The sequence below is a fragment of the Caloenas nicobarica genome, chromosome 1 (genome assembly GCF_036013445.1).
Source record: "Caloenas nicobarica isolate bCalNic1 chromosome 1, bCalNic1.hap1, whole genome shotgun sequence".
Lineage (NCBI taxonomy): Eukaryota > Metazoa > Chordata > Aves > Columbiformes > Columbidae > Caloenas > Caloenas nicobarica.
Window position 1 is genome coordinate 148,287,525 of NC_088245.1, and position 60,948 is coordinate 148,348,472.

Sequence of the window (60,948 nt, forward strand, 5' to 3'; positions counted from 1 at the left end):
AAGAAGGACAGGGAACTGCTGGCAAGAGTCCAGCGCAGGGCAACGAAGATGATGAAGGGAGTGGAGCATCTCCCTTATGAGGAAAGGCTGAAGGAGCTGGGTCTCTTTAGCTTGGAGAAGAGAAGACTGAGGGGCGACCTCATTAATGTTTATAAATACATAAAGGGTGAGTGTCACAAGGATGGAGCCAGGCTCTTCTTGGTGACAACCAATGATAAGACAAGGGGCAATGGATACAAACTGGAACACAGGAGGTTCCATTTAAATTTGAGAAGAAACTTCTTCATGGTGAGGGTCACGGAGCACTGGAATAGGCTGCCCAGGGGGGTTGTGGAGTCTCCTTCTCTGGAGACATTCAAAACCCGCCTGGACGCCTTCCTGTGTAACCTCACCTAGGTGTTCCTGCTCTGGCAGGGGGATTGGACTAGATGATCTTTCGAGGTCCCTTCCAATCCCTAACATTCTGTGATTCTGTGATAATTTCTTCCTACTATAAATGCTTCTGTTCCTCCGTTGTCATCTGCATTCTTTACAGAGATATGAGTAGAGGTAGAACTTGCAAACCAGGGATAAATGGTAAAAGATGATTAAAAATGGCAAGAAAATAAAGATTAGGCTGTAAGAAGATAGACACGTGAGTCTGGCCTGGAAGGTTACTCTAGAACTGTGGTTATATATTTAAGTTGTCCTTTTCTATCTTTCTTTCTTTCTTTCTAGAAGTCTGGCTTGCACAGAAGAGGCAACTTTTACATAATTAAATCCTACATATATTTAATAAAATGTTTGAAATGTTGCCTTTCCTAGCGAGATGCTTATGATGTAATTGAAAAGTATTCAGTGTCTTGAAAAAGAAGATGCCATCGCATTTTTGGAAAATAGTTTTCTGATTTAGTAGCTATAATTAGATAAAATGCCTGAGTGAAACAGCAGCTACCAAGCTTTCTGCAGTAGCCACAAGTTACATAAAATACAAAATGGAAAAAAGGCTCCACAAGAATCTATTCCAGTTTTGAACAGCTGAAGACAGCTTCCTGTGGTTCAACAATCCAAATTTCCTCAACTTCAGTGAAAGCAGCTGCAGATAGACCACATTTTTTTAGTTTCATTTTCAGCTAAATATATAAACAACTCATTACAGGGATTTGTCTCTTACATTGCATTGTTTTGGTCTTCCATTTGGCCTCTATTAGTGAGATATAGTATGTGCATCAGCAAGATATACCATGGTCCAGTGTAACATATTTGTCGCTTATTACCTATCGAATACAAAAATAGTAGAGTTCAGTATGTCGATGACTTAAGGTATTTATGAAAGATAATCAAATAGGTTCACAGCTTATTGCTCTTGATTCTTTTGACCACTGCCATACTTAAGCCAATTTCAGTCACGTGCTGGACACCTCATTTCAATATGTGGTTACAAAACAGTTTACTATGCATTGCAGGAAAATTGCAGCTGTTTGAGTTTTTTTTTTTACTATGGTGAAGGAATGTTATTCCACGAGAGGTTCCAAAACTATTTGTAATGTTGTACGAATCTGACTTTTTAGAAACAACTGGGCAAATTCACAAGTGACTGTGTCTGTTCAGGAAGAGTTGTCAGTACATACTAGGAATAGTCTGAACATCCTTAGCAAAGACAGACTTCATTGTAGGGTACACTTCATTTCTGAGTTCGGGTATCCAGTTGGAGACTTGAGCCTAAATATTCATCTCAGCTGTGATAGTAATGTCTCTTGTCTGTATACAGTGGCTTAATATGTAGTATATTAAGCATATTTATTTATGTAATACTTAAGGAAGATACTGCCTCTGGGGACAAGTAGCAACAATTCTGCTACAAGGAAGGAAGTCATACTTTGGGAATGAAAACTCATGAGAACCTCAGGACTGTTGGCAGTTGCCAGCATGATGCAGGAAAATGAAATGATACAGAAAACGAAATGATACCAGTAAAGTGAGACCTTGAGATCTGCAAGGAAGAGCCATGAGGATCACCAGGAGAATTGTGGGAAGGGCTTCTGGAAGAGTTTAAATTGTTTAAATGAATTGGTAAAATGAACAGGGAAAGGAATAGGAGTGCTGTCAACAAATGCATACAGAAAAGGAAAAAGCACTAGAAAGAAGAGCCGTTTAAGCTAAGGAACAGTATTCACACAGACATGTGGCCATGAATAAATTTACAAAAGGCATTAATGCCATTAGAACACTACGTTCTCCTATGGGAGTACCGGGGAAACTATTCCGACCTACTTCTGTGGTGGAGCTCACTAAGTTTCTGAAAGAAAACTCATAATAAAATAATGGTCATCCTTGTCAGTTTTATGTTTCTTGGCTTGCAGTAAGCAGGCTAGACTATCAAGAATGGCAAGAAGGGGTTGGCACGGAATTGGAGATATTAGACAGCCTTTTCTAATTAACCACTAAAGATTATGAGAGTGAAAAGATTTTAAAGGCCTGGGTGGTGAGTATTTTCTTTGTTCTTTCTCTGTCCACAAGTGACCTATTAAGTTATCAGTACCTCCAGAGTACTTCTGTGGCACTGGCCATATTACATCCTGATGCCCAAGGCAGAATGTACTGTGGTTCAGCAAATTTGTACTAAATAACACCATCTTCCCTTATGTCACAGAGGAGTAATAGGTGAGTTACCCCACTGGTCCATAAGCCACTCTTGTCTGTATGCCATTTCACTGACTGTATAACTTAGAAAATGTACAGAGGTTCATGTTTAGATATTGTTCAGATACCTCCTGTGACAGCAGAACAAACATGACTGACTCAGTGTAGAACATAATTGGAGAGGAAAATTTCTTACCCACTCAGCGTTAACCATAGCTGGGCAGAGTAGGAGGTGATATGTAATGTGTCAAGCCAGAATAGTAACAGAAGACTAAAGAGACGTAATCTTCTCAGTACTGTAAGACTATGCTACATACACACTGAGATGTGCATTTCCTCCCTGCTTCTAGGCTGTCAAAATGCTTGAGCAAATGTGAGATAGACAAGGTAAGAAATGGACAACCACCTTGACTTTGCACAGGGGTGGGGAAACACTTCTGAGCAGGCAGCCTGGAATTTCCTGGAGCTATAGTATAAAATAATGTTAAATGTGTGAGTGAGTGAGTGAGTGAGTGAGTGAGTGAACAGGGTGGCGGGGGGAGGAGAGGGAGGAAGCAAGGAGGGTATTCTAGACTAGTCCTTTACCCTCTCCATTATAAACTAACTCTAGCAGCAAATGTTAAATATGAACCTGGGAAGAACAGGTATGTAACGCTGCTTTTTTAGCATATACATTACTTTTACAAAAAAGGAATGGGTGAATTGGAGCAGAGGCTCAGCCAAATATTTGGTACTATTTGACAAGATTTTCATCCAGTGTGGTAACCAGTATGAGAGTTTTCTGGCAGCATGGCTTTCAAAACTCTGTGACTGATGCTTCTGTTGCATGGCTAAGATCTGCTCTAGCAGTTGGACTGCTTTATTTTTTGAATGTAATGAACCTATTACTTGGAGATTACAAAGATTAGCACTTAAAATGAATGAAGTATATTTTGTTTTTGTAAGATGCATCTTTGGGAAAGAACCATCTTCTCTTTCTCATAGTCTGAACATGGATTTGACTTTATCTGCATTGCACTCTATAATGCCTTTCAGAGAAGAACAAATTTTTCATGTGTGTGTGGTTGGTGCGTTCTTTTTGTTGTTTTGTTTTGTTTTGTTTTTCCTGATCAGTAAGGACAATTTCAAAAAAGCTTGACTCTTTATACTGAAACCTACAGAGATACATTGGAGCCTTTTGTAACTTACAAACCAAACATACATTTTGTATCAAGGCAAAATAGGGAAGATGTCCTAGGAGTCAACCAGCAAGCTTGCTTATCAGTGGGCTCTATTCTGGAGAGAGAAGAGTAGAAGGTAGAAGCTGAGAATCCACATCTTGTATCTCCAAATACTCACGACCCAGTATAATCAAGAATTAATAGTGGCCATCACCTAAAGGTATGTGTATAAACAGAGGCAACATTGAAATATCCTCTCATATAGCAAAGATCTTCTTGTGGAAATAGAGTAATCAACCCAGTTTTCAGTAAAGAGAGTGAACTTCACACAAGAAAAGAAGAAACAAGTCCTACTGTTTTTGAAATAACCCTGGTGCAATCTGATGGACCTATATATTTACGTGACCTCTATTGAAACAGGGAGAAGTGGGGTCTGAAATGATGACTAGGTGCTCTCAGATGCTTTTAGGTATTTCGAGTCACTGTGCGGCCTGTCTTTAATGGTTTTCACACACATATAGGAACCCTGGAAGAGGAGCTGGACTGTGTGGGTCTCTGTGTGCTAAAGTGCTCTGCCTGCCTAGCAGGAGAAAGCCACAGAGGGCTCATATTCATTGGCGCTTTTCTTTTCTCTTTCTGCCAATGCTGTGTTGCGGTAACCAACAAGGCTCAACTGCGAGGACGCCAATAGAAAGTAATATTGTGTCACAGCCCCCCCACAGTGCCCACTTGCGGTGAGCATGGAAAGTAGAGAGGAGACTAAGGATAAGGAGAACTTGGCTCTTACAGTGATATAGTGAATATTCAGTATTGGGCAGAAATGTGGCTGTCTTCTAGATTTCAGACATTACAAACTTTTTTTTTTTTTTTTTTTTTTTTTTTTTTAACAATCCAGTAGCAGCATTTGGGTAAAAGAAATAAACTTTTACACTTCTTGCTCTTGAATGAAGTAAACTACAAAGTTCAATGTATTTTTGCATACAAAGATTTCAGAGCCCAAAAGGCTTTGATCTTTTACTAAAGACAAAGTTTTTTCCACTGTTCTTTTTTACAAGAAAATGACCCGGAAATTTTGAACCTAACACAACTAAACTGAGAAAGGAAGGGATGATGACAGTGAGGTGGAGGAAATTCCTGTAAAGGAAACAACCTCAACACAGTGCACAGCTAGACCTAACCACAATTCTTATCATGTAGCATAGGATGTGCAGGTAAGATTTTCAGATAACTTTTTAAAAATTATACCTTTTACCTTGAGACTTAAGCCCTTCCTACCCTATCTGCTTGTCAGGTGAGTTGGTTTTGTTGTCTTTGAATGTGAATTTTAAAGTAGTTCGGTTTTAATTTCTTGGTCAGACAAAACAGTAGTGTCTTAGTAAGTAGCTTCATTAGACATTTTTTTTCATGATAGGTATGGTGAAGTTTTTTTCTTCTCCTGTGTGACTATTAATAATCTTACTCTCAGAATCAGATTAAGTTTGCCTGATAGACCTGATGCTGAAGTGATTTTCATCAGAATCAGAATAGTCAATTGGAAGACTGTAGCATGTCACTCTTTACTAGACTTCAGCGATATCATGAAACATGGTGCAGCTCTCGAGATATTGATTTCATTTTCTTTTGCTTATATTTTATGTAAATACACAAAAAATGCTATTTACTGTTTCACTCAATGACCTTGAGGGTCTCTTCCAACTAAAACGATTCTATGATTCTACGATTCTATGAAATAGAGGGTTGGGGTTTTTTTTGGTGAGGGTCCCTTTAGAATTGAAACAAAAGCAAAACAATACAGTTCTTATTCTTCTCTCATCTCTTTATTTTTTTTTTTTCCACAGGAAATTATGTTAAGACCACTTTAGTTTCCTTTGTATGTAAGTCACTTTCCGATTAAATGGCATCTTAAATCCCTAGACTAAGGATAAGATAACATGGCTGTGTACATGGCAGAAAAAGTGGAGAGACTCTTGATAATATGTTGCCCAGAGTAGAGTGCTTTCTTTTTCTGGCAGAAAATGACTAAGATAAAACGAGTCACTGAATATATTGAGTCACTGAATCACCTTGAGTCCACCTGCAGTGAAAATAAACCTGAATGGTCAGTTTGAGATTATCCTATTTCAAGTACTCCCCTTCTTTCGTCCTTGCTGCCTGCTTCTGCTGTGGATGTCTCTCTTCCTGTCAAGTATGCTTGCAAGACGACACTTCTTAATTTCACATGCTACCATACTTTTAAAGCACTATAAAAATACAAAGTTTCTGAGGTTCTCTAGTAAAAGTGTTATCAGTTAGCAAAAAAATCAGCAGTGGTGTATTTTCCCATGGCTAGCCAAAGACAGCAGAAAATCATACAGTTTGCTAACCAAAGCTATAACATTCATTACTTAACCCTCCCTTTCAGACTTCTTCCCCATTTGTGGTGACCATTTTGAGCTTGCAGAGTGCATTACTATCTTGGTAGTGAACTGGAGAGGAAAGAGTTAACTGGCGTTATTAAATGATCACTTGATGAGGTTTTGCTACATGTAGTCTGCATGTCCTCAATTACAGACAAACGGGCAGCTGGCAAGTAAACGCATACACGGTTTATCTTGTACCAGTTTAGGCACTCCTCAGGTAGCTTCTGGTGGCTTAACAGATTGAATTAGCTACCAGAAAGGATCAGAGCTGTCACAGGAAGGCAGCTGGACCATTTGCCTGCGATCAAGGGAGAGAGGAGTGGGGAGGATGGACAAGTAGGTGAAAACTTTCCCTTTATGAGAACGGTGACCCATTACATCAGCTCACTTGCTCAAGAGACTGCAGCACTGAATTACACACAAGGCCTTCAGATCCTGCTTGCTACTGGCACCACTTTGCTTTGTCATATGGGCTGATGAGTGACATAACTCAAAACATCATCCTTTGTTTTATACACTATTAATAGGGATAGGGATGCAGCCCTAATGAATGCCTTGAGAGAAGTCTTTATGATTGTCATAAACCCAGATTGAAGAGTCAGGATCCATCGATCTTTTTGCAGCAGTGGATAAGACAGTCTTCTTAAAGTTTAGGAGAGCTTTTGCCCAGTGCTGGTAGGAAACTGTCTCTTTATTCAAACATTCTATTGGCTTGGAGTTTCAGGATGATTTTAAAAGATGTATGGGGTGATGGCAGTTGGCAGCAGCCAATCTGTAATAAAGCACCAAGATGTGTTAAGGCAAATGAGTTGACCTACTCCTGTGACCTCCGAGTGTAAAAATAGATCATTCCTTTCACTTGCAAGGAATAGAGACACGCTGAAGAGAATGGTGACTAAAGTGCTCCTCTCTGCACAGAATAGCTGCCTGAAAAAGTGCAGAGTGGGAATTCTTGTCACCTCTCTTGCTAGGTCAGTGTGCGCTGGATGCTCTCTTGCTGCCTGACTGTGTGAGTTGTGTCTGATTTGCATGAGGTGCTAACAGACAAGGGACTAGCCTTTGCCTGACCTTTTTTTCCCTTGGACTGACTCAGTGCCTCTCTGGCAGCTGTGCAAATGCAGAGTCACTCTGTGGCCAAATGAGCAAAGTAAAAATCTCCTTGATGTCTCAGTTGCACTATGTGAACATCAGCAAAGCATATGGCCTTTACTCACTGAGATCCTGAATCAGGCACTCCAGATATGTCAACCATGAGCATTGTATAGGTTTTTATTAAATACCCAAATTAAGCCATGGCTATTGAATATACATGCTTGATAGCCTGCCTTCCCTCTGGCCCTGTGGCTGAGAAGCTGTGTGACACAGATCAAACCTCTTAATAGGAGAGACAAAACACTTCATATAATAGGGCTTGGGGTTTCACCTTGGACAGGACGTTGTAATGCAAGGGTCTGGGTGCAGCTAAGTGCTTTTTTGACCTTCTTACAAGTCCCCTGGGTGTTCCCAGTCTCAGCTGACAGATGGCACACCACAGAGCTGATACCTTATGATAGCGTGAGTGCCACCGTGTTCAACAAGTCTCTGCTACGGTCATTCAAGCAGTGCAGCACAGTACTGTGGTGCAGAAGTGATGCCCGATGCTGCACATAGAGGTAAATCACAGAGGAGAAGAAAGGTTTTTTGGGTTTCTCTGCTGACCCTGATGAATGTCTTATGGTATGTCCTTTTTAGCTCCCAATAGGAGCATGTCTCTTGGATGAAAGAGTTAGAACTGAAGACCTGGTGTCCACACAGTACATGCTTTGAGGATTTTACTTCTGCATAGTTCTACTTCAACCCCATGGACTCAAGACTATTTATAGCTGCAGGACATCTTCAGATTCGGTTTAATCCCAAAGGAATCCAAATTACACACTCTGGTCCTGTTTGCCTTCAAGATACAATAGAGCTCCGTGGACTTTGGTGCCAGTTAAGCCTATCTAAGTTTGTTGCTGATAGTCATCATTAACTAAAGGCTGATTTTGTAATTGCCTATCTACCTTATCAGAGTATTATTTACAAAAGAACCCATAAACTCTGCTTCGCTCTTTTACAGAAAGCAAGATGGTTCGTAAAGAAAATGTATCAGAATATCAACCAAAACTGCTAAAGAAAATCATGCTCACTTTGTGCTGGATCCTAGCATTATTTGTCAGTGGGGCAGAAGTTAGAGAGATTAACTTGCCAGGTAAGAGTTTGCTTTGGTGAGTTTTGATGTTTGTGGAGCTTTCTGACAGCTGAGAAAAGTGAATCTGCATTTTGCCATGCCTTCATGAGTTTTTCCTGCACCTGTTCCTGCTTGTGTCAGGCAACCATCTGTTTCTAACCTTTCTGCAAGCTTTTTAAGTATTGGCAATGCAGTTTACCCTAAATATGATTCAAAATTCAGTTGCCCAGTTAAAAGGGCAAATGTAAAGGACAACTTCTGAGAACCAAATGGAGAAAATGAATTGCTTCTGTGACTCCTTGAAGTCTGTAGCAGGTGGCCCAAGCCTGCTGGGGAGCAGAAGGAAGAGAAAGGCAGGATGAGACCAATGTATCAGTCTTCCACCCACACAATCTACCTGGAGGAGCTTGATACAATTCAGTTCACAGAGAGAAACTGAAACTGCTGAGCGTCCCACATGGGCAGGAACCGAAGGATTCTTGTCCTCCTGCCTTATTGCTGGGAGTTACCACAGCCTGACTGGCAGGAGGAGTTACGCAGCAAGGTCAGTCCGAAATCGGAGTTAGGATGGGTGACCACAGCTTTCAGAATCCAAACATTTGTCTAATTTTAGTGACAGTAACTGAAAAACAAGAGCGGAAAGATTTGAAAGCAGTGAGACGATACTGCTTGTCTATCTTACCCTAAATAGTGAGTGTAGCACGCAGGCTCTACTTCTTCAGGTTTATATCAATCAATCAATATGAGGAGAGCTGGAAGACCTACATCTGCTCTTCTACAAGGCTCAGGTTTAACGGGTTAGCACCCATGTGAAAATCTTCAGTTCACTAAAAATCTTAAGCTATTTTCTCATAAAGTTTTTGAAAAAGCCCTAATAAGCCTTTGGAAACCTTTGAATACATGTTTCAGAATATTGGCAAATTCCATGTTTAAGGAAATCAATTCTCTGTTAGCCTAGCATCTAGTCACATAAAAAAAATATTTTTTGTAGTATTTCTAATTTTTTTTTATTAAACATGTTGATTATGTGTTCTTTCAGGTGGTACTTATATATTTTTGTTCCCCTTTTCAGGATGTTCACATGTCGAACCTCAAATACGGTACCGTGCAATTAATGATGAGGAGTTTGTTTTACAATGCGCTATACCCAATAGAGCTGCCACCCACATTTATGACAACACACTTCTAAACCAACATAAGGTGAAATGGTTCTGGCATCAGAAAGATAAAGAGCCGCTGAAGGCTATCAAGGAAACCTCTAATCTTATTCTCCAAGGGGACGCACTTTGGTTTAAACCAGTAAGGGACAGTGCTTCCGGAGTATACATCTGTATGATTTGGTATGTAATGGCGAAAAAGGCTTATATTTCTATACGATAACTAATTGTTTTGGTTTGTTTGTTTTATGCATTAAATGTTTAACTTTTTTTCTGCATCACTCAGGGAAAAAACCCCATGTCTCAAAATGGTCTTGGAGGTTCAAACAAAGAAGGCAGCAAATTGTTCAGGTTATGAAACAAACATGCTGAATCTTCTTGCTGGCAATGGCAATTCAATAACTTGTCCTGGGACAAAATGCTACAGCCACATGAAAAAAAGAGATATAAAATGGTACAAGGTAAGAGTCACTGTCTTGAGCATTTGAAAAAGCTCAGTGGTAGTATAGCTTTAGGTCTAGTTAATGATCACATGCCATAGGTTCTTGAACTCTTCTTTGGCAGATAATGCAGCACGAGAAATTCAACCCCAAAGCATAATGTTGAATTGCTACATATCAAGTCTGTAAGTAAGAGTTTTGAAGAAATTTGCCACACCCAGTATGTTGTTGCATGAAATAGAAACCTAGAAATGCTTTCTCTTCAGCTAAGAAAATTAAATATTTGAGAATCGAAACAGATTCTTTACAAAATTGACATATGTTTTGAAATTTAAAATTTTAATATTTGGTTTGACATTTTAAATTCTGAAAATATCAAATATACCAAAGAAAAAGTGGCTTGGTTAGAAAACCAAAATTCTTTTAAGATTAATGTTTCAAATTATTCTTTCCAAGATTATTGTTTTCAATGAAACTCTATTACATTATTGACTTGCTCTTTTTCAAATGACCACTAAAATACTTGCAAGCTAAGAATTTTTCCTACTGTGTTCATAAGCACTGTAATATACCGTTTAAAACTGTAGAAATAAGAAAATGAAAGTGGTGTAAATTTCAATTCTGTGTTTTACTACCTGGTATTATTTACATTATTTATTCTATCAAGTAGAATTATGATCTAGTCAAAGCTACTCTTCATTTACTTTCAAACTTTAAATGAGGTATACCTTTACCTACGTCTTGGTCTGAAACCCACTGAATTTAAGGAAATTCTTTCCATTTTGTGTTGGATTATTTTCAGGTATTTTATTTAAGCAAAATTCTTGGTGATCTTAGAGAATATGAGTAAACTAAGCTGAAAAATACAGGTGCTTTTCAAAAAATAGTCAGTTTTCATCCTTTAAAAGTAGTGACAGTATTGTCAGTCTCAGACAATTCAAAACAATGATTTACTTCTCATAAAAGAACATGAAAATGTTTTCAAAATAATTTATTTACAAAATAAAAAATATCCAGTCCATCAAAAAAGTGATCACTTTTGTTGCTCGTTAGTAATATGCATTTTATTTACATTAGGTTCATGATTTCACATTTCTCACAGCAACAACCATGCATTTTAAATGATTTTTAAAAAGATAATGATTTTCACATATTATAGACTATAACGTTTTAATATAACTGACAAACGTCTTCAGACACCTAATAAATCTTTTTTTGGGCTTTAGCGGAAAGAGTTAAGCTTAGCTCTACTGCCATGGTAATTCTATCCAAATATCTTAAAATATAATTTAATAACAGCAACAACAACTCTGAAAAGGACTTCAAATTCCTTTCCTAATTCCTCTCCTCTCCTTTCCTCCCCTCTCCTCTCCTTTTTCCTCTTTTCATTAGGGTGGTCATCAGATAAAAAGTAGGAAAAGCAGACAAAGCCTAAAACTTAAGCATAATGAAATCTATTTGAATCCAACCTATGAAGAAGATGCTGGAACATATGTGTGTGATTACACTCTAGATGACAAAGCTACCAACTGGACAATGAGAACAACAGTAACAGTAGAAGTAATTGGTGAGTAATATAATAACTCAGAATAAAATACCTCTAGTAAAGTACATTTTCTCTATACTTTCCTACCCTACTTATGTCTTTTCTTGAGGCTCTTGTTTTAGAAATAAACCCCAAACAATAACACCATAAATTGGATTAGCTACATGTTCATTAAAAACCCCTTCCAAGTATTTCAAGGACATCTTGGGGCTTTGACTAGAACCTTCAGTGCTCATTAATTTCTTTTGAAAGGTGCCATGTACATATTTACTCTTTCTGTATCTTGCATGCATTTGTCTGCTGCAGCTTAGTTTGGTTTTTTTTCCCTTAAAAAAAAAAAAGAAAAAGACGAAAAAGAAAAAAAAAAGTGTTGTGTGGTGCCATTTCCTGCAGTATGGGACTTTCCTAGAATATCAGAGGTGTGGGTTTTAGCCCCTTCAGGCTGTTTTTCCAGAGCCTGAGTAATTGCTTAGTAGATTATATGAACTGTGGGTGTCATTATCTGTGACCTTTTGGCAGCCCTTGTTTTGAAAAAAACCCACATGGTCATTTTAAATCAAGTACCTGTGCTGGTGAATGAGGTGCGTGCTGTATGTGTGGTTACTGGGCATGGAATGGGGCTTGGCAAGGAACTGGTATGAGGATTGCAACCTTCAGGGGGGCCTGCAAGGGGGAGTGGCCCTAATTTCTGAATCCTAAATAACCTTAAGTGCAGGATAGACTCTGAGCTCCTCAGCTCATGTAAGTTGGCAATACCTCAGAGTAACTGAGATAGCAGATCTTTAAGTAGCTATAATATATAAGTTTTGTAGTCAAAACTCCTCTATCTGTGCAATCTCTGACACCTCAACATCTGTAAATCATCCTTAGGTGTCTAAATTCCACCTGTCATTTGAAAAAAAAAAAATTCTGTAAGATATTTTCTCTGGTCTTCTGCACTGATGATAGCATTATAGTTATTAACAATATTCCTGCTAATTGCAGCAAAAAACACTATCCATCCACCGAACCTCTTGTATCCCAATGGCGTGATGATACTTGAAGCAGAGCTTGGTAAGTTTCGATTTCTCATCTGAAAGGGAAAGAAAATGTTTAAATAAGGTGTTCATAGATAATGATAGGTCTTGATAAAGCAAAACAGCTTTACTCTCTAGGAGTATCAGAATTTACTATAAAATTTAGCTTTTTCTTGATATATATCTTTGTAGATATTAACGGAAGCATCATGTGTTATACAGATCCCAGGCTATTTAAGAGAAAAATATTCTGGTGACCTCCACGCATGGTTTTCCTGTGCTAATTTGTTTCAGGAAAGCCACTTGATTTGGAATGCCGTGTACAGTTTGGGTTTGAAAGAGATCCTCTGATGAGGGTAACATGGAAAAGAAACAACGAAGAAAACATACATGAGAAACTGATTCAGGAAACAAGGTAAGAAAAACCCCATTAGCCTGATTATTAATACAGTCAGCAAGTGTAAAAATCCTTCTGCAACAACTTTACTGCATACATTTTACTGAAACTCAGAAGGCTCTGTTCTTCAACATATTAACGTGTATGTCCATGAGGATGTGACAAGCACACGCACTTCACATACAGAAGCAAACATTGATGGCCATAAAGCCAAGAACTCCAACTTTCTGTGTAATCTTAACTCTTCCTCAATAAAGCTTATCTCATGGACAGCTTCAGCATGAATGGTGCTTGGTTGCCTGTGCCTTCATCAACTGTTTCCAAGTGTTCCCTCTGTTGTTCCTTGCTAGCAACTAACACAATCTGTCTTTGGAAGCTGTCTCTGAGTGGGGGATAAACCAGATCAGTAAAACAGTACCGACATTGGACAGGACATTGAAAGGAGTTTTGGTGCCTCAGAGGTTGGGGTGCATTTATTGAGTCAGTCTGAGGACTTGCAGCACTGAATTTCAGGACACTGAATTTCAGGAGTCTTCCCTGGCAAGTATTAACTGGATCCTGCAGAGGAGCAACGTGTGGGAGAAAGGTTTCTTGTGACTTGGGAACAACCCAAAGAGTTGCTACACTTCTTTTTCCTTCCTGTACTTCCTTGTCTCATTCACTTATGCAGTGTCAAACTTGGGCAAGAAACATAGTGGAAGCAACACAGGCAAGTGTCTTCCACTACACAGCCCTGAGTCATCTCTATGGGAAAACTTTTCTGTGCACTAGGGGAAGCAAAAGCCCTGCTGTCATTGTAAAGATCTAATTCTTAATAGGAGCCATATGGGAAAAAATAACAAATTATGATATCGCATGCACACACACACTCACTCTTTCTCTCACTCACCAAAGAGGCAGGTTGGAAATGGGATTTTCCTACCTTTGAATGTTTAGCTTTGTAATGTTCTTATTAGGTTTCTAGTTTTGTTTGTTTGTTTGTTTGTTTTACATACAATTTCTGTTTGTTTATTTTTTGAAAACCCAAATGAATAAAAAATTCCCAAGAGACTCTTAGTACAGGTTGAATCCTTGCCCATGGTCATGCCTGTGTATCTCGAGTTACCAGAGGTAGGGTCATAGCAGATGATCATTTTGCTGTGGTATGATGTGAGGCACCTTCAGGACCACCCAGAGATGCCTCTACTTGTGGCTTTAAAAGAGAAATGCTGAGATTCAAAAACCCTGGGTATTCTTGAGTGGTTGCAGGCGCAGATATGTTCCCCACAACTCTCTCTCAGCACCAAGAGGATTCCTGTTACCTCTTCATTTCTGTCTTATTCTGTTTGCTTATACTGCCCTTGGGCTTTTTACTCCTGTGCAAGAGGCTGTGCTGCTCAATCCTTTTGCCCAGCTAGTCCTCTCTTAGGGCTCCTTTTTGAAGTTTCACTTCACTGCATTTCCCCTTAGAGAATTTTTACTTCTTAGAAAAATACAAATAATCTTATAGAAATCAAAGGGGGCTATATATTTAAAACCAGGCAAGTGCTTAAGTATTTTAGTGATCGATGAATTAACAACAAACCTGTCAGCCTGCAGACCTTTGATGTTAGTATTTTCTTACAAAGTAAAAACCGAATGGAAGTTTCAAACCAGAATATTGCGTTGCTGATGAAAGTTCAAGCTGAATGTTGCAAGCTCTTCTTTCTTTGTATTTAAGACCTTTGGGGATTGTATAATTCACAGCAAAGGTATCATGTAAATATATATTTTTTTCTCGTTAGCTCTTATCCCAAAGGTTTAAAGGGGCGCACACTTCTTCATGTTGCGAAACTGAAAGAAGTTACCGAAAGGGACCTCAGAAGCAACTTCACATGCTTTGCTGAGAATTCAGTGGGGAATGCCACGGCTGTGATCCAGCTGAAAAGAAAGCAGAGAGGTAAAGCTGTCGATGGATGGCTATTTGCCCTTGGGGACACATTTTGATTTACTCACTGCTACAAATTCATTCCCCATTGACACAGGATTTTTAGCCTGCTGCAGAAGTTTCTTGAAGGTGGCTGGGAAAAGTTTGATATCTGGAAAGGCATGTTATTCTGAGGAGTACTCAGATGAACAGGGGTATCTGGGGACTTACTGCAGGAGGGTGGAAGCTGGAAGGTAACTGAGAGGAAGAGAAGGAGAGTAGCATCTCTGAACATTAATAGACAATCTAATAAACTGAAGCACAGCATCTGCTGAAAACAATAGTACTCCTGGTTTTCATGGGACATTTCTGTTTGTTTCCCCACTCCTTAGCATGCATTTTTCTGAGAAGTTATCATAACGGATATGAATGTGGCAGTCTTCCATGCAAAGGCCAAAACCAGAATCAGTGTAAAAATGAAACCATTGAACCATAGTTCACTGAGGAGACCCATCACTGGAGTGGCACAGGAAGTCTCCAACAGGGCACTGGGTGCAGCTCTATGTGTTCTGATGTAATTTTTCCATCTCAAGTGATGACTGTTTTCAGCCTTGCTGAGCGTACCACAGACCATTTTCTCTGTGCCTTCCACCTCAGAATGGTTTTTCACACCGTCAATGAGATGCCATTCAAAAAAGGTCTCTGATGGTAGATTGAAACTCTGTGTTAAGGTTTGCAGCTAAATGAATTCTCAACTTCCCTAAAGTCCACCAGCAGGGCAAGATTGAAGATTGTGAGATGGTTTGCCCACATTTCTGGACTGAGTTTTTCATCTAAGTGTCAACATTATTTTGGAATGCCTGAGTTATGTAGACTCTTTTCTTTCTACAGTGTTTCTCCTATACGTACTATGCAGTGCCATTTCTACTCTATTTGCATTCCTTTTGTGCACTGCCTTTATTTACCAGCACTGGATTGAAATAGTACTGATGTACCGAAGTTATCTGGTCCTCAACGAAACTACAGGAGGTAAGAAACATTGTAGAATATTAATTTTCTGCAGTTTTTCTACTGCCTTTTGTCATGTGGGTTTATCTGACATGAATCAACCATTTAATTAAATTCTCTTAATGTCCCTCTTCTCTTTGAGCTGATACAAAGGCTGTTAAATCTAGTAAGATGCTCAGTGAATTCAGACAGAAAATACCCAGGCAGTGTGGAGGAAATATCTTACACCAATAGAAATGTCACGGTTAGCCTTTTACAAGATGCCTTATTTATCCATGGAAGATTAGAGTAAGAAGTTGAATTTTGACAGTACCTTTGCAGGGAGTAACAGAGCACCTCAAAACATTTTAACCTCATTCTCCCAAAGTGTTCAATAGAATCTGTGGACAGGAACCAAATGTCCTTGTAGAACTAAGTGAAAGACTCCAGAGTCTAATGTATTTTTCACACAAAGCCAAATAATTTCTCAGATTAATTAACTAAGGAGAGAAATAAGAGGATATTGGGCATCAGCTGCGAAGTTTACCTTCAGGAAATATTCCTTTCTAAAAGTTACGTTGACCGTCTTGACCTTTACACCAGTGTGATCAGCTTCCAGTATTTCATATCTCTGTAGTAGGATCATTCCATCACGTAAGCTGAAATGGGCCTCAACACAGTAGGCAATGTAAAAATGTATCTGAAAAGACAGTGCCTACTTCAAAGAATTCAACAGATAGTTTTCTTATATGGGTTGAAAGACATCTAGTCATATGTGCCCAAGGAAATTTTTCTAAAAATTTTTGAATCTTGGTGCAGCTTAATATACAGGTGTCTGAGTCTGCTTTTGTGTTTGCATATGTATATGTAGATTACGTGTGAGTGTAAAATAACTATATCTAGATATCTATAAATACATATGCAATGAGACAATTAACTGCCCTTTGGAAAGTATTTTTGTGAGCCCTAAGGCAGCTGGCAAAGGTGATTTAGGAAATCACTCAGAATTTCCCCTCTATTTGGTAACAAATTCATTTAAGGACCTCTGGAAAGTCCCCTTAGAGCTCAACCCATGTATCAGTAGAACAGAGACAGGCCTGCCAAGATTTGTGCATTGAAACTGAGGACACCATTAGGTTCCACTGTGGAAATCTATCCTGCTCCTCGACTCTCATCTACCGCATACACACAACACCATTTGTGGTGTGGGAGCATGGAGTGTGCAGATCAATTGTGACTACCCAAATAGTTTTCTCCTAAAATGACTGGCCACAAAATGTGTCCTCACCTGCAGGATTATGTCCTTCTCACTTCATATGGATGCATATCAAGTCACCTGGTGTCTGAAAGGGCTTGCTTATAGAGCAGCAAAGCAGCAGTTATGACTTCATTTTGCTGTTTCTTCCTTTCCATCATTTCTTCTATTCCATCTCTCTTAGTGCAGAATCAGAGAACTACAGAATCCTACAAGGTTGGAAGGGACCCCTGGGAGTCATCTGATCCCACGCCCTGCTCAAAGCAGAGCCAATCTAGGCCAGGTTGCTCAGGGCCTTGCGGACAGAGAATCCACCACCTCTCTGGAATTGTGCTCCAGTGTTTGACCGCTTTATTGGTGCAATCTTTTTTCCACTGACATCTAATAAGAATTTCCCTTGTTGCATCTTGTGTCTGTTGCTTCTTCTCCTGTCACTGTGTACCTCGGAGCAGAGTCTTGTCTCTATCATCTCTGTACTCTCCCATTTGGTAACTGAAGACAACAGTAAGGTCACCTTTTTTTCTCATGCTTCTCTAACCCTCCCTAACCAATTCAGATATACGTCTTAAAAATCTTGCCTTCTTCCACAAGGGGAAAGAAACAATGCAGAACCTCTCATACTAGCATTTATAGATCACATATGTAGTCATTTTGCTTAGCTCAGGTATTCTTCATTGCCTACCCTTTGGTGATCTTAAATGATTGTGCCAAAAGTTCCTCAGGTCATAGCTATCCTTCTGTACAATTCTAGGTGAAAAAAAAAAGTCCTAGAGGTCCTGTGTATATGTTTTTAACGTGCTATTGTAATAGTAATATTATAAAGGAAAATGGTGATGTATTTTTAAGTCATTGTCTAATAAGATTAGAGTGACCTCTATGGGTGAAATGAGGAACATCTGGCAGTTTATTGTCGTTTAAAAACTGTTTTCAAAGGAGCTTCAATTGAGAGTGTAGTTGAACTGAAGGTCAGCTAAACCAAACCGGTGATCCACTGGACTTCAAGTCCCACACTGGCCCTACATGCCTGCTGTTGGTGATTCACTCTTATGGGCCTAAAATGGCTGGCAGAAAAATAACTCAGTAAAAGACAGTGAGCAGACAACAAAGTGAGTCACCTTCCTCTGTTACCACAAGAGCTTCAGCACCAGCAGGAGGAAGTGGTAAAAGTGTGTGGCCAGGAGCAGAGGGGAGGAGTGGAGATGTAATGTGTGTTGTCTCATCATATCCTTGGCCTCTAAACCTAACCTACATGCCTATGTTTTGTTTTCATTACACACTTTCTGCTATATCCTGGTTGTAGCTGTTCAACCCCAGCTTATGTATGTCATTAGTTTTCCCTTTGTATTTCCTTTGCTCTCTGGAATCCATATGGGCTCTTCCAGATCCTGTGGGAACCTGATGGATCTAGCGCAGGGTTGCGATCCTAATCTTACCTTTAGGGATAGAAATCAGGAGGTTAACACTGAGGCACGGGGTGATACTCAGCACCATTACTTAGGTGTCTGTGCCAGAGACACGTGTCTCCGTTCCTGTGCAGTGAAGATGTAGTCAGTATGGTGAAATCTAGAGAACTTCTCAGCCCTCCCTGCAGCAGCATCCTGCAGTAGGACTCTACACTAAATAGCTGAATTTCTTTCTAATTTCTATTAACTGTATTGACACACGATACAACTCAGTTGGTTGAACATAGGTGTCTGATGTCATTTGTACTGCCTGAGAATGCCCTGTCATTCCAAAAGTTTTGAGTCTCCAATAGTTCCCATGTCAAATTTTGCGGTCCCACCCACCTTAGGACACCTTAAATGACAACAAGCAATGACAGATGGGTGACCAGCTTGAGTCCACTGTGTCTTTTGCTTCCACCAGCAATTTCTTTTGTTTTCCTCTCTCCTCGCTCAAGTGTAGTTCAAATTATATTTAGCAAATAGATAAGATTTATTTGTAGTCCAGAATGGGTCTAACTCGGGTCACTGGTAGCAGGGTGTTTCAAAGCTGAGAAAAGTTCTTTATACATTTTTCATCTGTGGTTCACAAACATTCTTTTAATGAGACTGAAACAATGCTCAGGAACTGGTCAGTACTCAGCATCTGAGCTGATGATTGGATCAGACTTGGTGTTTGCTACTTGCGCTAGTCTCTCTGAATACAAACATAACAGCGCATGAAAGTAGCACATCTTTTGCAAGGAATGGATATCTAAGAACATTTTTTCCTTTAAAATTCACTGTATTTTCAAAGCAGATTGTGCATTGATGAGTATTTTTGGAATCAGCGTTGGGGCAAATGAGGAAAAAGATTGGGCATTGTTCCCTACAACATGGATTTTGCCTGGAAAGGGTCAGATCTTCCACTGGCAAAAACCAACCATGTTTGTGGAAATGCAGAAAAAAACCTGATTTACGTTTCCTTGCACTAGTCATATATAACTTCCCTGTTTGCTTTGGTACTGTTGGTCTATGAAATTTGCAACACAGTGAGGAGCAAGGGTTGGCTTTGGGTAGCTGGATGGCTGTACTTCATGCACGGTTGGTAATTTTAGGTTTATGTCATGCCTACTTAAATAGATATAAATGGAAATTGAGCACTAAGAAAGAAGCTGAATGCTTCAGACAGACTTGTTAACGTATACTATGTAATTTATTTATTTATCTGTTTATTTATTTATTTATTTATTTTAGATGGCAAAGAATTTGATGCGTTTGTGTCCTATGCAAAACTAGACTCTTCTGAAAGTGACTCTACTTTAATTAGCGAGGAAAAGTTTGCCTTGGAGCTTCTTCCAGACATGCTGGAAAATAAATATGGATACAAGTTATGCATTCTTGAAAGAGATATTCTTCCAGGAGGAGGTAAGGTTCCTGTGGATGGTAGACAATCTTCAGTTCTTTATAAAATTTTTTTCACTCTTCAAAAAATCTCCTGCACCAGATCAGCAAATGGTATATTTTGGTACTGGAGCTTCTGCTCAAATTTCATACTGTTTTGATCTTTATATATGGCCCCTGCACCTGAGGCACACACACATCTGAGTGTGGTTGCTGGGTAGCTATTAGGCTGAGACAAACCTTCCTGTCTAAGAATTTACTTGCAAACAAGCTTTGTTCCCTGAAAAGAAGACCTCAGATATTTCATTAGCTACTTTGTGAGCAACTTTATTCAGTGCTACCTGCAATAATTAGAAAGTCCTCAGTACCTGTCGCTGGGAGAGACAACGACAAGTCCAAGTGTCTGTTGAGACTGTCTTTAAGTAGCATCAAAGTGTGTTGAGGTCTCAGCTGTGCCCTCTACCTCCTGAGCAGCAAGTTGTGTTCTCCAGGCTGCAAAAGAACATTTCTAGGGGTTACGTGATTGCTCAGCATCCCTATTTCTGGTTTTCCGTATTTCTGGGGTTCAGCTGTTGATAAAGGAACCGACAAGATAAAACATCCATTACAGAATGCAGTAACAGTGGGTGTTTCTTCTCCAGTGTACACAGATGAAGTTGTTACAGCTATTAAACAAAGCAGACGAGTAATAATTATTTTGAGCCCGGCTTACATCAGTGGACCAAGCATCTTTGAACTGCAGGCAGCGGTGAACTGTGCTTTAGAAGACAAAAAGATCAAGCTGGTATTAATAAAGTTCCAGGCTTTCCAAGAGCCAGAGGTTTTGCCTTCAGTAGTAAAGAAGGCTCTCCGGGTTTTACCAGTCATTACCTGGAAGTCTTCTATTTCTGCTGCTCCAAATAAGAAGTTCTGGAAATACATGCATTACCACATGCCAGTAAAAACTACTAAGATGTTGGGAAATTGCAGCCTAAAGGGATTTTTCCAAAGGTTATTCAGTCTGGTATATCGTAGCAGAAATTTCACAGAGGGATGACAGCAGGCTCAGGAATGGTGACGTGATTGTAAAAGACCTTTTCTACACTGGCTGACCACTGTGGACTGTCACTGCGCTCAGCAATATCTCACTCCAAAATGGTGAGAAGGACTGCAGTGTGACTGTGCTGCAGCCCATGGTAAAACTAAGTGGCACTGCACACAACTGTAAATGTGAGCTATCTTTCATAAATTATTATTTTATTGTTATTTTTATAGTATTTATTATTATTTTTCTATTATGTTGAGACATATATGTGAATGTTTTGGATTTTGCACTGTATTTCCTCTGGAATATTTTTATACTTGTTTTCTAGAAAAAGATTAAAAAAGGGAACTCCAGAGGAAGTCTGCAGTTTAATTTTCCTTATGCAGTCCTGTGGGACAAATCCGAATTCTTTAAAGGAGTTATCTCCTCCTGTGGGAGTATCAAGGAAGAAGAGCTCTGGGTGTGCCAAAGGGGTTGAGAAAAGAAGGAGCACTGTGTCAGGGCTGATCCCAGTATCTCCATCCTTCCTGCAATGGGAGAAAGCATTCCTACCAGCTGTGAAACATTTCATTCCCAGAGACATCTGCACTGCTGATCCTGTCTGGTGCCAGTCACTCACTGGTCCCACTGAACCTGTTGGTATTATGGGGTGTGTCATAGTTGTAAATCAAAGTCCTGGTTGTCACAGCTAGTAGACTTCCAGGGACTCTGAAGTCTTTCCCTTGCAGCCCTCTGTTTGCTGACTTTCCAGGTTCGTATCGTTTACCCTTAAGGCAGCTTGCAGTCTGTGTATGTATGGCTGTAGCTAAGAGAAATGCAATGTTAAGAAACTCTGAGTAGGAGAGCCACTGATCTGGTGTTCTCTTGACTTCATTTGCCCTTCAAGTGAAAGAATCATTGTTTTATAATACTAATTGAATAGTTTGTCTACCAGATTCCTTGCTGGAAATAGACTTTAAGAAATACTGCTGTTAACAGGACAAATATACTGAAAAAAGAACAACTCTTTTGCAAGCAGGCTAGGCATTATCTACCTAATTTTGTATTGGGTTCAAAGCCTTCAGTGGGACAATCTGTGATGGTGTGGTGAGGCAGAAGAAGATATTGTCTTGTGTAAAAACAGAACATCAAATGGCATCACTGGCCATACCAGAGAAAATTTTATCACTGCAGTTCCGCATGCGTTGGGGTTTAAGCTCAGATCATGATAAGCTTTTGAAGTAAACTTCCCTATTGTCACCACTTGTTGCCTTTTTCTTTGCACTGCAGAGCATCTCAGAGTATACACCTCAGATCTCTAACACAGAGGTAACTCAACACTCTGTGAGATACAGCATTGCTTTTCGACACAACCAGATCTGTGGGTAATTTGAATAATTTGTCACTAAATTAAATTTACTCACTTCTAACAGGCTTTAGCAGCTTCTAAACAACATTACTATGTCTGCACACTTTGTTGTCTTAACACAGTTTTTGTGGAGGAGAGAAGAGTCTGATCTTTTTAAATAAAGTTCCATAATGGTGAATGTCTTCTCGGTTGTCCGATAAACTCAATATCCAGTTTTAGCCACATCATGTGACTCAGACATTCCTCCTTCTCTTTTTTATAATGTGGTAAGTTACATACATGCATTTAAGAGAGAGAACACATTTCTAAACGAGAATGTAATTTGTGTGGTCTTCCACCAGATGTCCCTACTGTAAGCCCTGCAGAGTCCGTTTATTTACACACTGAGCAGTTTTGTTCCCAGGTGAGACAGGACCAATGAGCAGTGCCAAGTGTAGTACCTGAGGTGCCAGTTGTGCTGGGGAGGCAGACAGCGAGTGAGGGCAGGAGAGGAAGGCATGGAGCGGGCTCTCCTGCCCGCTCAGGGTACCACCAGCTCTCCCACCTGATGCTATTTACTCGTGCTGTCCTTGTTGCCTGAATGGTATGTGCTGTGGCTTTTTTTTTTTTTTTTTTTTTTGGCAGTGGGAAATAAATATCAGGCTGCCTGGATAAATAATGTGGTTGGAAAGAGCTTTATTCCCTAACAGGGTGATGCTGTGGCCAGGGTTTATCCAGGTCAGAGCAACCTGCAGAACCGGTATCTTCATGCAAACTCCAGGTCCATCTGTAAAACAAGGAACAAGACAGGCACGTTAGGGCTTTTAAAATAAACTCTACTAGGCAAATGAAGCAGCCCTGAGGAAGAAGTGGCCGTGACCATAAGCAGTGTGAATCGACAGGACTGAGTGTTGCGTACCTTCGTGCACCCACTATATCTGTAATAAAAGAGTCACAGCCCCAGACATGGGCTCTCCCACACTTGGACATGCAAAGCTTTTGAACTGGTTGCTGTTGTTCTTGAGTCTGGTATGCTGTTCTGCTGCTGCTTATTTGGATGAATCCGATCTGAGCAAGAGTTTCTTGCCTCACTATGAACCTGACCACGGGGATGCTGTTGGCTCCTCGCAAGATATGAGACTACATGTTTTCACACTGGACTATGACTATGTACATATTCCCTATGAAGTTACTCTTTGGATACTCCTTGCTTCTCTTGCAAAAATAGGTAAGTAGAAAATGGGATCCTGCATCCTACTTCGGCAAGAAGTTAAAAATGTACCATGTAACCAAGTATCTTCTATGCATTTTAGTAGCTGAGATTGTTTTTACAGGTCCTATCCTCAAAAGAACAGGCGTGTTAGCTATAATAACAATGACAAAATTCTACCTCTGAATACTTCCAGCTTACTTAAGTAAATCTAATCCTCATGTCTCTTGGGCTGTTCATGCTAGTGAGTAGCAAATGAGCTTCCATCCACAGTGCTGTCCATCCCTATTCCTAGTCTTTAAACATCACAAGATATTCGCATTTACAACCTGCCACAGCTGTAGAAATCAGCAGAACCAGACTGAGACTTCAATCATATTGAATTTAGTGGAGGAAAGTGGGAAGAATTCTTCCATTGTATGAATAACAGGGAAAATTTCTCTATTTCACATGTTTGCTGTTTAAAGTTGTTCAGAAAGTAATGCCAGAGGAGAGGGACTGAGAATCTTTAGAGGGTGTAGGTCATCAGACCTGTAGAGTAAGTGCCTTTTGAATACATATCAGTACATTGAGCTTCTATTAGAGCTCCGGGTAGGAATCTGAATGAAGACAGGCAATTCATGGAGAAGTAGACACTTAAATTAACATAGCAAAAATGGTTCACCATGTGTCTTACTCATTTGCATGGCTGGGCTCAAATTATTTTGACCATTCAGAATAAGTGCAGTGATATCAAATATACGAATAAGATGGTAATAATGTGAAGAGGAACACACATAAGATGTCTCAGCTTTAGTGATCTTCCATGGGATTTTCAAACATTCCTATAGAATGGGCTGGTGGATGGCACTGATGATTTTCTGAAGGTGACATGAAGATAAACATTTTTCACTTCATACTCACACAATTGTCAAATATTGTTACCGCTGACCATGATTTGCCAGTTTCATAATAGCTTATGGTCTCAATCCAACTCCTATAAACAAATGTCTTCACTGCTAAAATTATAATAAAAATTTTCACAAATCAAGTTTGTTGTTATCACATCAGCAGAGTGTGTTAGCAGTAAGCATATTGACCAATTTTTTCATTCATCATCCATAAACCCACAGGACTTGCAATATGGCTTTTTCACTCTATATTATTGTTTTGAGCAAGAAATAGGTAATTCAGAAGAACTGTGTGATGCTTCCCAAGCAGACCTATGCCTTAGTTGGAAGTTTTTCAATAATATTATTTTTGATGAAAAGTGTGGAGCTGCTGACTTCAAATCTATTTGGAAGAAAGAGTAAGTCTGAATAATCTGGTTACTCAGAGAAGAATATTGCCAAATTGTTTAAAATTTTCAGTGTTTTATTCAAGTATTATCTTTTTTCTGGATTTCATGGTTTCAGAATAGGAAGCATTTCTGAAATCTTGAAAGGAGAAGCAATCTCCTTACTCTATAAAACTGACAAAAAACTTGAACATGATTTTTTTTAATTATAAAAGATGAGTGTAGTTATGATCCTAACATGTGTAGTTTGTTGGGTTTTTTTAAGAAAACGTCTATTAAATAAATTATTTTAAAATTAATATTTTTCTTTTCCTGTACTTTTGAACATTGACAATTCAAGGATCACAGAAATGCAGTCATATCATTAGCTGCAAGAGTTATGGGATGAAGGTTGACCTAGCTTCAGGTGTGGACATACAGCAATCCATTTTATAGGTTTCTTAGTCTATCTCATTCCCATTCTTGTAATGTGACTAGGTAAGCCATTACTAGACGTTACCTTAGTATTGGTATCAGTATTCACATCAAATGGGAAGAATGATACAGAATCATAGAATCATTTTTGTTGGAAGAGACCATCAAGATCGAGTCCAGCTGTTAACCTAACACTGGCTCTAAACCATGTCCCAAAAGACTTCATCTACACGTCTTTTAAACACCTCCAGGGATGGTGACTCAACCACTTCCCTGGGCAGCCTGTTCCAATGCCTGACAACCGTTCCTGTGGAAATTTTTTTCCTAATGTCCAGTCTGAACCTCTCCTGGCACAACTTGAGGCCATTTCCTCTCATCATATTGCTTGTTACTTGGGAGAAGAGACCAACCCCCTCCATGCTACAACCTCCTCTCAGGTGGTTGCAGAGAGCGATCAGGTCTCCCCTCAGCCTCCTTTTCTCCAGGCTGAACAGCTCCAGTTCCCTCAGCCGCTCCTCATCAGACTTGTGCTCCAGACCCCTCACCAGCTTTGTTGCCCTTCTCTGAACTCGCCCCAGCACCTCAGTGTCTTTCTTGACATATGAAGGCACTTGCAGTAGTAGTACATCAAGATAGGCAGGAGAAGATTCACACCCACAACATTTATATGGTAAGTGTAGCCATTTCTCAGTAAAACAGCTTGGCTACATCTGTGCTTGTAAACTAAGGAGCACCCTGTCAGGAAGCTGTGTGTGACTGTCCATACCATGTCTGTCCTTCTCAGCTCTGGCCCATGCCAAAAAACCTTATCCCAGGCATTGCCTGGGCAGACTGTGAGCCAGGATCTGCCCCAACAGGCAGTTTGGATGTGACCGCTTTTTGTTGAGGTAGGGAAGAGAATTTGGCTGTATGGATGCAAGCCGAACTTTTCTGCTTGGAAAAGTCTTTATCATGCTTAATTTGCTACTGTAGATTCAGCCTTTAGTGAGGAAAAAAAAATCCCTTAGGATGATTATTTGCCCAGATATTTGATGGCTGCTGGTAGTTCTTTCAGCTCTGCTGAAATCACTGATTTTGTTTCAGTAAGCTAACTTGTAAGGTTGTTTACAAAATGCTGTTTACCTTATGTAGGAACAACAATTTTCCCAAAAAAGCAAGGTTTATCAGCTTGGGCAAAGCCTTATGTTGCTGTGGGTTGATTCCTGCCAATATCTGAATATCTGAGCAGTTCTGGATATTTTGGTGTTCATGAGACTCTCAGCCTGTGGATCACCTGGAGTCAGTGCAGTGCTTCAGGGGAGGGCTGGAAGTGGACAGAGCTGAACAAGAGTGTGGCATAGGAGCCACTCCCTGCTCCCTTGGGCTTCTCCAGGTAGCCAGTTGGCCCAAATCCATTGGGATCTCTGCAGCCAGGGAGCCTCCTCAGCACTGGGGGGAGCTGCCTTCAACCTGAAGCCAGGGATGGGGGATCTGTTTGAGATGGAGAGACATACTGTGCCTTAGAAGTTTGACAGCTGTGCAGCAAGAATTCTTGAAAAGTATTTTCTTTCCAAATTATGGAGTACCTTTTCAAAGAGGTTTCTGCATTTCTAGAAGTGGAGCTTGGTCTCAGGCCCACTTGCTCAGAAATTGAGAGCTGGGAAGAGAGAAGAGAAGAGATTCATGATCAAACACCCTGTTGTAGTGATACAAGTCTGTGAATGTTTTATTTTGAAGAGAACGGCACCGCTTGTGTATTTGCTTTCATAATCCTAAAAGCAAAACCTGGCTGAAGAGAAAGCATTCAAAGGCAGGCAAAATATCTGTTTGATGTCAGGTTAATTTAAGTTATAATAATGCCTGAATGTTTTATTCAAGGTTTCCACCTCTATCATCGATTACCAAGACTCATGCCTGAAAGCTGCATCCTGATTGCTATTGGAGCACTAGTAGGAGCGATCATCTTTGCTTCTGATCACAAATCTCCACCAGTGATGAACACAAGTATTTACTTCTTGTATCTCCTTCCACCCATTGTCCTGGAGGAGGGTTATTTCATGCCAACTCGCCCATTTTTTGAAAACATTGGGTCCATCCTCTGGTGGTCTGTGCTAGGATCTCTGCTAAACTCATTTGGGATCGGCCTCTCCCTCTACGGAATCTGCCAGATTGAAGCCTTCGGCCTGACCGACATCAACCTGCTGCAGAACCTCCTCTTTGGCAGCATGATTTCAGCTGTAGATCCTGTGGCAGCTCTGGTAGTTTTTGAAGAAGCCTCTGTTAATGAGCAGCTTTACATGATGATCTTTGGAGAGTCATTGCTAAATGATGGCATAACTGTGGTGAGGTTTTTTTCCATGCCTTGTCTTTTCCAATTTGGGCTCTTGTGGCTTGTAGGGTTGTTTGGCACAGGGCAAGAGCAGCTCTAAGGAGATCCTAGTTAAGTTATTTATTTTATGGATACTCCACTGGTAACACAAAATAGTTTTAATGTATGTAAAAGTTGCATCTTCTGTTAACTATTTGAAAAACATATTGGTTTAGAGCTGCTGGAAGAGGGAAGCATGCGCATACAAATTAGACTTCACATCTTGCTTTTGCATCTGCTGAAGTGAACGGATGAGCTATATCTGGTTTTGTTGGTAGGATCAGTGTAAGACCCAGGAACCTTCTTGACATTGTGCAAGCAAATAAATAGAAAATTGTACTGCTTAAAGACCAAAGGCAGCAGGAGTAGCAATACAGAAGACCCTTCCTTTTCACATGCCTTAGAGAGCCCCCTGCAAAAAAAAAAAAAAAAAAAGAAAAAACCCAGATGTGGACAACTTCCAGCACCTCCTAGGAAGTTCCCCAGAGACCTTAGACAGGAATTCCAAAAGCCACTAATAGCTTCGCATAACTCTGTTTCTATGAGTAAAAAAATTGACATCTGACAAATGTTCACCTTTCTTGGTTGTCTTAAGTGTTCAGAAACAATGCTCTGGAACAAGAGAGGGTTTGTTTGTTTGTTTTTTAAGTAGGAAAAGAGAGTTTTTACAGAGCTCCTTTTGCCAATACTTTGCCCCTTTTCATATTAGTTCTACTAAAACTTGGAGTAACCTGAAATTCTAGCTATAAACCACAATTGACAAAGATACTCAGAACACACATGCTTTTCAAGGAAGAAATTTCAAGCAGGAAATTCATTGCTCAGAAACCCACAGGACTGCCCATGTGCTGCAAGTTAACTGCAGGTTAAGGAGTTTTGCTAGATAAGATCTTTACAGAATTTAAATCACAGGAATCTAAAACACATAAAAACTATTCAGATGCTGTCATACATGATGCTCATGCACAACTTGGACTTGTAAAATCTGTACAGAGTTCATTGCTGAAAGGCTTCATGGTAGAAGTGCAGTTTATGAGTAATGCAAAAAGGAAAAGGAATGAAGTAATTTCTTGCAGCCAGAGCCTATTGATCATCAATCCTTTATCTTGGTGAATCGGAGATATAGTAGGGCTGATGTAGAATTAAGGGACAAATGTTACTGAATTTTACATGCAAACTGCTTACGTGTTATGGTTGTAACAAAAAAGTCCTCAATGTATCTATCACTTTCACTTGTCTTTTTGGTTCCTTCAAGTGCAGACCTCAGAAAATAATACCTCTCTGCCTCACTCTAGAAGAGCTTATTTCATCTGTTTTTTGACTGTCTCTTTACCATGCCTTCCCATTGCTTCCAGCTGTAATTTATGATGTAGAACAAACTTAAAATGGCATTTACATGAGCTTTCAGTCAGGATCCTGTTACAGCATAAATCTGTAGTGACAGAGAATCTGTAGAAACTGGTATTTAGGCATTACTTAGCAGCACTAGATGTGTTAGCAAAAAAGATGAAAGGGCTGTATGTGGGGAGTGTTGGCTACAGTGCTGTGAGTTCCCTTTGCCCCATGCACCCTCATCATGTTGCAATCTGTTTGTCAACTCCTGCTGATGCATCTCTGCATCACCCACCTCTCACCATTTTCTGGGGGGTTCAATTTTCCAAAATCTCTGTGTGGATTCATGTTTGAGAAGACTGAACTATTTGTCACATGGGTAGAGCCTAATAAGTGGCTTTTTCCTGTCTGATACATCACTTGCTTTTTAAAAGTCTTTAAAGCTCTTTACCTCAGGGGTCCGGTCTTACCATTTCCTCCCGATTTCTCTCTTGTTTCCTTTGAGTTAACTCTGTGTATTTAAAAAGATAATATCATCAAGATATATTAAGCATACATATTTTTGTACTGTTTAAATACAAATATCCCCCAGTTCTCTCCAGCCTGCTTATCAGCTTGAACATTTTTTCCCCAGCAGGAAATACTGGTATGAATTTTGCTGAGCTTATATATTATATTTGAGACAACAATAGCTCCCTCTCCTATGTCTAGTTCAATATAATGGTATAAAATATGTACAAAATAACAGTCTGTGGAATTAGAAGGGTGATTTAGTAGTTATGGCTTTGACTTAAGGGACTGGGACAAAAGTGGGTAACTTACACATTTTACCCTTTGTACCTTTTCCTATTCTCCTCAGTAGGGCTATGTCTATGGATCACACAAGAAGGCTTCTTTTCCCAGTTGTTTCTGAGAGGCCTGTTAGCATCAGAATGTTACGCACAGCAACACGACTGGTCCTAGCATGTATCATACATTAGTAGAGTTTCAAAGCCCTGTTCCAAAAAGGGATGTTTCTAAATCCATTGCAGATTTCATTCAAACCTGAATACAGGGAGAGGACCCTGATTTTGCTGCAAAGTATTTCAGGCACGTGAAGCTCTGCTCCCACATAGGCCATTTTTGTTTCAGCAGGAGCTGAGCATGTGTGCCAATCAGGAAACTGAGAATTGCCCCTCATCTCTGAGGCTTGGTTTTTAGAAACACTGAGGACACCTATATATCATGCTGTACTCGAAGTGGCAGTGACTCTTTTCTCTAATGGTGCCCATTAAATGCATGTGGTCAGAAAGAGTTATCAGGGTGGAAAGGAAGAGCTATCAAAGCTGCCTGTGTCGGTGGTTAAAGCAGCCAGTTGAAGATCTTTTTTGCAATACTTCTGTTGTGGATGGTATATGCAGTGTTTCTATCATGTAGGCAGCTGGAGCAGGAACCAGTCCCTGGGGAGGTCCCCTGTGGGCAGCAGTGTCACGCACTCCCTTCCTCTTCCCGGCTGTAACAGCCACCCAGTGGTACACCGCTACACGGTAATGTCCCCTCCAAAAAACCCAGAGCATGATGTTCTCAGCATTGTTAAATGAAGCCAACTGGCAATCCATCCCTTCTTTTTGAGTGAACAAAGGCATCCTGAGCTGATTCAGGCTTTCCTACAAAATAAAGAACTATAGTGCTCTATTTACTGGCATAAAGACTGCAGTGTAATTTAGCCAAGCAGCAGTTACATGGAGCCTTACTTAGGCAACACAGTGCAGTATGTTGTACAGAACAGTTTACTCCCACAAAGCATTTTATTAAAAAGTGGAAATTATGTCATAGTCCCATAATTTTCATTTTAATGCCAATCCAGTTATATCATATAGACAGTTGAGCTAGAAAAAGAGAGTGAAATACTAAGTCATTTGCTGAGGATGATTTGCTTTATTCATAAATCAGCATAGATTCATGCCTTGGTATCATTTATAAAGAATCAGAAGTCTTAGTAGGAGTTTGAGGTCTGGCAAGAAAGGGGGAACAGAGAGAAAACCACCTTTGTAATTAAAAGCTATATGGTAAGTACAGTAAGGTTTATCTACTGTGGAGACATGAATCCTCTTTTCCTTAACTGCTACTGAAGAGCCTAATTTCATACATAGTCATCAGAGTAAAGCAGCTCTGGGTATTTTGTTACGTGAAACATTTTGTTGTACTTTGTCTGTCCCCCAGAAATATTAACAATGAGCCTCCTGGGGAACAGGCTGTGTGACAGCTCAAGGTCATACATGCCCAGGAGTAATTTAAGATTAGATAGTAGCTGGGGAATAATTATTATCCTAATGAGCTTGACTCTTTTACCTGCACAGATCTACTTTAATGTTCTTAATTGCCTTCTGGAATTAACTATATGAGGAAGAAAGACCAAAGAAAACCAGATAAGGCAAATGATTTTGGTCCCTTTAGCATTTTTGAACTAATGCTTTGGTGCAACAGCTTTGGAGAGCTGGTATCTTTAGATGTTCCCCAAATCCTCTTGAAAACTGAAAAGTGAATTTCATGTGTTACACACTCCCTGTAAGCAGATCTGACAGGACTTGATGTTAACTGTCAGTAACCTTTAAGACCTTTTTAGCACTACACTACACCACTTGTTACTGTGGAAACTTTCTGTTGCTTTCTAAAAGATGGATCAAAGTGGAATATACTGAAGATTTTTAATCACAGATTTCTCTAGAAAATAAATTATTGATAATAAAAGTATGGTAAACTTATCAGCTCTAAACTAAATGAAATTAACTTGACAGATCAAATTATATAATGCAGCAAATTCAATCTTTCTTCTAATCTGACATTGTTTTATTTTTATATTTGTCATTTCAAGCTTTCTAATTGAAATATAAGTGTGAAGGTTCTTTAGGCCATTTAGAGTGCCACAGGTTTTGATTCCAACTTTGAGATTGACATAGAGTTCTTGGGAAGGAGATTGAGTGGCATCGAACCCAAAACATGTGAGGATAGAGAGTCTGTATTTATCTGGCTAGAGACAATATGAAACTGAGGTTGACAATTTCCCCTTCCCTTCCCTTCCCTTCCCTTCCCTTCCCTTCCCTTCCTTTCCCTTCCCTTCCCCTCCCCTCCTCTATCCGACTTCCTTTCCCATTCCCAGCAATGTTTCACGATTTCTGTGCATCAAGTATTATCGAAAAACATTTAACATTCTGGAGTCCATCTAAGGAATTGTGTCCAGTCTCTTACAGACAACCTAAATGGGACTTAAGTCAAAAGCATGGCTCTTAATCACCATTGTGCCCCATTCTGAGTCAGAAAGAGAACATGTAGGGGAGAGTCTGGGGTTGGTAAGGTACCTAGCTGGGCTTTCAACATCTGCTACAAAGACCAATAATTAAGTTTGACTGCAGAAAACAAACAAACAAAAGCATTAATATTTTTCTATTACTTCAAATGCATTTGACACCTCGTGGTTGGTTTTTTTTTCTCTTTTATTTTTCTTTCAGGATACTTAATTCTGGGACTTGTTAAGAGCCAGCTGAGATTTCAACTGTTACTTTGCTGAGATGTCTAAAACAATTTTAGGCATATATTTATACACACACACAAAATGAGTAAGTTCAGAAAGATGCCTGACTGCTGTCTCCTTGTTTTCACCCGTAGGTGTTATACAATATCTTCATTGCCTTCACCAAGATGCACAGGTACGAAGAGATTGAATCCATCGATGTGTTTGCTGGCTTCGCCCGCTTCTTCGTGGTGGGGCTGGGTGGTGTGCTGTTTGGCATTGTCTTTGGATTTGTTTCGGCATTCATGACTCGTTTCACTCACAACGTTTCTGCTATAGAACCCCTGCTGGTCTTCATGTTCAGCTACCTGTCGTACTTGTCTGCCGAAACCCTTTACATCTCAGGCATTTTGGCGTGAGTATCCCTTATGGCTTTTTGGATGCCCTCTAGAGGAAAATGGCATTTTGAGGAGGTGGTTTTCTTGAGGTTATTATAATACAGGCATTTTTGGTCTCTGGCCTAGAGATCTGCAGTGATTGGCTTCTAAGGGGTCTGTAAAATGCAGTGATAACTAGGAAATGCAAATCCACAGTCAGCATAGGCATAGAGGTACTACTGAGAAGTGGATATCTGCTCTGAATTTTTTTTAGATTTTTGCCCATTGGAAAAAATATTGCAAACTGTGAGTAAAATGGTGAGTGCTGCCACCATCTGGCTGCTACCTGTGGTAAGATCAGCTGAAAGAATGATTGATAATGGACCAGGTATCTGCATTTATAGGCTGTATTTATCCATTATTTCTAAGCAGCATCACCATCAGATTGCAATGGGATAAAAAGTAATGAGTATAGAAAATGAAAAAAACGTTCCTGAGTTCTTGCTTTTGTCTACAGTTGTCAATATCAGCTCTAATGTGATTTACTGAAATTACATTACATTTGAACAGTGTCGCTGGAACTGAAACTGGCTGAAACCCAACAAGTGAGAACATCAAGCACACATATGCACATCTTGCATATGCATACACATATGTTGCATATACATACGCATATATTACATATACATATGCATATATTGCATAGGCATATATATACACTCATGTATATGGATATTGATGATCGTATTTTGATGTAATTAGCATAGATTGATACTGTAATGCTGGAGACTGTTTCCTTAGAGTGCTGTGATGGTGTGGGTGTCTGCTGGAGAGACAGGTGAGTATTGTGCAAAAGAAAGAGGACGGCAGCAGGAAAGGAATCGGAATAGCAAGGAAGGAATAGGTGTGAGAGGGTTTATGAGGAAACTGCAAGTAGGTGAATTAAAAAGATACCACACCAAACAGCCCCTCAGCAGAGTAAAGCATGAAGAAATGGGAATCTGATGGTCGTGAATGCTCCAGCTTTTGCTGCTGGTGGCTGCAGGGTCAGTGCCCAGCTTGGGGGTGGCAGCAGCCTGCACAGCCTGTGTTGGCTCTGAGCTTGCATGCTGGTGGGTAGCCCTGGTGCTCTAGAAATGAGTTCCCTTTATTGAAGAGAAACTGGTTTAAACCTAGTAAATGTGAGTGTGTGGACGTTGATGCCCCAATTGGTGCGCTTGCTCATCTCCACCTGTTAAACCCTGATTTGTTTAGCTTCAGAGCAGAATTGGCTCTGTAAAAACAACCATTGCATGATGGCCCTGGGAAGCAATATTTGAATATTTAACCACAGTAAATAAGTACTTAGGATGATATTTTTTTTCTGAGCAATTAGAAAACTTTTGTTGAGCGGGGTTAGACCTACTATGTAGTGAGCACTAATACCATAAGGACCCTTTCCTACCTGCACTGCCCCAAAATACTACTTCCCTGCCTATTCATTACACTAAACTACATACCTCTTTATTTCTTTTGCTTCCTATTTTCATCAGAGTGCTGAAATTATTCGTAATAAAAGAATGTTTATATAATTGGGATATATTATTCTTACCGCTTCATTAAGGAAATTATTGCTTGTTTTAGGGATGGGAACTTATTGTCACTTCTGAATTATTGAGGATTTCATTCATTTTTCACTTGGATCATGAAAGTCTATTATGCATGTGTCTCTGAAAGTCAACAGTATTAAACATTAATGCCTAGTGGCCTTGTCTTAGAGTGTCCTTGGACCTACTAAATGTCTCAGCTCCACCAGAATACTCTTGAGATTTCTTCAGTGGAAATTAAATTAGCAGAAACTAGATGAAGGGTTATTTAATGAACAGTCAGTGTTCTCTGAATTCACAAGTTTGGAAAAATATAATCACAAGAAGCCCCATAAAACTAAACTAATATCAGTAGAAACTAGATAGATGATGGAATATATTACTAGCATAGCACTCAATCTAACTATTACCTGTGACTATGGAAAATGAAGGGAGGAAAAGGAAACTCCCTTTAGTAGGCCTGTTCAAAGACTGCTGCTCTGTGTGATTGTCACCAGTGTCTGTGCTGGCTGCCTGCTGATCCCTCTGAAGCAGGTGCTAGACTTCAGTAACATTGAAGAGGTAGAAAACATCCTTTTGCTTCCTTAGGCACATTCCCCACATCCTGAGTAACTAAAAGGGGGGAAGGACATGTCTGTAGGATAACTCAGTGTCCCCTTGAGTACAGCAATGGGCTGCTGTGGGTGGAGAGTTACTGTAGCTTACCCTCTCCCCATTGACCTGCCATCTGGAGCTTTGACCCCTACATAGGACTATCACCATGTTGTCCCACCACCACCTCAAGGGAGAAGATCACTAACAGGCAAGTTATGTGCCTCTAACCGATCTGTCCATAGGTTGGTACAAAATCAACTTGCCCTTTGTTTGAGACTCAAATATTTGGTGCTTGGTGGCTGTGTGTTAGGAGCTCAGGGTAAAACAGACTTTGAACTGGAACGTGATACCCTCACTTCCTCATCAGGAAAGCTGACTGGTTTGCTTCCTTTTTCCTGTATGCAAAATGGATTGATAAATCTGAACGAATACACTCTTCTGTCTAATGAAATAGCTACTGTTACTGAAGAAAATGCTTCTTGATGTTAGGAAGGTCAAAGTTTTGTGATAGGGAGTACAGGTAATGAAGGCTGCAATTGTTCTTAAATGAAAAGAAAAACAGGTTGTGGCTGATCTCTGATGTTTTGCCTGATACAGGATGACAGCGTGTGCCGTGACAATGAAAAAATACGTGGAGGAGAATGTTTCCCAGAATTCCTATACCACGATAAAATATTTCATGAAGATGCTGAGCAGCGTCAGCGAGACCTTGATTTTTGTGTTCATGGGAGTGTCTACAGTTGGGAAAAACCACGAATGGAACTGGGCCTTCATTTCCTTCACTCTGCTCTTCTGCCTCATTTGGCGGACACTGAGTAAGTCAGCTTTTGCAGGCAACCGTCTCTGCACCTCTGAGAGAAACCCTTTGGTGCAAAGGTATGTTAGAAAAGTCTGTGCAGACTGGTATAACCGGTTTAATAATGAATTTACTAGGGTTATGTTACTGACAAGTTAATTTCACGAATCTACACGTGGAAAAAAAGTAGGGGAAAAAACCCAAACGAATCTGAATACCAGTCTCCAAGCATAGACTGTATTGTTAGGCAAGAATGGAATATTTTAAGCAAAATTAAAATATTACCATGATTATGCCTATAGAGATGCTGATATCTTAGTTAACTATATGCCCTTGGGTAAGTGGGCTTTGTAATTATTTCATTGGACACTGTAACTAACTTACTAATTAGATAATGCACAACAGCACACTTTTGGTGCTATAATGCTACAAGTCCTGAGCCAGGAGTGCTAGAGGCATTGAAAAAGAAGGGAGGTGAAAATTAGCACTGATGAATAACTATACAGGGATTCTGTTTCCTTCCTTATAACACACCTAGGCCAACAGTGCTGTGCTATTGCTCCTCACAAGTCAACTCTGAAATTTTAAACTGCTAGAAGAGAGTGCCTGTTTGAAATTACTCCAGTTTTACGTACAGCATCTCCTCATTCCTGCAAAGGTCCTCTACTCCCTGATCTGTGAGACTGGGATTCCTCCAGCTTGGGCAGGGCAGCTTATAGATGATGTTACAAGAGCTACAGGACACAATTTCTCATCTTGTCCTAATGTCCAGGATGAGTTGACAGTAACATTGAAAACTGAGAAGCAGTAAGAAGGCTGCTGGTGTCCTGGAAGTGGTAGCAGTCCTGATAGGCTTCTTGTACAAGTTGCTCTTGTGCCTGTTAGGCAATTTACCACAACTGTGGAAGCATAGAAGCAACACATTGCCATCTTCTCCTTCATCTACTAGTACCATCCTGCCACACACTCTAGTAGACATAAGAGAAAAAAGAATGACCTACGGGGTCAGACCAACCATCCAGCGATGTTTTCAACAAAACCTGCAGGAGTTGCCAATTAGGGAAGGCTTGCAAGCCTGGCTACTTTCTGAGCTCTGTTCACCTCCTACTTCCTCAACACCTACAGTCACTGTGTTAGGGTTGTAGGAGGGTACACTTCTTGTCTGTGCTATATGAGGGTCTGTTTTGGACCTGTTGACCATGAATTATGCCATCCTTTTTCTGAATGTGAATGCTCTATTTTGTGTCAAGTTAAGTTACAACTGCTGCAACAGAAAGCACATTCACTCCTGGAGAAGGTGATGAATTACGGAACACATTCTACTCAGCCATTGTTATTTGTTACTTGCATTTAGTTAAAAATATGAGTGAATGATACTTTTGTAACAGAAGATGTTTTGAAAGTAGTACACGAGAGGACCAAAAATATGATTATACAGGCAACCTTATCTCTGACTTTTTTTAACTTCTGAGTGCCTGAATTTGACATCATAACTACATTCTTTTTGAATTTCAGTAGAACTTTTCAGAGCAATTTATATTTTTAGAGAAAATGAGAAATCCAAATATTCTATCAGGTGGCCTAGGAGGAGCGCTGCAATATAGGTACCTACCTTGGCTAAGTTAGGAGGTTAGTTCCCCATGCTTCATTTATAATCAAATAAGGCTTCTCTGGAGCACCCTGCAGGGCAGAAATCTACATTGGGCACTTGCAACTGCTACCACCACCACCTCCTCCAGCATTCAGCACTTGCCTATATTCCCTTTACATACAGAGGCCAGGCTTGAGCTCTCAGCTTTGGCCCTGCACCACCTGCTACAGTATTGGTGAGGAACAAGACCTGTCAGGTGATTCATCAGGGCCAGCTGTGCCCTGAAGGTTGAGAGGAAAAGGTAAGTGATAGTTGCTGGAGACTGTCTGATAAATCAACTGGAGAACATGCCTTATCTTCTCTGCCACTCATAAAGAAGGAAGAAGTAACTGAATATTGAGGGCAGTCTTAACTGCAGTGACCATGAGAAAGTGGATGCTAAGATCCCTGAGAGGAGTGAGCACACAAACAAACAGCAGAATTACAACCCTGGACTTGAAAGGGCAGATTTTGGCCAGTTTAAGTGGTCAATAATGTGGAAAGGAAATTGGCTGGACCACTGGGCTCGAAATACTGGTCTAGTTGGTGGGTAATGGCATCCCACAGGGCTCAGTACAGGGACCAATATTGTGCCAGTGTCTTCATTAATGACCTGGAGGATGGAATGGAATGCACTCTGAGCAAGTTTGTGGCTGACACCAAGCTGCAGGGACTAGTCAATATTCTAGATGGGTTCCATTGAAAGGCACCTGTACAGGCTGGAGAAATGGGCTGACAGAAAGCTCATGAAGTTTAGGAAGAGGACCTGCAAGGTCTTACATGTGGATTGGAATAATCCCATGAACAAGTACAGTCTTGGAGTCCAGTAAGCAACTCTGCAGAAAAAGACCTGGCCTGGTGGACAACAGGTTGAACACAAAACACAATTATGTCCTTCTCCAAAGGCCCTTTCCGGCCTCCAAATCTAACATTTGGGATCAGCTAAGCATTGGCATGAAACCTCTGAGATTAAGGTCCTATTTCTTAGATCTCTCAGACAGCTCATCCCTCAGTAAGAAAGAACACCAAGAGCAGGAAGAAGATGTTGGCTTGACCCTCAAAGCCCATACACATATCAAGACCTTTGACTTTTAACCCTGGGAGCCCTGGAGAAAGCCTTTAACCAGAGGAAAAGGATCAAACATGTGCATCTGAACAGCTCTATCATATAGGGACAACTCAAGTACTCAGCAGTAGAGATGATATGATTCTTGTGGGTTGATAGCAAAAAATAAAGTAAATAGTATTTTCTTTCTAATCCTGAATCAAGCATGGCCTCTGAGTTTTTAAAAGCTTACTTTCAGAGTCTGTATTGGAATGCCCTTCCAATCAAGACATAAAAAGTGCCCTCCTGATACAAAAGCGGATTTTCTGCCACACGTCCATCCTTCTCTCAGACACCAAGAGGAGTGCTAGAGCTTTCCACAGGAAAGCTGAAACATTTTTCATTAAATTTGTTTGCTGAAATGATTACATCATTTTCTCTGAAGTTTGAATAAAGTAAAGAGAATTGGCCTGAGGGTGATACCTTACATACAAAGTTTCAGTCTGAGTAGCTGATGTCTAGCATAGTTATAATTAGCCAGAAAAGGTTTTATATAAAGTGGTATCCAACAACTTACATGACAGGATACTGCTACTGCCCTTACCTGTAATAATCCACTGAGTTTATCAGTATCAGTTATGTAAAATAATACTAGTAATTATCAGCATTTTTCAGCTTTTAATTCAGTAATTTAACAGTTTTCACACAAAACATAGGACAGTTGTTTCTTACAGAAGATGAAGAATAAGAGTAAATCAAGCAAATTGCTGAATGTCCTCTATAAAGAAGAGCTGCAGTCCTTACACAGCTGTTGGATGAATTTTAGCATTTATTAAAATCAAAATGAAGTTTGAGAAATAAACAGAGAATTAGAGACATGATAAGGCAGAAGATTAAATATTAAAATGCTATTAGTCTTTGCCTTTCAGTGAACCTGTCCACAGGACTTGTTGGTAAAGCACTGTTCAAACACTTTGGGCACATACTGTGCAGAAAGCAGGAAACACTGCAAGGGAAGACACAGGAAATACTCTCATCAGTTGTCTTGACTGCAGAAAACTTCAGAGAAGAACTGTGCAACTTAAATATAAAAAGTAAATCTTTTTGCCCAATCTCACTTCTAAACCGCATAAGCGAATTTAAAGCCTGAAGGAGTCAGGAGCCACAGTTTTTTCTAGGAGATTATTTCACACAAAATAGATGTAACAGTTGGTCAAAGAGAAGCTACAATAACCCAAAATTGAAAAGAAAGGTCTGTCAACAGCTACCAGAGCCAATATATTGTTTTCCTTTAAATCTTTTCCTTTCCTCCTTGCTTAATAATAGTTGTGGGTTTTTTTCCCTTCCTAGGTGTATTTGCTCTCTTCTACATCAGTAACAAGTTCCGAACATATCCCTTCACCTTCAAAGATCAACTCATCATTTCCTACAGTGGCCTTCGAGGAGCCAGCAGCTTCTCTCTTGCATTCTTGCTTCCAGTGAATCTCTTCCCAAGAAAAAAGTTGTTCATTACTGCTACTCTTGTAGTTATATATTTCACTGTGTTCATCCAAGTAAGTGTATTTCTTAATGGATTTCTTTCATGTAATAGAGGTGACTGGAAGTTTCATAGTGAAGATTGCATTGAATTTACTGTTAGACTAGGACAAGCTATCATATTTTATGGTCAGATTTAACACTCCACTGTGTAACTACCCTTTCAGGGCATTTTAGGTATTATTAAACAACTTTTTCAGAAAGTCCACATTGAAAACCTGTGTCTTCTAAAGAATCCAGGGAAAAGGGCATTTTTTGTCCAAAATCTCTTCTATTCACTCCACGTGTGCTTCCTAATGTTTCCCAATTAAGAAGCATTTTAACTTTATAATTTGGCACAGAAACAATCTCTGCTAGTTGTGCATCTCAAATGGAACAGGAAACAATGTGACTGTTTTATGAAGTATTTTTAATTTTTTAGTTTATCTTCATTCATCTGGGAGACAAAAATAAGAATATTTAAAAATCATTTGCAAAAGAATATTAAAGAAAAAGGAAGTGAATAATTCAGATTTGTAATAATAGGTGTCTGGTGCTTCTTCAGATGTTTGGGTTATTCCTCTTTGCTTACACTGTTGTACATGAGGAACTGGATTTTCAGGAGGTCTTGCACCCGATATTCTGCATTTTCTCGTACAAATGTCTCAGATATCCTAGGGTGCCAAGGGGGTACTATGTACTCATGCTTAGGCACTTAGATTCCACCAGAATGTTTCAGAAAAAAAAATTTTGTTTCTATTAATAATATTTCCCCTTTTAAAGTGCTATTCTGTAGCAGGGCAGTAAAGAACTTGGAACAGCTGAAAACGGTTCCTGAGTGAAACCCCTCCCAAATATTTAGTTCTGAAAATGTTGAAGTAAGAGGTTTCAAGATTGTAAGAACCTCACAAAGAAAATGTTTTATTTCAAGTGAGTGCTGTTTTGAAGAAGGTTGTCAATGAGTTAGTTACTTTACATAGTTAAAATATGTTGATAAATACAATCTCAGTTAAAAAAACCATTCTGATGAGTAATTTTTAAAAATATTTGGATTTTAATTCTCTTATTTAGCTCTCCATATAAGTAATAGATCATTTTTATGCCCAAGACACAGCTTTCCTGATTGATTACAATTAAATAATTTTGCTTTCTTTCTGCTTTTTAAAAAAATTCAACATTTCAACTCATTGTTCCAAATGCAGGGAATCACAATTGGACCATTGGTCAGATATCTTGATGTTAAGAAGACTAACAAAAAGGAGTCCATCAATGAAGAAATTCATGTCCGAGTAAGTTTTGTATATCAGTAGTAGTTTTGTATATCGGTATCCTAAAAAGGAGAGAAAGGGTGTTCCAAAAGAGGTGGACAGGAGGAGGTGTTTGTTAGCACTGGCGTTCAAAGAATCTGGACACTGAACAATTTTAACAACATTTGGAGGAAATCCTAGGTGTAATTTTCTACAATATATCTCTCACTTATATTCATAGTGACCATCGTATTATAATATTGTACAACTGTCATGGTGTAATAGGGCCCTTCTTGATGCTTGTAACCATGGCAGGACAGATGCATATAGGTGGAATTTACAAAATGACTTGTCATCCTTTCCAGCTAGATTTTCCAGATAATTTCGTTGCCATCTTTTGACTGGTTCTAGACACACTGATGCCTTGAAAGTCTTTAATCAAGTTTTATTGAAGTGAAATTAGTTGAACCATTGATCTGCAAATTTAGTTTGAAGTTATTCTGAGAAATTATCTTTTTGCCTCTCAAACATTTGCTTTAGCTCTCAAATTACCATTATATAAAGCATCAGAAAGCTGCTCAACTGACTTAACACTATACAAAATATACATACATGCTCTCATTTTCGTAACAGGGAATAGATTTGAAATTCACAGAAACATTGTTCCTTAAAATTAAGCATATACAGAGACATCAGCAAAATTATGGAATCTCAACCGATTTGAATTTGAAGTGCATTTAATTCTTATTATTTCAACCTTTACACTTAACCTTAAGAGGAATTTATGTTTAAAAGCACCACTTATGACAATAAGTATGTAAGAATTGGACATATTTCTCTCTGTTTCTATAATGCTGGAAACACACAAAAGATGACTGAAAATCCTGATAGTTAGCAGTGAAGGACTTAGCAGTCTAATTGCAATTTGCAAAATCCCCTGAGGACTTGTTGGTCAGGGCAAAGTTTAAGGTGTGGAGTACCTGGGCCTGTGCCCCTCTCAGGGAGGTTACACAGGCAGAAGAGAAACTTGGTTGACAGAACCAAGAATTTAGTTTTTGGTCTCAGAAGACGAAGAGGATCAGGCAATTTGGATGCTCGGTATCATCTTCCATTGGACACAGTCCTTTAATTTGCTAGGTGGTGGTGAGATGATAGCAGACTGACAGACTTGTCATCTCCATCAAAATATGGGTACTGCCGCCAAGCATAAGTGTTGCCACAGTGGGATCTTTGCCTTGATTTTTAGAGAAATGTAGATGCTTTCAGAATTAACTCACATCTCCATCATTTAAAATTTCTCAAAATCCTGACAACAATTGTAGAATTGTGGTGACATTATTTTCTCATAATAGCCCCTCAAAATTTTTCCATCTTTGTTTTTCTAGTTGATGGATCACTTGAAGGCTGGTATAGAAGACATATGTGGACACTGGACTCATTATCAGCTGAGAGATAAGTAAGCATCTCTTATTGCAGCTTATTATCATCAAATAACAGGTCTACCATGTAAAATACAATAGGAAATGAACCTTGTGCTAAAAAAGCATTAAAATTTTGGGGACACATGCAATATCTCTTTTTTAAAAGTGAACTCCTCAGTTACTGCTATCTCCTGGGAGTGCAGTGTTCATATATTGCCTGCTAAATTGCTTCTGCACAAACAAACAGAAAACAGGCTTTGTGAAAGAAAAACATAGCACGTGATGGTGCTGCAGGCACCATCTTGTGCACATTGCTTTGACATAAATCTCAGACCCATGGCACTGCTCCTTTAGGTCTGGATTTAGAATGGAAGCTACGTAAGGTGTCAGTGCATCACTGACTTTTGCTGTAACCCTTCATGGCAGATATGATCCATTGCTGCTGAGTACAGATTCAACAATAATTAGTCACCTGTTCTTACAGGTCTTTGTATTCAGTCATTTAAAATAAGAGTACTGAAGGGAATGGTTGAATTTATAATAAATACCCAGTAGCATAAACAGATACTTTCAATCTGGTCTTCACTCAGAAACACAGGACCGGCATTTTATCTCCCATAAGCAGGACAAGGCGGTTCTGCAAAGCTTTATGGATCTCTGGCAGGAGACAAACTTTCCATTCTGAGCTGCCGTTCCCTTCACCTTTTCCCTGAGGAAGCCCTGTGATCATGTTGGCCATCACCACAGCAATGACGGGAAGTGTGGGAAGAGACTAATCTTTCTTTCCCACAAACATTGTATTACGATGCCATGGGCTAAATGTTATCCCTTAGGTTACATCTAGATTTCTGTGCTGGAGTCCTCTGTCTCACCTCTCAGCATTGCACCCCAGTAATCCAGCTGGGGGTCTGCTGGGACACATGGCAACACCTTTCATGACCAGGTTTCTCCCTATGGAGATGAGGAATTAAGAGCAGGAAGAAGGTGGCTGGTTTGCAGCCAGTTCTTGTCTCAACAGGGAATAACAATGTATCTAGGGCACATACCTGGACAAAGACGCTAAAATGTTCTCTTGGCTCTCACAATACAGAGATAGCTTTAGGACATCCATCAGGACTACATCATTGTGCAGTCAATAGGCCAAACAAATCCCTCCTGGAGCAGTAATGCCATTGGAATAGATGCATTTACACATATTGGTGAGAAAATGTTAATTCCCCTTATTTCATGTCTACCCAACAGCTATGAAAGGAGATTTTTATCCAAGCTGATCATAAATGTAGTGTTTTAGTTCAGGGGGAGATTCAAACAGCACACTGTACGTGAAAACATTTAGTGTAAGAGAATTGCATTAAAAGGTATTCCCTAGGCTTTTAAATGCAAATTTAAAGATGTTTAGCATATGTATATCAGAATTAATTAACTAAGTGATGACACCCAGGAGGTTTTCTGTTACACAGAAAAACATAGAAAGCTCTAATCCCAGTGGAAACATTTATGTACCTGTGTCTGCTATTAGTGTACACAAAGTAGCCTTTGTTAAGAAAAAATGTACTAACTCTGTAGTGCTTTTCCTAGCCTTGCAGAGCGCATTACCTTGCTGTGGTAAACTGTTTCTTTGAAAGAAACTTATAGAAGATCTGCTGTTGTTCTGCAAAATGTCTGCCTGAACACACATACCTGTTCCAAAGAACACACACATTCACATTCAAATTATGCCACACATTAACAATAATTCACAATCTGCAGCATGTGAGCACATAGTATTTTGCAGTCCATTCAATTTCTCTGTTATTCAGAATACAAAGAAATATATTTTCTCTGCTCTAATTGTCAGGATTCAAAATTATCAGCAACATAATGGGCCCAAACTACTGTAACTGCCGGGCCATTTAGATCCTCATTGGCGGCTGGCTGAATAGGCCAGAATTACTGTAAGAGCAGCTGCTGCTGTAATGCCCCACCAGAATACGTCTGTACAAAAGCATGGAGACTGGCCACATTCTTTTCTAACAAATGCGGTGGTGTTACATGCAAACAAACACCCTCTCTTTTTTGCTCTGATTGCAGCTTGTTTCTCTCTTTTGTCTGGTGGGCTTTGCAATCTCTGTGGACCAGTAGACCATGCCAAATGTCTCCCTAAAGGTCTCTGCACACTGGGCCTTCAGGAGTTCACAGGTGCCTCCAATTTGGATTCAGTTTCCACCACTGAATTATATATGTACGCATTTGAATGAAGATCAGCTTGTACCACAGAAATAAAATCATATTTCCTTTTTTTTACATTTTGGCTTTAACATCTCTTTTGCAGATTTAAAAAGTTTGACAATAAGTATTTGAAGAAAATCTTGATTCGGGAACACCAGCCCAAATCCAGCATTGTGTCATTGTACAAAAAGATGGAGATAAAACTGGCCATCGAGATGGCTGAGAGTGCCATGAAAATTTCAAAAACATCCACAGCTTCTATACAGTGAGTACTGACCTCCTGCCCCTCTGCAGAGTAGGGACAGGAAGAAACAGGACAAAAATGATGAAACACCCGAAGGATTTTATGTCTTCAGTAGAAAAGTAAGAAGAAAAAAGACAGATAAAAGAAGTTGCTGTTTTGTCAGTGCTCATCATATTTGCACTTTGGCTCTTTATTCACAGAGTGAAAATTAAAAGCAGTGACATTTTCTCTGTTTTTTTTTCAGTGACAGGCAGTTTGGAAGAGGAATCATGAGGCAGGCACAGAAGCAGCTTTGGCTGCTTTTAATCATAGCAGTGGTTCAAGGTGGCCATACTTGTCACTTAGCTGGCCAGTGGGTTTTACTTGTCACTGCTAGGTGCTGAGAGACCTGTGGGAGAGGCCAGAGCACAGGTCCTGACTCCATTATCCCAATCAGAAATATTTACTGAGAGTGGATTTCCTTGCAGGATTTGCAATTTTTGCTACTTCAGTTTGCAGTCACTCAAACCATCTTGCAGTATTGTGGTACTTCTGTACCAACTTCATCCAACTAAACAGCAATGCGACTTGTAATCAGACAGACCAGCATTAAAAAACTGGTGGGATCTCCATAGCTATCACTGAGGGAACTACCATCTGGAAGAGAAGTCTGTACAAATTATCACTCCTGCGTACTTTACCTGCTGTGCATGTATTTATCCTCACCTTGTAACCCAATGGTGAGAGCTGCCCTTCACAAACTTTTTCCTGGACTCCCACCGGCTACTGCTGCTGCCACTGCCTGCTCCCTGCTGCTGCATCCTTCAGCCCCTCTCCATTTTCCTCCAGACTCTGGCAGGGCTCAGCGTATTTTGATTTTTTGTATTTTCCTCTCAACCCACACCAGAAAGTTCAAATACCAAGTGGACGTTAAATTAAAATCTCTCTTGAAACTGTTTGGGTTAATCATGTCTACAACTACCTGAAAGGAGGTTGTACCATGGAGAGTGTTGGTCTCTTCTCCCAAGTAACAAGCAACAGGATGAGAGAAAATAGTCTCAAGTTGCACCAGGGGAGGTTTAGATTAGATGTTAGGAAACATTTCTTCACAGCAAGGGTTGTCAGGCATTGGAATAGGCTGCCCAGGGAAGTGGTGGAGTCACCATCCCTGGAGGTGTTAAAGACATGTAGATGAGGCTCTTAGGGACATGGTTTAGTGCCAGTGTTAGGTTAACGGTTGGACTCGGTGATCTTGAAGGTCTCTTCCAAGAAAAATGATTCTATGATTCGATGTCAGGATTCATGAAACTTATGTCAGCATGCAGCGTAAGTCCTGGCCCTTTTCTTTCTAAATCATTCTTTGCTAGGCAGATGATATTAAAAAAGACTGTGCATCTGTCAGGTTCCTTTCTATCTACTGTATTCCCTTAACTGTTGGGAGCCAAGAGAAAATGTGCAAGTTTGGCAGACAATCTATGGCAATCAAATCATATTTGTCTTCTTTTCTTGAGGGAAGGAGAAAATAAGTCAAATTGCTTCAGTGTAGTTCTCAAATTCTCTCCTGAGCTAAGAATTTAGATTGAAAAATATTTTAAAATATTTTTTGCCAGCTCTACTCTGTCCGTAATTGAATTTTACTGTGCATCAACCTCTTATGCACAGTTTCTCCTACGGACACAGCCTTTTAAAAATAAAGTGTCAACTTATTAAAAAAAAAAAAAAGTGCAGCCTGTGGCTGAGGGACATTCTGACCTTGAAGGTTGTGAGAATGTTCTAGGAAAATGTATGTTTTCCTAGCTCTGTTCTTCTCTAGGTATCTGCTGTTGAGCACTGGAGGAGACAGGGTAGTGAACTCATTGGATCTTTGGTCTGAACCAATGCAGAGATTATCTCTGTTCTCCTGAGCAACTAAGTGACCTTCCTTAACAATAACAGGTTTCTAAATGGAAGCATTTAGAAATTGTGTTATTGTTATAATTGATATAACTTGTACCTAAAGTCCCTATCCTCCGTGATGACACAAAAATCTTGCCCTAAGCAAGTGGAGACTTGAAATCAAATTCCAATGTATGTCATGTAAAAAAAATATTTGCAGTGCCAGATTAGTGAGAAAAGTCTCTCATTAGCACTTCTGATCAGTTCTGCAGCCTTCAGGCACATGAGGGGAAATGCTCTATACCAATAAAGGCAGATCTCCATTGCTGTGAATTAGCATTATTTTCAGAAATTGTGTTCATGCTGGTGTGATTCCTGCAGGTGCAGTGAGTGTCCAATATGCAGTAAATATTTCCAGTGCAGTCTGGAGAAATTTGTCCATGGGCTTTGCAACAAAGAATCCACACTTGAATGAACACGAAGCCTTTTGTTATGGTGGTTTGCAGAATGTAAGGCTTAGAAACAAGGATTTAAAAGACAAAAGCACAGCCTAGCAGCTATTATCAAAACTGTGTTTGTATGGTTGTTTTTGGGGGGAAATGTGAACATAAGAGGGAAATGGTTTGACTCGGATCTTACTTAATGTTAGCTCCATATTACTGCAATACTGACTTGGGTAATAGTAAATCTCACAAGGTATCAATACAGTAGAGATCAGAGTCAAGCACCGTGTTGTCACTTGTAGTGGCACAGTTGTGCAAGAGCTGTGCCTGATTAATGTTAGTTCCTTCACAGGATTGGTGAAGATTGGTGGAGAGTTCACAAAGTTCAAATTTTAGATATGATATATATAAAAAATCTTACAATGTTTGTGAAGGCATTTTATTTCCTCTATGTATGAACTCTCTCCATCTCTAAAGAAGAAAGAGGTACTGGTTTCAGAGAGACAGTCAGGTTTCATGGCACGTTATCATTTAAGTATTTTCTTTGCACGTATACCTCCTGTACAGTGCTTTGTTGTAACATGCTGGAAGTTTCAAGAAGAACAAAGGAACACTTTCTGTAAGGATAGCTTTATGGGTTTGGTGACGCATCAAACTTGTTTGGGTTTTTTTTGAAAGTTATTTTTTAATGTACTGTATACTGCCAAATATAAAAATAATCTGTTCCTTATTGCCATATTTCTGCATTTTTATCAGTTGGGTAGGTTAATATCTAATCCCATGAAAAGAATACACATTTCTTATTTGTGCTTCAGAACAATACAAACTATCTTCATGCTGTTTGTCCTCTTGCTATTCCGGCTCAGCTGAAACTCAGTGAATTTTATTTGCTTTGTTTAAGTCACTTTAAGAGCAAAATGATAAGGCTATAAATGATTTAGGACTGGCCACATCTGTGCTGGCATGTGGAGGGGGTCAGGTATGCAACTGGAAAAGTAAAGAGATGATCTGATGCCTTCTCAGTGGAGCTCTGCTCACCACTTTTCCCTGTTTATTCTCAACTCTAAGGTATAAAGACCCTGTAGAGACACTCGGTGAAGTACGGACCAGACAGACAGTCATTCCCTACAATGGCAACACCACCTGCATCAACTATACAGTTCAATTTGCATTACACAAATGAGCCAAACCTATATTAGATATACCACTACTAGACAGGCTAGATTGCCGTTAATCCTCAGAGGTTGTGCTTTTTTTTTCACTATCCCATGTGTGCCCTAGGACCTTGGTCTTTCTTTTGTCCAAAGGGAGAGCAGCTAGGGCCTGCTGACAGCAGAGACACTGGTTTCCTTGCTGGAGAAAGTGGTGTACATAGGCTGTCCCACAGACTGGGATATTCCAGACCTAGTATGGAATAAAGGTGCATTATACCTAAGCCTGGAAATGTGGCATCATCCCTGGATCCTCTCAGTGTTACCCCTGAGAGCTGAAAGCAAGTGAAAAAACAATCGACCAAAGAAGCCAGCTGGCTTGGAACTGGGTGGTGGTGATGTCCTTTTTTCTCTACTGGTAAATACCTAGTTTTGTTGTTGTTGTTGCTGTTGTTGAGAATCGATCAATGTCAATTAAACATTTGTTGGGAAGGATTTATCAGGGCCAGGATAAGACTTCTAGTCAAATCCAGAAAGGGAGTCCTTTTCTCTCACTCTGGTTTGCCAATAGCTGAGTGGCAGACTCATGGGTCTCTCGTGCCTCAGTGAGATCCCTAAACTATTGATTACCCCAGCCCTACCCCTAACACTACACCTAAACCTACTATCAATTTCTCTCTTTCTCTTTGCTTCATGAAAAAATGGCAGATCTCAGTTTTATTCTGATGCAGAATGAAAACACATTCTAAAACCTTGAGATACATCAGGAATTAATTATTATATTCCAGGGACTTTGGACAGGGCCAGGCTCACTGTCTACTTGATGGTAAGAGGCAGTAAAGGGTAGAATTCAGTCAGCTCATGATGGATTTACATGTTAGATTATAGCACAAAACAGTGGTAATATTGTTAAACTAGGTGTAATTGCAAATTCCAAATTTTTTCCTATGTTTATAGCATAATCTTAGTTTAGTTTGAATCCACCTTCCTTTGCTGTTAAAAGTTTTCTTTTTTTTTAGCGGGCGTACAAAATAAATGTACACAAACCTTTGACAATTCTGTACATTGATCATAATCCATACTTTAATCACACAACGTATATACAACACTTTAAGGACATCATGTATCTGAGAACAAATATTTGCAATTTCTTTTATTTATTTATTTATTTTTAGAGGTAGGAAAGTAAGATGGAGAAAGGAAAAAACCAGAAACAACAAGATGAACTTGGACTGATTCATCCTGGATGATCACTATCTCTGTCCCTTTCTTTTCTTGGGAATTCAGCTGAATGCTACCTCTCACACAGACTGACCGATTTAGCAAAACCAGTTAGCATTTCATAGCAGCCTTCATCCATTGTTTTGCTAGTGCAAAGGCCAGGCAGCTACAATTGACTGTGGGCATCTTGTCCCAGTTTGTTAAAAATACAGAGATGACAATCTTTTAGACAGCTCTTTCATTTTAAATGGAGAAACAGGCTCAGTACCAAGGAAACCCTATAATAGTCCCCCTCACCACAGGGAAGATCTCTCGGACCCCTTTAATCAGCATATATTTTATTTCTTACTGATTTGTTGCACTTTCTCAAAGGAGTTAAAACCACTAGGACCGCAAGGCCCAGATTGCTAGACCGTGCTGAAGAATGTATTCAGACAGAGGAGGAAATTTGTAGTGCCTTCCTGAACATAAAACTGACTCTTGCCCAATCTAATCCTTAAATGTGAACTTCCTTATGAAGCTTTGAGAAAGAAAAGGAGAGTTTCTGCTGTCAGCTGTATGAAGGCTTAGGACCCATTCTGACTACACAGTATAATGACAAAACCCAGGAAGGGGCAAAATCTGGCATTTTTTATTCATCTTTGGGTGATTTTGTGGTGCCACTGGTCACTGAAAGGCTTTTCTTTTATAGTACTAAAAATAAATCATGCATCATTTCATGGGAATAGTATTTAATCAACTCACTAATACCATATTTAAACTTTTATTTACAGGAGCGACAGAAGTCGGCGTGTGCACAGGCTCTCCCCCGCAGAGGTGAAGTCCATGAGAGATGTCCTGGCACATAATCTATACCAAGTGCGACAAAGGGTGCGTAAGTGACCTGTTATTGCGCACTGTTTGCAGGTCATTGCTATGGTGGGTGATGGCATCACTGTTGGTCTGGGGTCACACTGGCGGGAAATGTGGGCCCAGAGCTCTGACCTGGGAGATGCACAGAGAGAGGATGGAGAGGAAGGAGCTCTGGCTCGGGGCTTGCTCCTGGGTGGAAAAAATGAAAGCAGTTTGTTTTCTTTTTTCCATCAGCTTTCCACCCTGACAGCAATGTGAAAAGCCAGGAAAATCTGTGACTGAGCTGTAGAGGTCAGGCTTCCCTCACTGCACAGCTACCTTGTGATTCGGAAACCACCTTCCCCAGACTGCCAAACATCCCTAGGGCAGCCCGGGGCACCAGCCCCTCTCCCCGGTGCCTGGGGAGGCCGGCCTGGGGTGGCCAGAGGCTGGGCTAGATGGTGACCCAGCAGCAGAGGAGAGATGAAGGCTCCATGGGAGGCAGCGGGATGGCAGGTGGCCAGCAGGAGTGAAACTCCGCTGGGGAGGTGGGTGGACCAGCGGCGGTAAACATTGCGTAGCCCAAAGTCAGCTGAGAGTCAGGCTGGTGAATCCTCTGTCTGTGCGGGAGTCACAGTTTACTCTCGGCGTAGGAGGAGAAAGGAAAAGACAAATCCACCTCCTATGGAGCCTCACTTTACAGGCTTTTGGGTTCTTTCTCTTTCTTTCTTTCTTTCTCTTTTTCTTTCTTTCTTTCTTTCTTTCTTTCTTTCTTTCTTTCTTTCTTTCTTTCTTTCTTTCTTTCTTTCTTTCTTTCTTTCTTTCTTTCTTTCTTTCTTTCTTTCTTTCTTTCTTTCTTTCTTTCTTTCTTTCTTTCTCTTTCTCTCTTTCTCTTTCTCTCTTTCTCTCTTTCTCTCTTTCTCTCTTTCTCTCTCTCTTTCTCTCTCTCTTTCTCTCTTTCTCTCTCTCCTTTCTCTCTTTCTCTCTTTCTCTGTTTCTTTCTCTCTCTCTCTTTCTCTTTCTCTCTTTCTTTCTTTCTCTCTTCCTCTCTCTCTTCCTCTCTTTCTCTCTCTCTCTTTCTTTCTCTCTCTTTCTCTCTCTCTTTTTCTCTTTCTCTCTTTCTTTCTCTCTTTCTCTCTCTCCCTTTCTCTCCCTTCCTTCCTTCCTTCCTTCCTTCCTTCCTTCCTTCCTTCCTTCCCTCCTTCCTTCCTTTCTTCCTTCCTTTCACCTTGCCTTTCTCTCTCTTTCTCTCTCTCTTCCTCTCTCTCTCCGTCTCTTTCTCTCTTTTTCTTTCCTTCTTTCTCTCTTTCTTTCTCTCTCTCTCTCCCCCTTTCTCTCTCTCCCTTTCTCTCTTTCTCTCTTTTTTTTTTTTCCCGCTCCTAAAATGAGGGTGATAATACCTCAACAGGGATTTGTTTTGCAGAAGTTTGTACTGATTCTGATGCAGCTCAGTGTACAATATCTACTTAATCCAATCTTGGGCCCAGAATATACAACTGAGTGCTCTTGGGTAGCAATGAATGGTAGATGATGTATCTCATATAGCAATGAGTGGTAGGAGGTTTATTGCAATAACCTTGAAATTATGCAGATAAATGGCGCTAACTCACGTAACACACATTTGACAGAAAATGTTAGGCCTTGCTCATTTAAATGTGTCATTATTAATATGATATTCATTCCTAATATTGTTTGATTTGGCATGGCCAATTATCCTTATGATATTAGTTTCTTATCTTACCAGCAAGAATCTGCATATACAGCTGTATCTTAGATTACTGAAATGAACTCTCTCTCTTCAAAAACAATTCCAATAATGACTAATTGCAACAGTCACTTCCTATGTGGTGTTGAGAACAGTGTGCTTTTGGAAATGAAAGATCAGAAGTAAAATAATGCCACCTCTAACGCTTTACTTTCAACTTCAAAGGCCTGGTAATGCTCTGGCTCACCAGACCAACTTAGAAGGACCCTAGCAAGTTAGATCAGATTCTGCTTTGTAAGTGGTCTTATAAATTTAAGTGAACTTTTCTCTTTAAGGCAGATAATTATTTTCCTCATTTCACAAGATGTATGCAATAAATTTAAAAGTGCATCCTGAAAGGGCATAAAGGTATGGTTTGTCCAAGTATGGGAAGGAAACTCGGCTGTGCCTCTCATTCTGGAGATGTATTCTATGTAGTGTTTTGCTCCTGGACACACCTGCAACTTGCTCCTGGCTCAGTAATATTAGTACCAAGACTCAGTGGTGGTTTAAGCAGCAATCTGTCTCTTGGGATCTGCCTCAGATCTGTAACTCCCAATTGTGTCATCAGAAAAGGACTGACAAGCCCAGAGATGTTAACAGCCTTGTGTAGGTGGGAATATTTTTATGATACACTTTGAGCAGGCACTAGTCTATCAAAACCAGCACGAAAATGTAGCCCTTGAGGTCCAAGACTTACAGCTGTGTTGGTGCTTCCTCCTGTCTTGCTCTGCAGAAGAGAGGTTAGCATGAGGCTGCATTTTTCTGTGTGATACCAAAGAGAACTGTGGTGGGTTGGTGGCAGAGCCAGGGCAGGTGCTCCTCTGGCCCCAGGATCGACCAGACTGTGCAAGTTTATTAACATCACAAGCGTAAAGAGAATCAGCTGGGTGCATTTTCTGTTTCAGGCACCAACATACAACCGACACAACCTGCCTACCAACACAAATGAGAAACAAGCCCAAGAGATCCTCATCCGTCGGCAGCACAGCCTGAGGCAGAGTTGCAGGAAGGGAAACAGCTTACCCTGGGGTGGACAGGTACCTGTTCTGTAAAACGCTATCCAGATGAAAAATGCCACTGCCTCACTGTAAATAAGGAGACATACATTTTTATACGCTTTTTGCAGTAATTAAAATGGATACTTTCCTCAACGTCCTCATGCAACACCTAAGAAAAAAGAGCTTCACTTAGCATGTGGACAGCAACATTTTTATGTCCTACCTCTGTACATTGTTCAGAAGTCAGCTAATATGGCTGTAACTAGTAAAATAATGTAACTTGCACTGTTTTGGCATGTGCAAAATGTAGTCTAACCACAGCTGTGTGATTTTTTTGACTCATAAAACGCCTGATGCAAAGCCCTTCACACCTTGCACTGACAGCTTGGGCTTTTGATCTGTAAGAGCAAGATTTATCTGACCAAATGTAGGCATTGGATAGCACAGACCTTCACAGCTGACATAATCATAGTTAAGATAAATAAGTTCTTGTTGGGTATCTTAATTTTATTTAAACTTTTCACCTGAAATATGAAAGGTGAATCTTAGAAGAACATATTCACTGCACTGACTGTGGAAAAAACCTAAGGCTATTATATCAGGCACAAATATTTTCACTGGAGCTGATGATTAGTTCAGTCATCCAAGTCAAGCATTGATCATATTCAGACCCCTCTAAATTTTGCTGTAAAGGTGCAGAGGCACAGCAGAAAAAGCATATAACCATCCCTCTTTACAGCCCACCAAATAAGTGCAAATTCTCCTAATACCTCCCCTTTCCTCCACAAGCATGTAACTCACCCTGGTTGGGTGCTGCATCATTAGATGGTTATTCTCTTACTTTTTTTGTGCTGAATAAGCACGATGCCTGCAGAGGGAGTGCACCAGCTGACCAGTTTCTGTGGGACCCTGCACTGTTTTGCCTAGGTCCTGTTTCAGGATGATGCAGAGGCAATCACAGGCACTGAACACATTTCTGTCTCCACACACAGGCTAGCACCACGAGCGTGCGCTACCTCTCTTTGCCTCAGGGCCCCAGACAGCCCACAAGACAGAAAGCCAAGCATGTTACTTTTACAGGTAATGGAAGTTCTTTCTTTACTCTATCCCACTCCAGCAGTGAAAGAAACTTGGCCAGTTGCTCAGCGGATTTAACAGTACTAAACGAATACTTCCACGGAAGTCGCTGGCCTCTTTAAATGAGCTACACCCTTCTCTCCTATCTTTTTTATCTATGTTGTTTATATGGTCATTACTGCTGCAGTTTCTATCTCATTCCAGCACCGCCTAATTTTCTCTTTCCCTCTTGAACAAATATTCCTGTGATTCCTGCACTTTGGCCTGGCCATGAGGGCATCCGTGGAAGCCCAAGAAAGCAAATTATCTGATCCCTGCAGCCCCACAAGCACAATTCCATGCAAAATTGTTAGGAGTTGCTGAACTTGTAGTTCAGCCGAGGTGAGGCTGCTGCAGCTCTGTGCCCCCGGGTCCTGCTGGTAGTGAGGCTAACCAGGTATTCCCAATAGGCGACCCTCATCACCCTTTAAATTCAGTGTACACCTACACACAGTTGGATACACAGAGCAACACAGACAGGGTACAGTGCTCACACAAATGCAGACAGCACCAATGGCCTCATCCTGGTCCCCTCTCTGGCTGATCAGGATGTTAGGCTGTTAGTGGAAAATTACATACACGTACCTGCTATCTAGCTCCCCCATAAGCTGGACTTAAACACACACTCTGTCCAGTATCTGGCCCTGGACCCTCTGTCTTCCCATTTAGTGGCACTTGGGCACGTGAGCCCCTGGGGACACAGCCCCACAGCAACTGCTGGTACTCAGACCCACACACATGGACACACACACATATGCATAGATGCTCTTCCACTCCACCTCATGCACTGTAGATCCCTCCAGTAGCTGGTCTTGGACACCCAGTCTTCCCCACAGTGAGCTCCTGGATCCCCTGGTCTCCCCTGACCTCACACACAGGGACACGGCTGTGCAAACAGGCCTTTCTGGTCCCTGTTCCAGATTATGGCCTTATTAGTAGACAACCACAAACCCCATGGTCTCTTCAGTCAGTGGTTTGGACCTCCTGGCCCCTCCAGCAGTCAACTCACAGATCTTCTGATCTCCTCAGTCTCTGTCCCAGACTCAAGGTTGCTCCAATGGTTCATTCCCAAGCCTCTTATCCTACTTGATGGCTACTCTGGCTTGGTGATTGCCGGTGATTTTGCACTGACATATGCACCTGCACAATAGGCATGCACCCCAGTCCCTCCAGCTGCTGGCACTCAGACCTCCGCACACACAGGTGCACAGTACAGGGAGCTGCTCATCCAGGAAAACCATCAGAAGTGGAATTTAAAGAGAAAACAGGATCAGGCACAGGGCACTGCCAGACACATGTACTGACCAGCGCCTGTTTACATGCAAGCAGCCCTTTTTATTTCCTTTCTTCTCCATTTTCCTGCACTTGTTCCTCCTCAAAATACCTTGGTCCCTTCCTTTCCTTGTCTTTGGTTCCTGCCCTAAATATTCCACCATAAGTCCTGTATGATCCAAAAATACTCTCCCCAGATATCCCCAAAATGATCCCTATACCCCCCACACCTCACTCTATGAGGTGCCCTAAGGAGACTCTCTCCATTGGCTCATCATGGTGGATCTCACCCTGCCCATGGAGCTGATCACCCCCATGATGGATCAGGGCAGGAGCTCAGGCTCATTCCTCTGACTTGGGTATTGGGGGCGTTCCCCACCTGCCCTTGTGCCTTGGGGCTCCTCTGTTTGTGGAGATGAGCCTTTAATCACATAATCTAACCAAAAAAAATGGTCAGAATCTGTCCCCAAGCAGCCTTTGTTCTCCCATTTTCCCAGTTTACTCTGTATAATTATTTCTATAGTAATACTGGTATTACTGGATGAACTTTTCAGCCTGTCTCAAGTTATCATGTGTACATAGTAAAATGCAGACCCATCATCACTTACATGCTAGAGGTTAGGGATGGAGCAATGCTGAATTGCCCACAGAAACATAACAGGACAGTGTCAGAGAAAACATGGAATTTAGGACACTTCAATGTTCAACTTTGTCTCCATCTGTAATCTCCGTGATTCCTTTCTGCCTTTATTATGTGACCTGAAATGCATTTGGGTTCTTTAGAAAAAAAATTCTTTTAATTTCTGGCAAAATTAGCTATAGCAATTGAAACTATTTTTAGTCCTCGTCTTTCTATCAAAATTTGGACAACAAGGTTTGTTTCCTGCAGATGCAAAATCATTTTGTTTCTTTGTTTTCAATTTCACTGTGAAAGAGATGAAAGCAAAAGAAGTTTGTGTAGGCAAACCATACCTTTGGGGCTGGGCACTCACAGGTGATGGCAGCAAAACAGAAACCCATAGGGTCTTTTCAGAGGGGAAAATCAAAGTTACTCAAGGGAATTTTTTTTTTCATACAGCTTAGTCTTTTCTGTTCTTTTTGTCAGGATGTCATGGTGGGGGATGTATGTTTTTCTAAAAGACTCAAACTGTTCTGCGCAGCAGCCTCAGGCCTAAAAGCATTTCAGACACTTTCAAGGGACTGAGTTCTGCTATAGCAGACAGACACATTATTTCAGTGGGGAAAAGAGTAAATACTGAAGCAGCGAATGCAGGTACATTTTTACTAATAGATAGACCTGAGTTTGGGTCCTGCTTTGTGATCTGTCCAAACAATTAAACTTCTTGGTCGAGCTTCTGGCCCTGTCTTAGGTCCATTGCATAGTTATTCATGCTACTTTAAATGTCTGCTGCAGAAGGAAGCCACCCTAAACTCCTCTTGTAAACTGTATTAGGATGAGATGAATTATACTTTGAACTGAGAAGAGAAATACTCAGTATGTAGGAAATCAGAATGACAACCTCATATATGCACATGTGCATTTACAGAGATAAATACCACCTCTTCTGCCTATGTCTGGAAGCCCTCCAGCAACAAGCATCCTCTAGCAAGTTTGGTTTAGCTCTTATGTATAGCATGAGCAGAACGTTTACTAACTAAGAGGTTAGAAGTAACTACAAATAGGTCCTTAAGCTGTCTATCAGCTCTTTCTGCTATTCATACAAATGAATGATTTCTTTGACAGTACATATCATTCATACTTTTTAACAGTGATGCCCCCAAAGGGCTAAGTACAAGACCTTCAAATCTGAGATTACATTTCCTGTTTTATTCCTGGAGGTGTAATATGCCCATATGGCCTAACAGAAGCAGTTTCTGCTGCTAAAGAACTATGTGACCCTGTTTGGTGGAAGTAAGTGCTGGTGCATACGCTCTTTGTGCCAACTGTGAAGTAAACATTAGCAAAAAGTAATTTAATTGTTATTAGGCTGCAACAGCTTGACAAATTTTGACTGTGTGACTATACCCAATACATGTATGCTTTAAGTGCAGCAAGATCTAGTGTAATTTTCTTAGTCATGGACCTTTGTGTTTATCTCCCAATACTTCCCAGCTTGTTACAAGCTGTTTCTTAAATTAACTAATTTGCTGGTGCACAGTCACACTACAAGTGGCTTTAAGAAAAATAAAAAAAGTATATTCTGCAAACTCAACAGAAAGGGAGATCCAGTTATTAGCCAGTTGCAGGCAAATTTTAATGTGTACTTGTGTCAAAGAAAGCTGGTTGGAGCAGGTCTGACACACCCAATGTAATCAAAGCGCCCTAGAGTCAAACTCCTGGTTTCAGGTGAAACTGTTTTCTTCCCAGTCGTTAATCACAGGTGACCGGTAAACTTTGGTTTTGGTGGCACTAGGGTCTTCTCCTTGGTCTCTTTTTAATCTTCTGCTGTGGGTTTAACAATGCTTTTCAACCATGGAACCAGGTGACTTGTGAAATTCATAGAAAATTGAAAGCTACATGAACTAGCACTGTGAAGGCATTGAGCAGCTTTGTGAGGTACTAAAAAACAGCTGAATGTGCTTATTTGCTGGGGTTTCAGAGTAGAGACAAGATCAATAAAATCTTTTAAACACCAGCTTTGGGATGAAAATAAAAATGTAGGTTTATTTTTAGTTCTTGACTGGTCTCTTATTCTACAGAAATCATTTAAAATGTTTCAGTTCCAAGGTTTACAACCATAATGCTGTATTGTGTTGAATATCCTTTAACTGTCCTTGCCGATACCATGGTGTTTCTCTTATCCCTTCTTCAAAATAGAAATTATTTGTTTATTTTCCTTCAGATCACTGCAGAAGTGGCTCTGATGCTGACTGCCCAGTAATGTTCAGACCCCAGCCCCGACTACAACCACTCAAAGCAAAGCATCATCAGGAAGAGCTGCTTCCAATGGCACACTTGGATAGACAAGCAGGCCCATCCAATCTCTCAAGTCGAAGAGGAAATTTAATCAGGCAGCATCATTTCAACAGAGCAGAAAATCTAGCTCTAATGCCAAAGTCTCGATTCACTGTGGGAGAAGTAGAGGGGTATGAGTCAGACGAAGAGACAGAAACGATGGCACCAGCCAGGCCATTAGACATATGAGGAGCAGAGAAGAGTGGTGTTTGCATCTCTAGGGCCTGTTGTGCACTGCTCCAGAGAAAATAACAAAGCTCTTATATGAACCAAACCACAGTTTTCCTTTTGGGACCAATGTACTCATTCTCGTATCACTTTCAAGCACTGTTTCAAGGTACTTAGTGGTACGGAGAAGATTCAAATTCTTATATGTTTGTATCAAGCTTTCTTTCCAACAGAACACTGCAGGAAAGAGGGGAACATGATCTTTTTAGAGGTTTGAACATGGATTTAAATTACAGTAGCTGGGCAGATGCAATGCTATGGGGGAAAGCTGGTATTGCCTTCCTCTGTTCTGTACTATGACCTAAATCCAGAAGAAAGAAACACTGAAAGACATGCTTGGCACATGAGTGCCGCGATTGGTAACTTCAACTTGCCTAGAGTTCTGGACCTTGTAGTAGTTGAGATATTCCAGTAAAAAGTTACAAAAAGAAAGGAAGGTTTTAGGACACCTAAATGCCTCAAGGGGTACTTAAGTCAAAAGGATTTTTAGTGGACATTTTTAGCACTTGAATCTCTTGACATCTCCAGTTTTGGCTCTGCAAAAGTGCCTATCGTCAGTTGCTGTGATAGTCCATAACTCATGTTACTTCAACCAGTTTCAACATGTAGGCACCTATCACCCAATCTACAATTTTAAATGAATAAAGGAGGCATCCCAGTATGTACAAATCCAGAGAGTACTCCTCAGGCAAGGGTGCTGTCAGGATGCCTTTTATTTGCAAATGTGGGACAGCAAGGATGCCCAGGACCTCCCAGCCCTCCTACATTTCTTCATGGAGAGGGCTGTGAAGCAGTGGAACAGGCTGCCCAGGGAAGTGGTGGAGTCACCCTCCCTGGAGGTATTTAAAAGACATATAGATGAGGCTCTTAGGGACATGGTTTAGTGCTAGATTTAGGTTATGGTGGGACTCAATGATCTTAAGGGTCTCTTCCAACCAAAATGATTCTATGATTCTACTGAGCTCCCTTCCAACTGGCTCTGCGTGCCCATGATCCAGACCCATGCTGGGTCTCCTGAGTGATAGGGGGTGCAAGAAGCTGTGGTCTTGAGCCATTTTGAATAAAGTCTAAAATCCCAGACACCTAATTCCCCTGATGGAGCTCTTTTCTGCAAAATGGAAGCACGTCTTTCATCTGTGTCTTGAAACTGTACTTGAGCTGATTTTATCCAAAGGGATGATTTGAGTCCAGAAGTCCATAAACCCACCCTTACAGCTGCCCTGAACTCAAATCTGCAGATGGGAAATGCACCAAGTCTGGTCATGTTTTTTTCAAGTTTCCTTCTCTCTCCTCCACTCAGAGCTTGCTTAGCTGCCCAAATCAAGGTCTATAAATACTACCCTAAGAATTGGAGAGGTCAGAATTAGAGATAGCAGTGCCACCTGCATGTTTCTCTTTTTTGTATTACTGTTAAGTGCTTCTATGTACTAGTTCAGAAAACACTTTTAAGTGGAACATATGACTTCATATTTCTTACAACGGATTTCTGATTCAGGACAGATAGCACCTAAACTATCAAATTTGAAAAGTTCCACCAAAGGAAAAAAATAAAAGCCCTTTTTCTTGTGTTTGCAGTTTTTATATTTAGCAGGTCATAATGAATTGTAATGAAATTGTGCAAAGCTTAGCGCAACTCAAAGTCTGTTCACATTTCCTTGTTGTCAGAGAAATTGTACAACTTCCTTTTATGAAAGCAGTGGCACATTATTAAAACAGGGTAGGTTCTGGCTTTTGTACTGACACAGAATAAGCAATGAAATATGGTTCTGTATCTGAAAATCAACAAATAAACCCACCTCCACCAAAAGAGGAAGTGCTACACATAGTTTTTAAACAAAAGCCTTGTGCCAGATCTCAATCCTATAGCAAGTTATACTGACATATCATAAAACTCAGTGAAAACATTATTTTAATAAAAAGAGTTATCGCACAAGATTGGGTCTTAAATTCCACTGTGAACTACCAAGTTGACATACACAATTTAACTGAGGGCAAAACTGGTGCCCGTGTGATGTGGTCCTTAGGCCACAGAGTTGACACAGGTGCATGGAGAGGGGTGATGGAGGTGTGGGACCTGCTTCTGCATTGCAGAGTCAGCAGGCAGTAGGGTCTTCAAAACTGGCTGGTAGGTGGTGATGTGAACTGGAGGCAAT

At 40.3% G+C, this 60,948-nt stretch overlaps 2 protein-coding genes across 2 annotated transcripts; both read left to right on the forward strand.

Moving 5' to 3' along the window:
* The first annotated feature begins 8,278 nt into the window (after positions 1-8,278).
* IL18RAP (interleukin 18 receptor accessory protein) lies at positions 8,279-20,931 on the forward strand. Its single transcript, XM_065658591.1, has 10 exons — positions 8,279-8,408; positions 9,460-9,727; positions 9,831-10,005; positions 11,377-11,551; positions 12,515-12,583; positions 12,841-12,961; positions 14,707-14,861; positions 15,720-15,857; positions 19,749-19,919; positions 20,537-20,931. Exons 1-10 carry the CDS (start codon positions 8,285-8,287, stop codon positions 20,929-20,931), a joined length of 1,791 nt encoding a protein of 596 aa, XP_065514663.1. The 5' UTR covers positions 8,279-8,284.
* Positions 20,932-23,140: 2,209 nt separating this feature from the next.
* SLC9A4 (solute carrier family 9 member A4) lies at positions 23,141-58,756 on the forward strand. The gene is made up of 12 exons (XM_065648000.1): positions 23,141-23,474; positions 27,004-27,467; positions 32,471-32,730; positions 35,470-35,687; positions 39,694-39,896; positions 41,061-41,147; positions 42,491-42,561; positions 44,838-44,999; positions 50,421-50,517; positions 53,131-53,262; positions 54,216-54,303; positions 58,455-58,756. The coding sequence occupies exons 1-12, from the start codon at positions 23,213-23,215 to the stop codon at positions 58,754-58,756; spliced, it is 2,346 nt and encodes a 781-aa protein (XP_065504072.1). The 5' UTR covers positions 23,141-23,212.
* Positions 58,757-60,948: the final 2,192 nt, after the last annotated feature.

Coding starts and splice junctions, on each gene's coding strand:
- IL18RAP (XM_065658591.1), top strand. CDS start 8,285: ATGGTTCGTAAAGAAAATGTATCAGAATATCAACCAAAACTGCTAAAG. Junction 8,409..9,459: donor TAGAGAGATTAACTTGCCAG/GTAAGAGTTTGC, acceptor TCCCCTTTTCAG/GATGTTCACATGTCGAACCT. Junction 11,552..12,514: donor AGTAACAGTAGAAGTAATTG/GTGAGTAATATA, acceptor TGCTAATTGCAG/CAAAAAACACTATCCATCCA.
- SLC9A4 (XM_065648000.1), top strand. CDS start 23,213: ATGGGCTCTCCCACACTTGGACATGCAAAGCTTTTGAACTGGTTGCTG. Junction 35,688..39,693: donor CCTCATTTGGCGGACACTGA/GTAAGTCAGCTT, acceptor TTCCCTTCCTAG/GTGTATTTGCTCTCTTCTAC. Junction 53,263..54,215: donor GCTTACCCTGGGGTGGACAG/GTACCTGTTCTG, acceptor CTCCACACACAG/GCTAGCACCACGAGCGTGCG.